General features: G+C 47.0%; 2 protein-coding genes across 3 annotated transcripts; one reads left to right on the top strand and one right to left on the bottom strand.

The window, feature by feature from the left end:
* Positions 1–37,590: 37,590 nt before the first annotated feature.
* On the top strand, positions 37,591–65,436 carry LOC145351445 (protocadherin-18-like). The gene is made up of 6 exons (XM_080201037.1): positions 37,591–37,863; positions 43,861–45,407; positions 55,270–55,358; positions 57,147–57,313; positions 62,127–62,601; positions 65,160–65,436. Exons 1-5 carry the CDS (start codon positions 37,599–37,601, stop codon positions 62,597–62,599), a joined length of 2,541 nt encoding a protein of 846 aa, XP_080057163.1. The 5' UTR covers positions 37,591–37,598; the 3' UTR covers positions 62,600–62,601; positions 65,160–65,436.
* Positions 65,437–67,090: 1,654 nt separating this feature from the next.
* Positions 67,091–70,093, bottom strand: LOC145351443 (transmembrane O-methyltransferase homolog). 2 transcript variants are annotated; one of them, XM_080201035.1, is made up of 3 exons: positions 69,903–70,093; positions 68,959–69,290; positions 67,091–67,905 (listed from the first exon to the last, which is right to left on the bottom strand). In XM_080201035.1, the coding sequence occupies exons 1-3, from the start codon at positions 70,080–70,082 to the stop codon at positions 67,818–67,820; spliced, it is 600 nt and encodes a 199-aa protein (XP_080057161.1). In that variant the 5' UTR covers positions 70,083–70,093; the 3' UTR covers positions 67,091–67,817. The 2 variants fall into 2 exon arrangements, with proteins under 2 accessions (XP_080057161.1, XP_080057162.1); XM_080201036.1 differs by having other exon boundaries at positions 67,872–67,905; positions 68,955–69,290.
* Positions 70,094–71,399: the final 1,306 nt, after the last annotated feature.

Below are 71,399 nucleotides of genomic sequence, written 5' to 3'. Positions count from 1 at the left end.
CCACCCCAACCCAAACCAACCCAACCCAACAGAAGCCCCCATGTACTGTCTGCAGGGGGCAGTGCCATGTGTACTGCTGGGGCATGACCCTACTCCCCACCCACCCCCCCCCACTCCCCCACTCCCCGACTCCCCCACACCCTCAGGCAGGGCATTCCCTACAGGTTCTCATCATCTGGTCTGTTTGTAATTGTTGTAAACCTCATTGATGATGTGACATCACAGGGAGTTGGGGGGGAGGGGTACTCCTTACCTGAGGAGGGGGCATGATGCAGTGGGGAGCCCACTAGTGGCATTTAAACATATGGTAATGGGGTTCCTGACCTAGCATGGTGGAAAATCCACCCCGCCCCCACCACCATGTCCGTTTATCCTCCCCCTCACTCCCTCACTCTTAGTTTTGCCTCACCTTCACATCCTTGTCCAAACATAGAATCCCTACAGTGCAGAATGAGGCCATTCAGCCCATCGAGTCTGCACAAACCACAATCCCTATTCCCCGTAACCCCACGTTTACCTTGCTAATCCCTTGACACCAAGGGACAAGTTAGCACGGCCAATGCACCTAACCCACACAAATTTGGACTGTGGGAGGAAACCAGAGCACCCAGAGGAAACCCACGCAGACACAGGGAGAATGTGCAGCCTCCACACAGGCAGCGACTGTCCGGAATTGAACCCAGATCCCTGGCGCTGCAAGGCAGCAGTGCTTAACCACTGAGCCACCGTGCCGCCATTGCTGTTTGTGGTAATTTGCTTGGCTGTTACATTACAACATGACAACGTCAAATAAGGGTTGCTGCATTGGCCGTGACGAGCATCAGACCATCCGAGCTGGTGAAATTCACTGAGGGTTATGATTGAATTATCAGTTTTTCTCCAGGTGTCTACATTGCCCTGTGCGTTTCAGAAACTGATTCGAATAAGACCATAAGACATAGGAGCAGAATTAGGCCACTCGGCCCATCTAGTCTGCTTCGCCTTTCAATCATGCATGATATTTTTCTCATCCCCATTCTCCTGCCTTTTCCCCATAACTCCTGATCCCCTTATTAATCACGAACCTATCTGTCTCTGTCTTAAAGACCTGGCCTCCACAACCTTCCTTGGCAAAGAGTTCCACAGATTCACCACTCTCTGGCTGAAGAAATTCTGCCTTCTCTCAGTTCTAAAGGATTGTCTCTTTAGCCTGAGGTTGTGCCCTCTGGCTTTAGTTTTTCCTATGAGTGGACACATCCTCTCCATGTCCACTCTATCCAGGCCTCGCAGTATCCTGTAAGTTTCAATAAATTCCCCCCTCATCCTTCTAAACTCCAACGAATACAGACCCAGAGTCCTCAATATGACAAGCTGTTCATTCCAGGGATCATTCCTGCGAACCTCCTCTGGACCCTTTCCAAGGCCAGCATATCCTGGGAGGTCAAGTTATAGACTCTGTTTCACTCTGTGCTACATCACGTGGGCGCATGATAATTGTCTCTCTTCCAGCATTCAGGCTCGTCGGGTACCAACTGCATAAATAAAATTCCTCATCATCTCTTTTCAAAGATGTTGCTGTTTGTTAGGAAACCATCACTTGATGTTACAGAACTTGCGTGTTGCTGACACAAGAGACTGGGCCGATATTTTACGACTTTGCTCGGGCGAGGCTGGTAAAATCCTGCCCGAGATCAATGGAGAAATCCGTTCTGCAAGCCTTGTCCGCCACAATTCCAGGCTGGGCATGCCAGCAAAGTTCTGACCTTGGTGTCAAAGTTTTTCATCCTGCACTCATCAGGACAGATGGAAGAATGCCAAATTTCAAAGGAACAACAATTTATACTGCATGAGAAAAGTGTGCTGATTGGTTGGCAAGTCAACTCTAACTGGTCGAATCATTGTCATGGAGAATTCCGTGTTTTTGTTTAATTCAAAAAAAGGTGCGATGCCTGGACATGCTCCTTTAGCCTGCAGAGCACAGGTACCTCCATATAAATATATATGTAGATTCTCGCAAGTGTATGCAAGCAACATTGCAAGCCTGACTGATTATCCTAAATTGGTTTTTAGTGCCATTCTTAGCACACTCAGGATTGTTTAGCAAGCGCTGTCCAATAGCGGAATCACCTATGTTAGACATTATGTCCTAAGTACGGTTGGAATTCTGCCTGTTGCAAACAGCTGAAGGGACAATGCTGTTTGGTACAATCCACCCGCCAGCCCTTGGGATGTACAACCGATATATCTGGCATCACACCAGCATTGAAATTCATATATCTAGTTTCCCAGCAGCACTAAAATGAGGAAATCCCTTTCTTCAGAGGATAACACGTGTCCCTAAATATCAGGTTAATAAACCTGCAAGAAGCTGGAGCACTAGAGAGGGAGGGTGCAGCAGGAGCGAGGGGCGGTGAGAATGATGAATGGGAAGCGCGATGGTAGAAGAAGGGAAGGAGAAAGCAAGACAATGGTTACATGAGTGAGGGGCAGGTAAAGAGAAGGAGAGCAACAAGGAGGGATGGAAGGAGTTGAGGGGCTGGGGACAAGAGTGGGTGGAAGGAGGACATGAAGGAGGGTAATGAGGAAGTGGTGGTAATACGATGATTTGGAAGGAGGTATGGTGGCACAGCGATTAGCACTGCTGCCTCACTGCCCCAGGGACCTGGATTCAATTCCGGCCTTGGGTGACTGTGTGGAGTTTGCACATTCTCCCCATGTCTGTGTGGGTTCCCTCTGGGTGCTCCTGTTTTCTCCCACAGCCCAAGTATGTGCAGATTGGGTGGATTGGCCATGGGAAATGCTAGGGGTTAGGGGGATAGAGCGGAGGGTAAGGCCTGGGGATTGGGATGCTCTTTCGGAGTGTCGTTGCAGATGTGATGGGTTAAATGGCCTCTTTCTGCACTCTAGGGATTGTGTGGGAATAGTAGAGAGGCGGGGAATGGTATCAAAGTGAGATGGAAGAAACGGGTGATAGTGACAGCGAGAATCGTGCCTTGGAGACTCCACCTCTTCCAAGATATAATGTGAAGATTGTTATGGAGACTTTAAACCTTTCCTTCTTATAAGTTCCCAGTAAAGGAATGGACAAATCGTAGCATCTAGACACAGATGTTCAAAGAACAATCTAAGAGTTCTGGTTATGAGACCAGGTCTATTGGAGAGCGTATCATAACAGTACAATATCACCATCTGCTGGTGGATATTGTTCTGTTTTCACATTGTCCAAGACAGAAACAGGAGGAGGCCATTCTGTCTCTCTGTACTGTCATACAGGAAGAAGAGGAGGCCATTCAGCCCCTCAAGCCTGTTGCACAGAAATAGGAGGAGGCCATTCAGCCCCTCAAACCTTTTGCACAGAAATAGAAGGAGAGTATTCAGCCTTTGGCTTCAAGTTTATTACATGGGAAGAGGTTATGGTCATCATCCGCTTTGAACTTGATACAGGAGAAGGCCAAATATCTCTATCCCTCCGTCCTGTCTCTCTATCTGTTTCTTTACCCGTCTGTGAGTCGCGAAAATGTAATGCAATTCCAGTCAGCAGCCTCTTGATGTTGACGTGGTTGAAATGTTTTACCCCTGTCAGTGTTGTGGGGTTGTGCTGCTTGAACCCGGGGCGGACCACAGCAATTATAAGCGTTAATTACACTAAAAGGATTGCGCCTGGAAGTGTGCTCTGTGCAATCGATCAAGCCCACACCCTTTCAGGTTATTAGAAGTTCAGTGCTGTTTAAAGGAAGGGAGTGCTGACAGTTGTGAAGGGTGGAGGCCAGTGTCTGAGGAAATGAAGCATTAGATGAGGGAGAGCCCAAAGTGCCAGAGGAATTGGGTTGATGCAAAACCTTATTGCACTTTACAGCTATTAATGCACCTTTTGGAGTGTGGCCCTGTTATGTAGGAAAAACAGTAGCAATTTGTGCACAGCAAGATCCCCCAGATAGCACTATCGCAATGACTAGATAATTGGTTCTTTATTGATGTTGATGGTGGGATAAATATTGACCAGGATGCCAGGGGGAGCTGCGCCCACCTTTCCTGTGCTGCAGAATCTTCTACGGCCACCAGGTGAGGCTCCAGTTCAGCATCTCATCTGGAAAGGCGATGCAGTGCTCCCCCAGTGGGGCCAGCTGGTTTTGCGAGGTCGAATCTACGGCACTGGTGCTTGAATCTGTGCCCTCCTGTGGGTCCGCCGCCCCCCGAGCCACGGCTCCATGGTGATCGGCAAAGCCAGGCTCGGGTTTTGGGCCATCTGCAGGTCAAACATGGAAACATAGAAAATAGGAACAAGACATTGGGCTCTCTGCCATTCATTTTGATTCTGCCTGATCATCAAATTCAATATCCTGATCCCTCCCTCCCCACCCCCGCTATCCCTTGACCCCTTTACTCCCAAGAGTTATGTCTAATTTCTTGAAGATGCCGGCGTTGGACTGGGGTAAACACAGTATGAAGTCTCACAACACCAGGTTAAAGTCCAACAGGACTTTATTTGGTAGCACTAGTTTTTGGAGCGTTGCCTCTTCATCAGGTGAGTGGGAGTTCTGTTCACAATCAGGTCATATAAAGACACACACTCAATTTACAAAATAATGGTTGGAGTGTGAGTCTTTACAGGTAATCAAGTCTTAAAAGGTACAGACAATGTGAGTGGAGACAGAGTTAAGCCCAGGTTAAAGAGATGTGTGTTGTCTCCAGACAGGACAGTTAGTGAGATTTTGCAAGCCCAGACAAGTCATAGGGGTTACAGATAGAACATAGAACATAGAACACTACAGCACAAACAGGCCCTTCGGCCCACAAGTTGCGCTGATCACATCTATACCTACTAAGCCATAGACCTATCTATAACCCCCAATCCCATTAGATCCCATATACTCACCCAGAAGTCTTTTAAAAGACCCCAGTGAGTTCGCCTCCACCACCACCGACGGCAGCCGATTCCATTCACTCACCACCCTCTCACTCTTCTAAACTTTGGTGAATAGAATCCTAAATGGGCTCCAGCATCTGCGACACCAGGCAGGAGTGTGAAGAGTTTGACCACAACCTAGAAGAGGTGAATGGATTGCACCATCTCCTGAAAGCAAGACAGCAACATCAATACTACGCTGTCCATGTAGGAACAAGCTGTCCCATTATTTGAGTTAATCATGGCCTTCCTCTATCTCAATCCATCCACTTACCTTACCCCCATAACCCTTATTCCTGTACTGCATGGAAATCTCAGGTGGGAAAATGATGAAGACCAGGACAATCTGATGACAAGTAGAATCTTCCCACCCCGATGGAGACCGCTGCCCTCTGTAGTGGATGTAATCCCTCAGTCTCACCATTTCAAAGAAGACCATTGGAGCTCTCCCTGATATCCCAGAGTTATCTCTCAGTTAGCATAACTAAAATTGCAGATGATGCCGTCATTGTAGGGCCATAGAGTCATACAGCGCAGAAAAGGCCCTTCGATCCATTGAGTCTGCATAGACAATATCTACTGGATAAAAGCAAATTACTGTGGATGCTGGAACCTGAAAACCAAAAGAAAAAACGCTGGAAAATCTCAGTCGGTCTGACAGCATCTGTAAGGAGGGAAAAGAGCTGATGTTTCAAGTCTAAATGACCCTTTGTCAAAGCTAAATGGCGGAGAAAGTGGACTATATATACCACTAAAGGTGTGCTAAACCTATGTCCCAACATATGTCCCACATTCTTGAATATTACAATATTTCAAGTGTTCATCCAGATATTTGTTTAAAGATTGTAAGGTTTCCGACCTCCACTACCTTCCCAGGGAAGTGCGTTCCAGATTCCCACCGTCTGAGTGGATAAACATTTACTCAAATCCCCTCTGGATCTCCTCCCCCTCATCCTACAACTATTCCTCTTCATGACTGAGCCCCCCAACCAAGGGGAACAGCTGCTCCCTACTCGCCTTCATTTCACGGCTGTTTGTGGGATCTTGCTGTGCGCAAATTGGCCGTCGCATTTCCTACATGACAACAGTGACTTACTTCTTCGGAAGTAATTTCACTGGCTGTAAAATGTTTTAACCGGCCCGAGGTTGTGGATGAGTAGAAACGCAGGTCAGTTCATAGCGCTGGACAACAGAGAAGGAGGTGGAGCAATGGGTTGAATGGCCTACTGCTGCTCCTATATCTTATGGACTTATGTTGGTCCAACGTGCCAATTAGTCCTGCTCTTCCCCCTCCCAAGACCTATAAATTTTACTTCTTTGAATATTCACCCAATTGCCTTTGCAAAGTTACAACTGAATCTCCTCTAAACACCCTTTTGGAGGAGGTACTTACTCCCTGCAAACTATGAGTGAGCATTAGCTCTGGTGAGATGGTGAGGCCGAGTCAATGAATTACAGCAGCTACAGGCTTAAAGCCCTGGCTGACCCACCTGGACATGTCTGTGGCTCCAGCACCTTTGTGACGTTACTTTGGAGCAGCAGAGAGTTGGTGGGATTGTTTGTAAGGTGTCGCTTCCCAGGTCTTGAAGGGTCCACTGAGAGCGACTGGAACCATCCAGGCAGGCAGGAAAGATTTGCGTTTCTATCACACCGTCCACAACCTAGGGGGCCAGTTTAAACATTTCACAGCCAATGAAGTCACTTTTGAAGAGTTAAGTCGCTGCCATAGTGCGATAGCCAATTTGTGCACAGCAAGATCCCACACAAAGCAATGAGAAACTGACCAAATCACCTGAAATTTTAGTGATGTTGACTGATGGATAAGCATTGGCTTCAGGATACAGGGACACAATCTTATCGAATGGCAAATCGGGCTTGAGGGGTCGAATGGCCTACTCCTGCTCCTATTTCATATGTGTGTAAGTATTATATATTTAAAAGGGTTGCAGATTGCTTTAAGAGCTGATCACTTGAGTTGACGGCGATGTCATTAGGGTGTTGCCACAGGCTACTGTTTGATTTTCAGTTTGTACTCTGTGAAGTGCAGAGACCATCTCTTTCAATAAAACCTGTTGTATGTTAGTTTGACTCTACTTATGCAAGCTATGTTCTTTCTTTTTATTGAAACCCACAACCTCTAACATAGTTAGGACATCACAGTATGATACTGAAGAGAACTCGCCTGGGCTTGTTTGGAATAGTGGGGCTGTGGGATCTTGTACATCCACCTGAGAGGGTCTGCTTCTGTTGGGGTGGGAAAATCCTACCTCTCAGCGGAATGTCCAGGTCTTTTCCACCTGAGACTTCCACGGGGAAAAGGAAGAAGGCGCCTCGGCAAACTCTGGCTATCTCGGAGCAGCCCAGCTGGGAAATGTGTCCTCTGGCAGACTGAGCCTGTTGGGAATTGAAACTTCCTGCGGCAGGATGTGGGTTAGACAGGAGCCAAGCGCAAAGCAAAACAAACACTCCTGTTCGAATGTGAGGAGGAAGGAGAGACAACTAGCTGCTCAAGGGAAGGAACACCAGACCTCTGTGCAGAACAAGCAGCGGTTAATTAAATGCAACGAAGCAGAGGGGGAAAACATGGAATGAAAGAGCATTCACAAACCTGAACCAAAAAGCAATCTGCTTGGGGAAGGGTTTAAAAAACTTGCTGCCCCATTTTCCCACCCTATATGATCAGCCATGGTGAATGGGCCACACAGTTAGAAGATTGTCATTCCGGGGAGCTGAGCAGTAACATAGAACATAGAAAAACTACAGCACGAACAGGCCCTTCGGCCCACAAGTTGCGCTGATCATATCCCTACCTACCAGGCCTATCTACAACCCTCAACCCCATTAAATCCCATGTACTCATCCAGAAGTCTCTTAAAAGACCCCTCCGACGGCAGCCGATTCCACTCACCCACCGCCCTCTGAGTGAATCAAGGACCAAGTCAAGAACCGAGGGAGTGCAGCACTGCTGGAGGTGCCATCTTCACACCGAGACATTCAACCATTGTCCTTTGCAACGTAAAAGACCCTACTGCATTTTTCAAGGAAGAGGAAGGTGTTGCGGGGAGAGGGAATGGTACGGGAGGGAGAATGGCAGGGAGACTGGGGGGTAGTTTGGGGGGGGGAAGTTCTTCCCACCGTCCTGACAAAAATGTATCCCTCGACTGACAGATCTGTTAATGATTCCTCTGATTGGTCTTTCTGGGGGCTTGCTGTGCACAAATCGGCTGCAGTGTTTCCTAAAACAGTGACTGCATTTCCAGTGTTGCTGCGCTGGCTGTTGCGTGCAGAGGTTGTTAAAGGCGCTATATAAATTCAAATCTCCAGTGTCTAATGTACAAATGACTCCAGTGCTGATTGGCGCACAGAAAGGAGGAAGTGTGAGGTGCATAAAGATCAGAAGGGACTGAAAGATTGCAGTTAACTGAGAGATGTGTTCCTTTTCCCTGATTACTGAATATTGTGGGGGTGAATCTCACAGGCTAGCTGGCTCCCAGATTTGCTCCCTGCTCTGTTTCGGAATGATGTCGAGTGCACAGCCCAGAAAGAGGCCATTCGGCCCAACGGAGCCACATTCCACACAAACTATCCCTCCTCCCTACTTCATCGGACACTCTATTCACCAGACAAATAGTTAGGATCAGTTGGGATATTGGAGAACTGCGGATGGCGGGGAAGGAAGAGATGGGAGTGGTGGGTGGCAAGAGTTGTCTGAGAGCGGCGGCTCTGTTCTGTTCCGAACTGTTTGAGGCGGCACGGTAGCACAGTGGTTAGCACTGCTGCTTCACAGCTCCAGGGTCCTGGGTTCGATTCTCAGCTCGGGTCACTGTTTGTGTGGTGTTTGCACATTCTCCTCGTGTCTGCGTGGGTTTCCTCCAGGTACTCCGGTTTCCTCCCACAGGCCAAAGATGCGCGGGTTAGGTTGATTGGTCATGCTAAGAAATTGCTCCTTAGTGTCCAGGGATGCGTAGGTTAGAGGGATTAATGGGTATAATGTGTGGGGATATGGGAGTAGGGTCTGGATGGGATTATGTTCGATGCAGACCTGATGGGCCTCTTTCTGCACTGTAGGGTTCTACGATCTATGATCTATGAGAGGCGGGGTGCAGGAGGCGGTGGTACAGTGGCACAGTGGTTAGCACTACTGCCTCACAGCGCCAGGGACCCGGGTTCAATTCCTGGCTCGGGTCACTGTCTGAGCGGAGTCTGCAATTTCTCCCCGTGTCTGTGTGAGTTTCCTCCAGGTGCTCCGGTTTCCTCCCACTCTCCAAAGACGTGCGGGTTACGTGGATTGGCCATGCTAAATTGACCCCTAGTGACAGGGGATTAGTAGGGTAAATAGGTGGCGTTTTGGGGATAGGCCTGGGTGGGATCGTGGTCAGTGCAGACTCAATGGGCCAAATGGCCTCCTTCTGCACTGTTGAGATTCTACATTGTGAGAGTTGGTGGGGGGGGGATTTATTTTTCACGTGCTTTTGAAGTTTCTGCTGGAGCCAGTGATGGGGATTTGGAACGCATTTCCGCAGAATACATCCTCTAAACCAGGCCCAAGAACGGAAAATGTGTAGGGGCGTGCTTTAAGGTCTTGAAGTCAAATCTAGGAGTATCCCACTGGAATATCCACTGCGTTGCTGTCACTGCTCCCTTGAAGGAGGAGGGACATGCCTCCCCAGTCATGGTCCAGTACAAAAAGACGGTGTGAAGCAGGTGTAGTAAAGGCTGCAGGAAAGACACGTGTAGGCACAGTGGGTACAGTATTTAGCACTGCTGCCTCACAGCGCCAGGGACTGGGTTCAATTCTGGCCCTGGGGGACTGTGTGAATACCAGGGTGTTAGATAAAGTAAGGAGGAGGGGTGGTTTATGTGAAATGCGGCTCAGTTGGGCCGAATGGCCTGTTTCTGTGCGGTACACTCTACATAATTCGGAAACAGAGCAGGAAGCAAAGCTGCTTAACACTCCTGCCTCTCAGCTCCAGGGACCCAGGTTCGATTCCGGGCTTGGATCACTGTCTGTGTGGAGTTTGTACATTCTCCCTGTGTCTGCATGGGTTTCCTTTGGGTGCTCCGGCTTCCTGCCATGGTCCAAAGATGCGCGGGTTAGGTTGATTGGCCAGGGGATCAGGAGGATAAATATGTGGAGTTATGGGGGTAGGACCTGGGTGGGATTATTATTGATGCAGGCTCGATGGGCCAAATGGCCTCCTTCTGCACTGTAGGTTCTATAATTCTATGACTGTGTGGAGTTTGCACATTCTCTCCGTGTCTGTGTGAGTTTCCTCTGGGTGCTCTGGTTTCCTCCCACACTCCAAAAATGTGTTGGTTAGATGGGCTAGTGAGGTAAATATGTGGGGTTATTGGGATAGGGCCTGGATGATACTCTGTCAGCGCTTGATGGGCTGAATGGCCTCCTTCTGCACTGTGGAGGTTCTATGAAAGGCCACACACAGTCTGTGATAACCCAGTGAATACTTCTGACCCTATCAGTGTATCCTTCTATTGCTTTTTCCCTCATGTGTTCACCCGGTTTCGAACACATCTTAAATGTATTTATATTATTGACTTTGCCCACTCTCTGTGGTAGAGAATTCCACATTCTCGCCACTCTCTGGGGGTAGAGAGGGACTCCCCCACGAGTGGAAAACATTTCGAATCCTGTTCCAGCCGCCAAACTTTTCCGATATTCCCCAGAGCTGCTGTAACCTCAGGTTGTTTCCAGACTCTCCAATCAGGAATTAGACTGTTCTCCGACCCTGGGAAAATGGTCCCACGGCCCAATCCGCCAGGAGCTTAGTGGGAACTCGAGGCCGGAAGGGTTAACTGACACAGTGTGTGTAAGTTGAGAGGATTCATTTTTGTGCATACTCTGCTCCTTTCAAAAGGACACACAGCAGAGCAGGAAGCTGAGTTTTTCTGAGGGAGTTTGACACAGGAAACAGGCCTGTTGTGTTAACATTGGCCAGCCAAATCCTAGCTCTGACTTCCTCTGGGCTGGGCCCCAAATTCAGCCAAAAGCTTCCGACTCCTGATCCTGTTACTGTAGAAACACTTGATCCACAGGCAGGAGTATTCCCTGGAGAACATTCAGTTGGTTCTTTGCGTAACTTAATTCCAAGCACAAACCTTCTGTGTTCCTATACTTTTCAATCTATGGATGTAGGTGTCACTGACAGAGCCGACATTTTATTGTCCATCTCTTAGTTTCCCTGGGAAGGTGATGTTCAGGAACTTTGCTAGATCACTGGATGTCATGTGTTTGATACACTTCCCAGGGCAGTTAAGAAACACTGACTTTGCTGAGGGACTGGTGCCACATAATAGGCTCTGAATATCTGAGGATGGCAAGTTTCCTTCTTTAAAAGGACATTAGTATCAATTCCAAACCGATCCCACTTCTCTACGCGATCCTGATAGCCCCACATCAAACCTGAACTAAAGGCACTGCTCCAGTATCTCCGTATAGACTTATATCAATCCCACTACTGCCCAGTTTCACTCCATAACCCTGAATCAACCCCAACTAACACCACTGTCTCAGTCTCACTCCATAGCCCTGTATTAATACCAGTCTAATCCCACGCCCTACTCTCACTCCATAGCTCTGAATCAATACCAGTCTAATCCTACTGCCCCAGTCTCACTCCATAGCCCTGTACTAATATCAGTCTAATTCCATTGCCCCAGTATCTCTCCATAGCCCTGTATTAATACCAGTTTAATCCCACTGCCCCAGTCTCACTCCATAGCCCTGTATTAATACCAGTTTAATCCCACTGTCCCAGTATCACTCCATAGCCCTGTATTAATACCAGTCTAATCCCACTGCCCCACTCTCTGTCCATAGCCCTATTTCAATCCCCAAACTAATCCCACTGCCCCACTCTCTCCCCATAGCCTGTATCAATCCCCAAACTAATACCACTTCTCTACTCGAGCTCCATAGCCCAGATCAATCCCCAAACTAATCCACTGCCCCATAGCCCTGTATCAATTCCAAAGAAATCCCCCATTGCACCTCACTCTCCCCGCAAACCTGTGATTAAAATTAGGGATATGTAAGAGGCCAGAATTGGAAGAGTAAAGGCTTCCTGGAGGGTTGTAGGGTTGGTGGAGATTACAGAGAAACAGAAGGATGAGACTATGTTGGGATTGGAAAAGAATGAGAATATTAAAATCAAGGCAGCCCTGGAATGGGAGGTAGTGTGGGTCAGTGAGCACACATATGACGGATGCATGGGGCCTGCTGTGAATTAGGAAAAAGGCGGAAAAGCTTTGGGTGAGCTGGAATATTTAGAGTGTGGGAGCTAGGAAGTTGGCCTGGGAATGGTCCAGCCTCAAGCGAAGAGAGGCATTTGATTTGGAACGTTGCAGAGTTTGTATTTGGCCAGAATGATGACTGGTAGGGTTATCTTTGCTGACTCCACTGTAGCTGAAACTGAGAAGTAATGTCTCCGCTGCCAATGGAGCACGTTCTCCCAAATCCGGCTGAAATCGGAAACATGGGAATGGAAAATCAGTTCAGCAATTAAAGAAAAATTTGCATTTATGTAATTCCTTTCACAACCTCAGGACATCCCAAACACTGCACATCCATGGAAATACCTTTGAAAGTGTACTTATAGTTGTAATATAGGAAGCGTAGGAGGCAATCTGTGCACAGCAAGATCCCACAAACATGTACAATCATCACCAAGTTGTTAGGTTGATGTAAAAATCCAATTGGTTCGCTAATGTCCTTTGGGGGAGTAAACCTATTGCCCTTACTGAGTCTGGACATGTGTGTGACCCCAGAGCCGTGGCCATGTCTTTGATCCTTAACCCCCCCCCCCCGCCTCCGAAATGGCCTACCATATCTGCTCAGTTGCAGTAATTATGGGAATCACCTTCACCTTGGGCACTGCAGCAATTCAGGATGAAGGTTCACCATCCCCTTTCTGAGGGCAACTAGGAAAGGGCGCGAAGTGTAGGCCTTGCCTGCAACACCCACATCCACAAGAATGAATGAAGGAGGTTCCTGCTGGTTGGGGGAGGGCAGTCAGCTCAGAGGTTGTTAGCTCTCGCCCCAAGGGGCATGGGAACAGGAGACGTCAGCGTAAGGCAACAGGGGAGAAACACAATCAGAGAATGGAGCAGGGGAGAGGGAGCGGTGAAAACAGCTGGCCAGCTAGAGTGTGCAAGGGGAGAAGAGGGCAAGACAGAGCAGAGACTGAGCAGAATCATCCCCGATATTCCAGAGCAAAGCAGGTAGATGTGGATTAACTGGCAGTGGCAATTATATATCTGGAATCAATTCGCAAGATCTTGCTGTTTGAATCATTCTCATGGGAGGAAGTTTGGGACTCGGACTATGGAGGGGGATACTGTGTCGATTTTATTTTTAGAAGTTTTGATAAACAGGACATTAAACTAAAGGCTGTAACTAAAAATACCTCCATCAGCAATTCATAAATTGTTTGCCAGCCTTCTTCCAATCAGCAATTCAGAAATCTGTAAATGAATATCCGCTCAGGCTGCTTACAGGTTATGTTTTTCTCTTTTCTCCCCATTGTTGGTTTCTCTTTAGAATCTGACAGCTGAGAAAGGCCATTCGGCCCTATGTTCGAATGCCAGCTCTTTAAACGGGTTTGACGATTAAACTCACTCATCCATTGCCCCTTCCCTATAGTCCGACAACCTTTTCCTCCTTCCGTACTTATCCAATTTCCTTTTAAAATTCACAACTGGATATACTTCCACTGCCCTTTCAGGCAGCACATTCCAAATCAGTTTTCAAGTTTAAAGTTTATTTATTAGTGTCACAAGCAGGCTTACATTAACACCGCAATGAAGTTACTGTGAAAATCCCCTAGTCGCCACACTCCGGCGCCTGTTTGGGTACACTGAGGGAGAATTTAGCATGGCCAATGCACCTAACTGGCGCGTCTTTCAGACTGTGGGAGGAAACCCATGCAGACACGGGGAGAACGTGCAGACTCCGCACAGGCAGTGAGCCCAGTTGGGAATTGAACCCGGATTCCTGGTGCTGTGAGGTAGCAGTGCTAACCGCTGTGCCACCGCGCCATGCAGATCATTGCAACTCACTGTGTAAGTCATGATGTGGAGTTGCTGGTGGACTGGGGTAGGTACGGTAAGCAGTCTGACAGCACCAGGTTAAAGTCCAACAGGTTTATTTGGTAGCACGAGCTTTTGGAGCACTGCCCCTTCCTCACTCACCTGATGAAGGGGCAGTGTTCCGAAAGCTTGTGTTACCAAATAAACCTGTTGGACTTTAGCCTGGTGGTGTCAGATTTCTTACTGTACTCACTGTGTAAAGTCATCTTCCCTCTAGTTCATTTACCAATGACCTGAAGTCTGTTTACTCTGGTTACTGCCTCTCCTCCAGTTGAACCTCTTTCTCTTTATTCACTCTCTTCCCCAGGGTTAAGTCTCTGTTTCTTAGTTGAATTATTGTGGTGGTCAATACTTCCTCATCTTACAGTCAATATTCGACAATCATCTCTACTGAGAAGGTCCACAATCCAGATACAAGAGAGGGTTTCACTCAAGTTATGAAGCGGGTAGGGAGAGTGTGGGGTGGGGGGGATCATGTGATTGGAGGTCTGCAGACGCCTCTTATGTATTGGAAACCAATGGATCTCTGTTCTACTAATCACGTGGCATGTAGTGACATTATTGGCAGGTTTTTCCCTTTCTCCCATCCTCCAAGCAAGCAACACCTCTCTCTAATAACACTCGACTAACTGGCTAAATGACCCACTATGTGGCAACTTTTCTGTCCTTTTATCTTGCTGTACAAGTTATCTGACCAGATTGATATATAACAACCCTCATTGGCGCTGTACGGAAGCATAGAACTTTCATTTCTGCAGCGTCTTTCATGAACTCATGGATTCATGGATCCATAATGAGCTTAGTGGTAGGATACACTTTGGAAGGAGTAATTTGACAAGGAAGGAGACGATGAAAGATCTGACTCTGGGAAGTTCTGAAGGACAAAAGGACCTTGACGTGTTTGTCCACAGATCTCTGAAGGCAAAAAGGCAGGTAAATAGGGTGGTGAAAAAGGCATATGGCACACTCGCCTTTATCAATTGGGGTGTAGATTACAAAAGCAGAGAGGACAGGATGGAGTTGTATAGAACTTTGGTGAGGCCAGACCTGGTGTACTGTGTGCAGTTCTGGTCGCCACATTGTAGGAAGGATGGGACTGCACTGGAGGGGGTGCAGAGGAGATTCACCAGGATGCTGCCTGGGATGGAACATTGAAGTTATGAAGAGAGGTTGGATAGGCTTGGGTTGTTTTCTCTGGAGCAGAGGGGGGTGACCTGATTGAGATGTTCAAGATTATGAGGGGCATTGACAGAGTGGATAGGGAGCAGTTGTTCCCCTCAGTTGAAAGGTCAGTTATGAGGGGACACAAGTTAAAAGTGAGGGGTGGGAGATTTAGGGGGGATTTGAGGAAAACCTTTTTTACCCAGAGGGTGGTGACGACCTGGAATGCGCTGCCTGGGAGGGTGATGGAGGTGGGATGCCTCACATCCTTTAAAATGTACCTGGATGAGTACTTGGCACATCGTAACATTCAGGACTATGGGCTAAGTGCTGGCAAGTGGGATTGGGTGGGCAGCGCAGGGTCTTTCATGCGTCAGTACAGACTCGATGGGCTGAGGGGCCTCTTCTTCACTGTAGTATTCTGTGATTCTGATTCTGAACTCATTTCATCCCGAAATGCCTTAAAGCCAATGAAGTGCTTTGTGAAGTGTAGTCGCTGTGATTTTGTGGGAGATGCAGCAGCCATTCGGTGCACAGCAAGATCTCACGATTGGCAATTTATTAAAGGCCAGATGATAATTAGTGATATTGTAGAGGGACGACATGGAACAATATCCCCTGCTCCTCTGCAAAGCAGTTGCCGTGAGATTTTTTTATAGACACGGCCTCAGTTTAACATGAAAAGTGGATTCTCGGAGGCTATTTCTCAGGGCTGAAATGGTCGCTACGAGAGGACACAGGTTTAAGGTGCTGGGGAGTAGGTACAGAGGAGATGTCAGGGGTAAGTCTTTCACTCGGAGGGTGGTGAGTGAGTGGAATCGGCTGCCGTCGGTGGTGGTAGAGGTGAACTCTTTGGGGTTTTTTAAGAGACTTCTGGATGAGTACACGGGATTTAATGGGATTGAGGGTTATAGATAGGCCTGGTAGGTAGGGATATGATCAGCGCAACTTGTGGGCCGAAGGGCCTGTTTGTGCTGTAGTTTTCTATGTTCTATGTGAGGCACCAGCTCTGAATCCCAGGTATAGCTGAGCTGGGATGTTACCTCAGAGACGTGTGAATCAGCCATTATCATTGACCATTGTTCAATGGGTTGTATCATAGAACCACAGAGTCCTCACAGTGTAGAAGGAAGCCATTCAGTCCATGGAGTCTGCACCGACGCACCAAAAGATCATCTTACCCAGGCCTAGCCTGCCATATCCCCGTAAACCTGCACATTTACCATGACTAACGCACACATTTTGGACACAAAGGAACAATTTAGCATGGACAATTCACTTAACCTACACATCTTTGGAGCGTGGAAGGAGATCGGAGCACCGGAGGAAACCTACGCAGGCACAAGAAGAACTTGCAGACTCTGCACAGGCAGTTACCCAAGGCTGGAATTGAAGCCGGGTCCCTGGCTCCGTGAGGCAGCAGTGCTAACCACTGTGCCACCCTTGATAGAAAGGTTTTGTTTTTGGAGGCAAATGGAAATGAACTATCTTTTTGAAGTTTATCTCCAGAACAGATCTCTTGCAGAATGACTAGAGGATATAACTTCATAGAGATTACTTCTGAATCGAGGGAGGGAGGAACCAGGTATTAATGTACAGTTGGTTTAACATTAATGGTGAATTTACTGGAATCTATCATCAGAAAGAGAGTGACTCAGTGAGTTGGACAAGAATTAGCCAATCAGCAAAGATCAACCTGGATTTGTGAAGGGTAAGTCATGTCTGAGTAACATGGTGGAACTTTTCAAGGGACTGCTTACTTAATGGATGGGGTTGGATGTGGAAATTGTCTCTTTAGCTTTTAAGACAACAGCTGATAATGTTTGACACAAGAGATTATTAGAAAACAGAAAGACTTGCATCTCTATCACATAAGAAATAGGAGCAGGAGTAGGCCAACTAGCCCTTCGAGCCTTCAATTAGTATGACCTCAAAATGTCCCAAAGAGATAAATGGTCATTAATTGATTTGTTAAGGGCCTCAATTGGAGGTTGGGGCAGGAAGGTTGTTGATCAAGAGCCTTCCCACCCATAATTGAATACTGGTGGAAGTAGGAGGGGTTTAGCTAAGCCACCAACCCAACTAATTAAATGCCCTTCCTGCTCCTAAGCTTGCCATCAGGGACAGCAGAGGATTGCATCGTTGACTCTGTCCCTTCATGGATGCTGCTTGACCTGTTGAGTACTTCCAGTATTTTCTGTTCATAAATTCCTACAGTGCAGAGTGAGGCCATTCGGCCCATCAAGTCTGCACCAATCAAAATTCCACCCAGGCCCTATCCCCATAACCCCATGCATTTACCCTAACTAATCCCCTTGACACTAAGAGGCACTTTAGCATGGCCAACCTGCACATCTTTGGAGTATGGGAGAAAACTGGAGCACCCGGAGGAAGCCCATGCAGACACAGGGAGAATGTGCAAACTCCACACAGACAGTGATCCAAGCCGGGAATCGAACTTGGGTCCCTAGTGTCATGAGGCAGCAATGCTAACCACTGTGCCACTGTGCTGATAGATTTACAGGTGGGTAAGGTTATTAAGGGATATGAGGGCTAGGGCAGATAACTTGATTCAATGTACACATCAACCATGATCTAATTGAATGGTTTGGAGATGCCGGAGTTGGACTGCGATGGGCATAGTAAGAAGTCTCACAAAACCAGGTTAAAGTCTGACAGATTTATCTGGAATCACGAGTTTTTGGAACACTGCTCACCTGATGAAGGAGCAGCGCCCTGAACATAAGAACATAAGAACATAAGAAATAGGAGCAGGAGTAGGCCATCTAGCCCTTCGAGCCTGCCCCGCCATTCAATAAGATCATGGCTGATCTGTCGCTGCTCAGTTCCACTTTCCCGCCCTCTCCCCATAACCCTTAATCCCCTCTCTTATCAAGAACCCATCAACCCGCGTCTTAAAAATATTTAGCGAGGCAGCCTCCACCACTTCAACGGGCAGAGAATTCCAGAGATTCACCACCCTTTGAGTGAAGAAGTTCCTCCTCAACTCCGTTCTAAACCGCCCCCCCTTTATCTTGAGGCTGTGCCCCCTAGTCCTATTGTCTTTTTTGAGCGGGAAGAATCTTTCCACCTCTATCCTATCCATCCCATTCATCATCTTATACGTCTCAATGAGATCTCCCCTCATTCTTCTAAACACTAACTAGTACAAGCCCAGTTTATTCAGCCTCTCCTCATAGCTCAACCCCCTCAACTCTGGTATCAGCCTAGTAAACCTCCTCTGCACTCCCTCCAAGGCCAAAATATCTTTGCACAGGTGCGGCTTGTGATTCCTAACTGAATGTTGGAACAGACTCAAGGGGCTGAATGGCATCCTCCTGTTCCAATGTTTTGATGAAGTTGAGACTAAAGATATTCTTGGAATCTTGGAAGACACTCCCTGTGCAGTACCGAAGGTGTGCTGCACTGCCAATGGCACTGGCTTTCTAGTGAAATGTTAAACAAACCCTTTTAGGTGAATTCAAAAGATCCCATAACATGATTTTGAGGAGGAGCAGGGCAGTTCTCCCCAGTGTCAGTGTGTTGGGCCAACATTCGTCCCTCAATCCACATATTACCCATTGATATCCATGTCACTGTCTGGGCCAGTATTTATGCCCATCCCTATTTATTGAGAATCAACCACATTGCTGTGGCTCTGGAGTCAGGTATAGGCCAGACCGGATAAGGACAGCAGATTTCTTTACCTAAAGGACATTACCGAACCAGATGGGATTTTCTGACAAGCGACAGTGGTTTCATGGGCCATCAGTAGATTCTTAATTCCAGATTTTTTTTATTGAATTCAAATCCCGCCATCTGCTGATCCACCAGATCATTAGCTGGGTCCCTGGATTAATAGTCTAGCGATAATGCTACTTGGCCACTGCCCAGTGGTATTATCGCTAATATTGACTGTCGCATTTCTGAAATTACAACACGTGGCTACACTTCAAAAACCCTGCATTATTGACACTTCAACAACATCCTTGGGTTTGTCCTGTGGTTGGGAAAAAGGTGCTAGCTAAATGCAAGTCTTTCTTCTTGTACTGAAACGCTGCATGGAGTGTTCTGCGGAGGAAAACACCTGCGGGCTGCAGAGAGCAAGAGGGAATTCAGTATTTTAAAGCTAACCTGTGGAAAGCTAACTGCGCACAGCTGTGGAGGAAGCAAAGGCTTCGGCAAAGAGTCAACAATGTAGTCATTGATAAATTTACACAAAAGGCACGTTTTTTTTTTCCATAGCCCCTTTTAAGTTTTGATGAATATTTCCTTTGCATGAATCACCAGTGGCTAGATACGTTTTAATATTCCAGGTTTGCTTTGTCCTGTATTCTTCACCTGTGAAGCCCTGCGGAGGGTGAGGGAAGGGGTAGGGGGAGGGGGAGGTAATGTGTGCTCTGCGTGGCACGCATTACCACACTCCCGCAGATTTGAAGCATTTTCCTCCAAAGGTCCACCAGAGGCAACATGAAAACACAAGGACAAAGGCAGAAAAGGAAAAGTTGAAACAGGAGTTCCCGCGCTGGCTCGATGGGTGAACTCACTGCCCAACATGTAACCGAGCCATACGGAGCATGGGGGTCAGTATGTGCCCTGACCCGTCCTGATCTCTGTAACCTCCTCCAGCCCCATGACCCTCCAAGATCATAGAATCATACAATGCAGAAAGAAGCCCTTCGGCCCATCGAGTCTGCACCGACCACAGTCCTACCCCCATATCCCTACATATTATTATCCGCTAATCCCTCTAACCTAAGCATCTTAGGACACTAAGGGACAATTTTTATCATGGCCAATCATCTTAACCCACACAACTTTGGACGGTGGGAGGAAACCGGAGTACCTGGAGGAAACCCACGCAGGCACGAGGAGAATGTGCAAACTTCACACAGACCGTGACCTGAGCCAGGAAGCGAACCCAGGCCCCTGGAGGTGTGAAGCAGCAGTGCTAACCACTGTGCTACCGTGCCGCCCATCTCTGCGCTTCTCCAATTCAAAAACCTTGCCCAATTCTTGATTTTAATCGGGAAAAAGATACAAACATCTGAGGTCACATACCAACCGACTCAAGAACAGCTTCTTCCCTGCTGATATCAGACTTTTGAATAGACCTACCTCACACTATGTTGATCTTTCTCTACACCCTAGACATGACCGTAACACTACATTCTGCACTCTCTCTCCTTTTCTCTATGAACAGTATGCTTTGTCTGTATAGCACACAAGAAACAATCCTTTTCTCTGTGCGTTAATACATGTGACAATAATAAATTAAATAAAAAAAAGTTCAAAAAAAAGTCACTCCGTCATTTGTGGCCAAGTCTTCAGTTACTTGGGCTCCAAGCTCTGGAATTCCGACCCTAACCCTCCCTAACTCTCTCCTCTCTAAACCTCTCTAACTTTCTCCTTCCCCCATTGAGACCATCCTTACAACCTACCTCTTTGACCAAGCTTTTGACCACTTTGAGTGGCTTGGTATCAAATATCTGATCAATGATCAGGTGATGTGGTTTGTGGAACCTCACTGCATCAATACCTGTGGTTGCTGAATCATAAACCGAGTGAAGATGCAGTTTGATTTGAGGGGAGGTGTTGGCAAGGAGACGTGTTGTGAATGGAGCCTCTGTCAACCTTCCCTTCTCAGAGGTTAAACGCTTCACTGGGAATGTGAGGGATGGAACAAAGCTTATTCATTATACGTGTGCAATGACTTGAGTCGCAGCTATCACTGAGATTAGGACTATGAATCACAGGAAGTCTCCACTCCCAGAGTAGTGACCTGGTGGGTATTTGCTATTAGCTATGGCTCAGTGTACAGCAGTCTCTCCCCTCCTGGGTCAGAAGGACACGGACTCAAATTCCTCTCCAGAAATTTAAATCCAGCCTGATATTCCGAGCACAATACTGAAGGAGTGCTAAACTGTTAGGGGTGCCATCTTTTTGGATGAAGTGTTAAATTGAGGCCCTGTTTGCCCTCAAAGGTGGGTTGAATATTGATATCTGGAGTATTGATATCACCGGAATTCTGCCACCCTGCCCACCATGGAATTGGAGTAGGTGAGAGATGGACAACAGAAATGTCCATTGACCCCGGGCGGGATTTTATATTCTTGCCCTAGTCTCAACCAACATCATTAATAAACAGCAAAACTTGGCACTATGAGGCTGGAGGGCAGCACTAGGCCCAAAAATAAAACTGTAATTTGACTGAATAAGGTTGCTCTAAAAAAAGGTTTTTGTCTTATAGTTCCCCTTTACTTGAGAAAGAATGTACTGGCACTGGAGTGGGTGCAGAGGAGATTCACTAAGGTTGATTCTGGAGTTGAGGGGGTTGGCTTATGAGGAGAGACTGGGTAGATTGAGGCTATACTCATTGGAATTCAGAAGAATGATGGGGGGATCTTATGGAAACATATAAGATTATGAAGGGATTAGATAAGATACAAGCAGGGCGGTTGTCTCCACTGGCTGGTGAAACTGGAACTAGGGGGCATAGCCTCAAAATAAGGGGGAGCAGATTTACGACCGAGTTGAGGAGGAACTTCTTCACCCAAAAGGGTGGGAATCTGTGGAATTCTCTGCCCAGTGAAACAGTTGAGGCTACCTCATTGAATGTTTTTAAGGCAAAGATAGATAGATTTTTGAACAGTAATGGAATTAAGGGTTATGGTGAGCGGGTGGGTAAGTGGAGCTGAGTCCAAGCAAAGATCAACCATGATCTTATTGAATGATGGAGCAGGCTCGAGAGGCCAGATCCTGCTCCTCCTAGTTTTTATTTCTTATGTTTTTAAGGGGTGTCACTTTAGTTTGACTTGATCTGTTTGTTTGATTTGATTGATTGACCTGTTAATTAACCGAAAGAATATAAAGACCTCTAGGACATGTTGGCCGGAATTCTCCAGCCGTTCACCAGTGAGAATGGCGAATCTGGCATCCAGCCAAGTCTCCATTCACTGCAGCGGGACTGGTGAACCCTAGCAGGGGGCGAGGATGGAGAATCTTGTCCATCTTGCTATTTTTGAAAAGAAAAACAGAGTGGCTCTTCGTGGGAGCAAATTGGCTGATGCTTTTCCTATTTTTAGCAGTAAGAACAATTCAACATGTATTTAACAGCTTTGAAGTGCATTGAAACATTTGACATACGGCCAGGGAAGTTGTTCAATCTAGTGGTTAATGATAGAATTCCCCTACTCTTCTTTGAATAGTGGTCACAGGATCTATCATGGGCAGCACGGTGGTACAGTGGTTAACACTGCTGTCTCACAGCTCCAGGGACCCGGGTTCGATTCCCGGCTGGGGTCACTGTTTGCGCGGAGTCTGCACGTTCTTTCCCGTGCGTTTCCTCCGGGTGCTCTAGTTTCCTCCCATGGTCAAAGTTGTGCGGATTAGATGCATTGGCCAAGCTGAATTGCCCCATAGTGTCCGGGGATGCATTGGTTAGAGGAATTAGCAGGGTGAATATGTGGGGTTACACGGATAGGGCCTGGATGGGATTGATGTCAGTGCAGACATGATGGGCAGAATGGCCTCCTTCTGCACTGTAGTGATTCTATGATTATATCATTATTATTAGATAATTGAAATTTGGAAACAGATTGGACACTGGCACATTGCTTAACGTGCTGTAGGAAATCTTGCTAACATCCTGGTGTTTGGTAACATTCATTATAATCCAACCTCAACCAATCTGGTTACAAGATGTCCGGTGATTGTTAAAGGATATAAAATGGAGGGACTCCAAAACTGGCTACCACAGAGGGACAACCCAGTGCATCAGAAGAGGGGAAATGTCTCAAGTGCTTGAATTTCACGAAGTAAGTTCAACAGATGTCCATTACAGTCGGATTTGTGCTGATAATTGCCAGGATTTACGGAGAAGAGTTTGAGATTCCTGAAGAAGGGATGGGCCTGCTGGGGCAAAGTTAGCATTTCTTGTTTTCTAATAGTATCAAAACCAATAGCTGCATCCGATTGTTCTGGGAGGGTGGGAGATTCCTTAAGGGGTTAACTTTCTTCGGCTAGAAAACGAGAATTGAGCCAACATCCTGGTTTTGTTACTGTGTTGCAGAATCCCCGGTCCCAGTTAGAGTATCCTGGTTATTGTAAACTCATGAACAATAATGCAGCTGGACTCCACAGCAATACCGCCACTGTACGCGCACACACACAACACACACACAACACACACACACTCACACAAAACCCCCAGTCGACCATACTGAACTCTCACCTAATCGAAAAAATAGAAAGACTAGCAGAACCTCAGGATGTCCCCAAGTGCTTTACAGCAAGTTACATATGTTTGAAGGGTAGTCGGTGTTTCAAAGTAGAAAAGCTGGCATCTAACTCGCACAAACAACAGTGTGATGACTCGATCACCTGGTTTTTAACTGATGTTGGTTGAGGGTTAAACTTTGGCCTCAGTATGCTGAGGAGAACTCTTCTGATCTTTGGATGTGGCGGCAGGTAACATCAACCTAACGGGGCGGGGGGGGAGGGTAGGTAGGCCTCAATTTAATGCCTCATTTGAAAGACAGCACTTCTGACTGTGCAGCACTCCCTCAATACTGCATATTGTGCACAAGGGTCAGCCGACATTCTCTGGGTGCTCCAGTTTCCTCCCACAGTCGGAAAGGCGTGCTGGTTAGGGGCATTGGCCATGTTAAATTCTCCCGTGGTGTAGCTGAACAGGCACTGGAGTGTGGCGGCTAGGGGATTTTCACAGTAACTTCATTTCAGTGTTAATGTAAACCTACCTGTGAGACTAATAAATAGACTTTAAAATAAATAAACGTTACACTTTTTGCTCAGATCCCTGGAGTGGGACGTGAACCCCCGCCTCCTGGTTCAGAGACAAGAAGCATTACTCGCCGATCCTTTGCCCTCACAAGTGCTAAGCATCCGTTGATGTTTTGAGTTAAGTGAATCCCAGGTGTTGACAACATGCATTACAGCCCGCTCTGCACTCCAGCTGTGCGATTGTTGCTGAGTTTACAATAACTAGGATACTGTAACCGGGGATTCTGCAACATGGCAACAAAACCAGGATGTTGGTTCAATCCTGCTTTTTTAGCACAATATCAACTCAAGATCATTAACTCTTTAAGCAATTTCTCTCCTTCCGGTAATAGTCAGATGCTGCTGTTAGTTTTGCTATTGTTAGTATACTAGAAATGCAAACCCATCCCTTTTCAATAGATCTCAAAGCCCACATCCTTAAACTTATCGAGTCTCATACCCACCATATTTCCAACTCACCTACTCAGTATATCCCTGAATCCTGCCACCCCACTATATCCCTCATCTACCCAGCTGCTCTTCATATCCCTCAATCCCACCTTCTCCCCATATCCTTCAACCTCACCTATCCACCTTCTCCTCATATCCCTCAATCCTACCTATCCACCTTCTCCTCATATCCCTCAATCCTACCTATCCACCTTCTCCTCATATCCCTCAATCCCACCTATCCGCCTTCTCCCCATATTCCTCAGTCTCACCTATCCACCTTCTCCTCATATCCCTCAATCCCACCTATCCACCTTCTCCCCATATTCCTCAATCCCATCCATCCGCCTGCCCATCTTCCCTCCAAATCCCTCAGTCCCTGAGTTTATTCCCTACCCTCACCTATCCACCCTTTCACCATATCCCTCAATACCAACTTGTAGCGATATCCTTCAACCAGTCTAGTCACTTTGCCCTCATGTCCCCCAGCTCAGTTCCCCAGCACGTCTGTCAAACTGTTGCAAAAACCCATTTGGTTTAATGATGCTCCATTAGGGGAGGAAACCTGGTGTCCTTACCCAGTCTGGACCTATAAGTGCCTCCAGTCCCACCAGTGTGATTAACCCTTTACCGCCTTCTGAAATGGCTGAGTAAGCCACTCATTTAGAAGAAGAAAAGGGAGAGACAATTAACACTAGTCTTATCAGTGATGCCTTCATCCTGAGTATCAGCAACAATGGAGTATTGGTAATATTACTAAACTCAAACTCCAGGGTCCCAGGCCAATACCCGAGGGACTTTGGTTCAAATCCCATCATAGCAGCTGGTGGAATTTAAATTCAATTCATAAATTTGGGATATAAAACTAGTCTCAGTCGGAGTGACTATGGCAACTATCACTGATGACTGTTTAAAACCCATCTGGTTTATTAATGCCCTGAAATCTGCCATCCTTACCCAGTCTGGCCTACATGTGACTCCAGATGTGCTTCAATGCAGTTGACTCTTTATTACTGTCTGAGATAGTGCAGTAAACACAGTAAAAAGTCTGACAACACCAGGTTTTAGTCCAACCTATTTATTTGATAATATTACAACTCATCCGCTTTATCCTGGACCACAATGTCTTCACCTTCAACAACCAGTTTTTCATCCAGACACATGGAACAGCCATGGGGACCAAATTTGCGCCTCAATATGCCAACATCTTCATGCACAGGTTCGAACAAGACTTCTTCACTGCACAGAATCTTCAACCGATGCTGTACACTAGATACATCGATGACATTTTCTTCCTCTGGCCTCATGGTGAACAATCACTGAAACAACTATATGATGATATCAACAAATTCCACCCCACCATCAGACTCACCATGGACTATTCCCCAGAATCAGTTGCATTCTTGGACACACGCATCTCCATTAAGGACGGTCACCTCAGCACCTCACTGTACCGCAAGCCCACAGACAATCTCACAATGCTCCACTTCTCCAGTTTCCACCCTAAACATGTTAAAGAAGCCATTCCCTATGGACAAGCCCTCCGTATACACAGGATTTGCTCAGATGAGGAGGATCGTGACAGACACCTCCAGACCCTGAAAGATGCCCTCGTAAGAACAGGATATGGTGCTCGACTCATAGATCGGCAGTTTCGATGCGCCACAGCGAAAAACCGCACCGATCTCCTCAGAAGACAAACACGGGACACAGTGGACAGAGTTCCCTTCGTCGTCCAGTACTTCCCCGGAGCGGAGAAGCTACGACATCTTCTCCGGAGTCTTCAACATATCATTGATGAAGACGAACATCTCGCCAGGGCCATCCCCACACCCCCACTTCTTGCTTTCAGACAACCACACAACCTCAAACAGACCATTGTTCGCAGCAAACTACCCAGTCTTCAGGAGAACAGTGACCACAATACCACACAACCCTGTCACAGCAACCTCTGCAAGACATGCCGGATCATCGACATGGACACCATCATCACACGTGAGAATACCATCCACCAGGTACATGGTAAATACTCTTGCAACTCGGCCAACATTGTCTACCTGATACGTTGCAAGAAAGGATGTCCCGAAGCATGGTACATTGGGGAGACCATGCAGACGCTACGACAATGGATGAATGAACATCGCTCGACAGTCACCAGGCAAGACTGTTCCCTTCCTGTTGGCGAACATTTCAGTGGTCACGGGCATTCAGCCTCTGACCTTCGGGTAAGCATTCTCCAAGGCGGCCTTCACAACACACGACAGCGCAGAGTCGCTGAGCAGAGACTGATAGCCAAGTTCCGCACACATGAGGACGGTCTCAACAGGGATCTTGGGTTCATGTCGCACTATCTGTAACCCCCGTGACTTGCCTGGGTTTGCAAAACCTCACTTACTGTACTGTCTGGAGACAATACACATCTCTTTAAACTGTGATCAGTGCTCCTACCACTCACATTGTCAGCCACTTCAGGTCTTGAACAGCAGGTTAGGTGTAAGGATTCGCATTTTAATCAGTAATCTCTAAACTGTCTGTGCTTTATATGCTCTGTCTGAGGCCAGAACTCTCCATTCACCTGACGAAGAGGCTGTCCCCTCGAAAGCTAGTGAGAATATTATCAAATAAATAGGTTGGACTAAAACCTGGTGTTGTCAGACTTTTTACTGTGTTGCTTCTTACACAGTCAGCCAGTGACAGATTGAATGCCACCTTGGTTTCTCTGCTGACTGGGAGAAACTCAAACTACAGAAATTTCCTCTTGTCTGAAAAACCAAAAGCAATTACTTGTTAAAAGTTAATACTTGAGATGTGGGCCTCACTGGCAAGCTTGGCATTTATTGCCCATCTCTAATTGTTCTTGAGGAGATGGTAGTCCTGTATCAGGTCATGTGATGTGGGCTGTTAGGGGAGTTCCAGATTTTGACTCAGCAACAGTGATAGAATCATAGAATCCCGACAGTGCTGAAGGCAGCCATTTGGCCCAGCATATATGCACCAGCTATCCAACCGACATTCAGGTCCGTGCTCCCCAACCCCATCCCCCTAATCCCCAGCATTTAGTCCCCGAATCCCTTTAACCTACACATCTTGGGACACTAAGGGGCAATTTAGCCTGGCCAATCCATCTAACGTGGTCATCTTTTGCCAGTGAAGAAACAACGATATATGTCCATGTCAGGATGGTGTGTATCTTGGAGGGGAACTTGCAGGGGATGATAATCCTGATGACCTCTTTGAAAAATGCATGAGTCTGAGATGGGTTTACCGATGTAGATACTACGAGGTTGATTTGTGACTGGCCGTGGAATGGTCATGGGGACACAGCCTCAAGTTAAAGAGCTGATCATTTAGGATTGAGGTGGGTAGAATTTTTAATCACTCAGAGGGCTGTGAATCTTTGAAATTGCCTACCCCAGAGGGCTATATTCCAGGCTGAGATTGATGGATTTTTGTTCTTTCAGGAAGTCAAGAGATATGGGGAGTGGGTGAAAAAGTGGAGTTGAATTAAGAAGATCAGCCATGATTGTACTGAGTGCTGAGCAGAGCTGAAGGGCTGAATGGTCAATTCTTTTTCATTTCTTATGTTCTTAAGTTCTTCTGCCCTTGTATTTCCAGGTGATAGAGGTTGCTTGTGAGTTGGGCTGTAATTCCGTGAGGTTTCATCACATCACCTCCTGTCCTGTGCCAACCCAGCCCCAGCTCCAACTCCCCTGTTAATTGACAGTAATGGCGGGTACAATACCCACAATGCCCTGTGCTCCAGAAACTGCTCTATCGACACACGTGGGGATTGTGTCCCCTGTGGCAAATCACAGCCTGGTGACGGTGAAACACAGAAAGGAAACATCCCTGTGACTCTTCTCCTGGATTGCTCACAGGGCATGAATTTGTAATTTCAGGAGAGTCTGGGATAAGGGCTGGTAATCCTTCAACCAGTGCTCCCTCCTTGGGAACATGTCTTTACAGCGCCAAGTGACGCAGACGTAATCAAAAATGATTTGGAGCTGGAAACAGAGAGTGAGCATTACCACCCCACCTTAATGAGCCTCTGGCACAATCATATTGCTGACCCCATTCAGGGTGTGGGAAGGGTGTGTGTTAGTCTGTACACACCAGCTGTTCCTGGCTCTGAATGCATTTTCTATTAAGTCTTTCCCTTTCCAACTCCAGCTCAGGAAATGGGCCTGAGCTTCAATGTTCAGTTGGTGCTGAACTGACTCCAGTGGGCAAGTTTCTCTTGGATTTAACCAGTTGCTGACTGGTACCATTCCTTGACTCTGTACTCAGCACTGTGCTCAGAAGACACTAAATGTAAACCCTCATATATTAGCAGGGCTTCAGAGGAAAATCCAGCAATGTGATATTCTTAGAAACTAAATTAGATTTGATTTAATTTGATTTATTATTGTCACATGTATTAACATACAATGAAAAGTATTCTTTCTTGCGCGCAATACAGACAAAACATGCCGTTCATAGAGAAGGAAACAAGAAAGTGCAGAATGTAGTATTACAGTCATAGCTAGGGTGTAGAGAAAGATCAACTTAATGCAAAGTAAGTTCATTTAAAAGTTTGACAGCAGCAGGGAAGAAGCTGTTCTTGAGTCAGTTGATATATGATCTCAGACTTTTGTATCTTTTTCCTGAAGGAAGAAAGTGGAAGAGAGAATGTCCAGGGTGCGTGGGGTCCTTAATAATGCTGACTACTTTGATGAGGCAGCAGGAAGTCTAGACAGAATCAATGGATGGGAGGCTGGTTTGTGTGATGGATTGGGCTACATTCATGAACCTTTAGAACTGTAACATTTATCATGAAATATGACTAAAGAAATATGACTTTCAAGGTCCACCCAAGAGACAAACGAGGCTTCGATTTAACACTTCATCCAAACAACTGCATTCTAACAGTGGAACACTCTCTCAGTAATATGTTATATGCTCTGATCAGAAGTACAGGACAAAGAACAAAGAAAATTACAGCACAGGAACAGGCCCTTCGGCCCTCCAAGCCTATACCAACCATGCTTCCCAACTTAACTAAAACCCCCTACTCTTCTGGGGACCATATCCCTCTATTCCCATCTCATTCATGTACTTGTCAAGACGCCCCTTAAAAGTCACTATCCTATCCACTTCCATTACCTCCCCCGGCAACAAGTTCCAGGCACCCACTATTCTCTCTGTAAAAAATCTGCCTTGTACATCTCCTTTAAACCTTGCACCTCACACCTTAAACCTATGTCCCCTAGTAATTGACTCTTCCACCCCAGGAAAAAGCTTCTGACTATCCACTCTGTCCATGCCTCTCATAATCTTGTAGACTTCAATCAGGTCTCCCCTCAATCTCTGACGTTCCAGTGAGAACAAACCAAGTTTCTCCAACCTCTCCTCATAGCTAATGCCCTCCATACCAGGCAACATCCTGGTAAATCTTTTCTGTGTCCTCTCCAAAGCCTCCACATTCTTCTGGTAGTGTGGCGACCAGAATTGAACTCTATATTCCAAGTGCGGCCTAACTAAGGTGCTATAAAACTGCAACACGACTTGCCAGTTTTTAAACTGAATATCCCCGGCGATGAAGGCAAGCATTCTTGACTACCTTCTCCTCCTGCATTGCCACTGTCAGTGACCTGTTGTACCTGTATACCCAGATCCCTCTGCCTACCAATACTGTTAAGGGTTCTGCCATTTACTGTGTATTTCCTATCTGTATTAGACCTTCCAAAATGCATTACCTCACATTTGTCCGGATTAAACTCCATCGGCCATCTCTCCAACCAAGTCTCCAACTGATCTATATCCTGCTGCATCCTCTGATGGTCTTCATCGCTATATGCAAATCCACCAACCTTTGTGTTGTCCGCAAACTTATTAATCAATCCAGTTACATTTTCCTCCAAATCATTTATATATATTACAAACAGCAAAGGTCCCAGCACTGATGCCTGAGGAATGCTACTTGTCACAGCTTGAACCTGGATTTGGACACCCAACCTTCTGACTTAGAAGTCAAGGATTATTTAATGAATTACAGCTGACACCTATATGGTATACTTATACAGAGGGGTGGCATGGTGGTACAGTGGTTAGCGCTGCTGCGTCGCAGCGCCAGGTTCGATTCCCGACTTGGGTGACTGTCTGTGTGGAGTTTGCACATTCTTCTTGTGTCTGTGTGGATTTCCTCTGGGTGCTCTGGTTTCCTCCCATAATCCAAAGATGTGCTGCTTAGGCGCATTGGCCGTGCTAAATTCTCCCTCAGTGTGCCCGAACAGGCGCTGGAATGTGGTGACTAGGGGATTTCCACAATAACTTCATTACAGTATGAACATAAGCCTACTTGTGACTAATAAATAAACTTTTATTTTTACTACACAGCACATTGTGGTCATTGCTCAACATTAACAGTTCCCCTCAATGCAAGGATCTTCATAATTTGTGTCATGATCCATGACAAAGGCTCATTCAGACTCGAAATCTTGGCTCTATTCTCTCTCCACAGATGCTGACATCTTCCAGCTTGTTCTGTTTTTGTTTCCAATTCCAGCATCTGCGGTATTTTGCTTAGACTCATTAATAGAGTGAGGCCAGTCTGTACCTGCTGGAAACCCAGTCCTGCCAAATGCTCAAAGCTCCCCACTGATCAGTACAGGATTAACTCTGGCCACTGCCACAGGGGTTACCAAAAGAAACAACGCAACTGTAACCAATCTGAGCTAAAAACAAGAAGTGCTGGAAAAACTCAGCGGGTCTGGCAGCATCTGTGGAGAGGGAAAGCGCGTTAATGTTTTGCGTCCAATAATACTTGCTTTCAGAACTTCCAGAGCCGCTGAGGTTTTCCAGAATATTCTGCTTTTATTTCAGATCTCTAGCCTCTGTAATATTTCTGCTTTTAGAACGGTGACTAATTGCATTTTAAAGAGCCATATCTTGCAGTGCATTACTGAGGGCACTCAAAATTGAGCGCCTTAAATTAAAGAAATCATCATGATTGAGATTAAACTTAAAGTTCATCATAGCTATGTAGAAATAGGAGGTTGCTTCTCAGCCCCTTTAACACATTTTGCCAATCTGTTAGGTCATGGCTGAACTGTAATGTTAATTCCATCTACCTCCGTAACCCTCAATATCCTCACCTAACACCAATCTATCCATCTCCGTTTTTAAATTCCCTATTGAACACTTTTTTGAGGGAGAGAGTTCCAGATTTCTGCTGCCCTTAAACGTGAAAAATGCTTCCTGACATCACTGATGAAAAACATGGAACTAATTGGCTAACACGAGGGGTCATAGCTTTAAATTAAGGGATGGTAATTATAGGATGGATGTCAGAGGTAGGTTCTTTACTCAGAGGGTAGTAAGGGCGTGGAATGCCCTGCCTGCAGCAGTTGTAGACTCGCCAACTTTAAGGGCGTTCAAATGGTCATTGGGTAGGCATATGGATAATATTGGAATAGTTTAGGTTAGAGGGCCATTAGATTGGTTCCACTGGTCGGCACAACATCGAGGGCTGAAGGGCCTGTACTGCGCTGTAATGTTCTATGTTCTAATTTTAAGATTATGCCTCTTGTTCTGAATTCCCTTGCCAGGGGAAAACTTTCTCTCTATTTACCCTGTCAAATTCTTCAATCATCATAAACAACTCATAGAATCATAGAATGGTTAGGACACAGAAAGAGATTGATTTGATTTGATTTATTTGGATAGATAAATTTTTGAACAGTAAAGGAAGTAAGGGTTATGGTGAGCGGGTGGGTAAGTGGAGCTGAATCCACGGAAAGATCAGCCATGATCTTAATGAATGGCGAAGCAGGCTCGAGGGACTAGATGGCCTACTCTTGCTCCTAGTTCTTATGTTCTTACTTTCATCACGTATTAACATACAGTAAAAAATATTGTTTCTTGCGTGCTATATAGACAAAACATACTGTTCACAGAGAAGGAAACAAGAGAGTGCAGAATGTACAATTATTGTCTTACCTAGGATATAGAGAAAGATCAACTTAATGCAAGGTAAGTCCATTCAGAAGGTGATTCCCCAAGCCCGGTCTGTGCCCGTTCTCTGCAAGAACAACTCAGCTAATCCCACTCTGCCTCTCCCCAGTCTCTTCAAATAATCATCCAATTCCCTTTCAAAAGCCATGATTGATTCTTGGAACGTGAGACAGGTTCCAAGAGTGTGCCTGAATGTATTTACACGCCTGTGCATTTGGTAAGGGTACAGTGTTGGACTGATTGTGTTACTCAACAACTAATCCAGAGAAGATGAGTTCACGATCCCACCATGTCAGTTTGAGAATTTTAGTAAAAGTGACCAAAATAACTCCTCAGAAGTCAGTGTCCCTTCACCAGATTGCCTATATTTACAAAGATATTTCCATTCCTAAGAGTATTGCTGATACAAAGTCAGAATCCTGAGTCAGTAACCTTGATACTCCGCAATATAGACATAGGTGAGACACCCTGATTGGGCAGGCAATCATTACCTCAATCAAGGAGCTCATACTCCAAGAGACCAACCTCGTGGGCTTCGATGAGATCGTTGAGTGACCGTGATTTCGTTGGCTTGTTCTAATAAAAATCCAACCATTGTTCTTTAGGGAAGGGAACCTGCTGTCCCTATCCTCTCTTGTTCTATTTGTGACTCTTAATTTCACGGCCCTCCGATGTGGCCCAACGAGCTGGTACTGCAGCGGTTCAATAAGGTGACTCACTACCAACTTCTCGGGGAGACATTAGCAATGAGCAACAAATGCCAACCTTGCTCGCGATTCCCACATCCAGATGTGTGTGTATTCATGTGCAACATTCGTTGTGCTGGCTGATCCAGTGAGAATGGCTATTTGAAAATGAGATATCAAATGGATATAAAAAGATATCTGGTTCAATGTGAGAAATGATGTGGAGATCTAACCTGGTGTGGTGAGACTTCTTGCTCAGTGTGAGAAAAGCAGCTAAGCAGGAGAGATTGTGCAGTCTGGTGCTCCAGAGGGGAATGGTTGCTCCTGTGGGGAGTGTGGTTTGGAAAATCACTGGATTGTGTGCCTACGATTTGTTGGTAAATGACAGAATCTGCTCCAGGAGAGAGAGCCAACATCAGAGTGATGGAATGAACGGTTCCATGGATTACTGTGAGCTGGAAATATTGTCACCGTTAATCTCCCGTTCAGGCCTATCAGCTTACCAGGATTTAGATATGTTAAGAAAGTTCTGCAATTCTATAGGGAATCTAAAAAGTACTTTATAAGCAATGAGAGGCTGTCAAAGTTGCAACACAGGAAACCATTGCAGCCAATTTGCACGTAACAAACTTCTGCAAACAACACTTGGCCAGGTTATATACTTTAGTGATCAATATGGATTTTTAATTTGATTTGATTTATTATTGTCACATCTATTAGAATACAGTGAAAAGTATTATTTCTTGTATGCTATCCAAAGCATACTGTTCATAGAGAAGGAAACTAGGGAGTGCAGAACGTAGTTAAGTTAATTTAGATTAAGTTTATGTATTAGTCACAAGTAAGGCTTGCATTAACACTGCAATGAAGTTACAGTAGAATTCCCCTAGTCACCACAGTCCAGCGCCTGTTCAGGTCAATGCACTTAACCAAGTGTTACAGTCATAGCTAAGGTGTAGAGAAAGATCAACTTAACATGAGGTAAGTCCATTCAAAAGTCTGATGGCAGTAGAGAAGAAACTGTTCTTGAGTCGGTTGGTACGTGTCTTCAGATTTTTGTATCTTTTTCCCGACAGAAGAAGGTGGAAGAGGTATTTCCAGGGAGGGTGGTGTCCTTAATAACGCTGCTTTGCCGAGGCAGTGGGAAGTGTAGACAGAGTCAATGGATGGGAGGCTGGTTTGTGTGATGGATTGGGCTACATTCATGACCTTTTGTAGTTTCTTTCAGTCTTGGGCAGGGCAGGAGCCGTACCAAGCTGCGATGCAACTACAAAGAATGTTTTCAATGGTGCATCTGTAAAAGGTGGTGGGAGTCGTAGCTAACATGCCAAATTTCCTTAGTCTTCTAAGAAAGTTGGCGGGCTTTCTTATCTGTAATATCAGCATGGGGGGGAATCAGGATAGGTTGTTGATGATCTGGATACCTAAAAGCTTGAAGCTTTTGACCATTTCTACTTAGTCTCCATTGATGTAAGACAGGGGCATGTTCTCCGCTACACTTCCTGAAGTCGATGACAATCTCCTTTGTTTTGTTGACATTGAGACAAGAGTTGTGCCAGCTTTCCCAAGACTGATGATGGGTCAGTGTCATTACAAGTAATGATTCACTGAGGATTCAGCCTTTCTACAATAGTTCCATTCAGGCACACACTGCTTCACACCAGGGAAGTTTCACAGTCCACACTTGGTCCCTCAAAATCACTTAATTGGCAAAGTGCCAGGGTAGAAAATCTGACTAAGAATCCTTGTTATGTCTGTGACTTTGAGTCATTAACTCATTCTATTAGTGCTGGAGGAAATATAACAATCCAACACATTGTGTATCCTAAATAGCTTCCAGCTCTTAAAACAAATAATCTGTCAGAGTTAGAAATAAACTGATCATTGATTCTGCAATTAGGGGGATTAGATTACAATGTATTATCACCAAAAGGGGAACTGCAACAATTAGTAGATTTAAAAGCAGGATTCTTTGTAAAATTAGAAAAAGATGTTTGTCTTTTTGAGAAAGCCTTGCATTTACATAGTGCCTTTCAAGTCCTCAGAAGGGTTCAGAGCCACTGCAGTTGAATAGCAATTTTAACACAGTCAAAATCATCTTCAGGTTGAATATGACAGCAAGGTTGCCAGGGAGAAGGATTGAATCAATGTTCACAAGTCAACGAGGCGCCTTCGGAGTGTGTTCACTGTTGTAATGTCTGACAGGTAAATTGTGCAAAGCAAGATCCCACAAATGAGCAGATAATCAGTTTTTAGGTGTTAACTGAAGAATAAATATCAGGCCAGGCACCTTGGACATGTCATGAATCTCACAGTCAGAACTGAACACCAGGGTATGGTAAAGATACTGTATAGGTAACAGGGAAGAGAAGTGAAGGATTCAGGGAGTGCCGTCAAGGGTCTAAATGTGCTTTTACGATCATCATCACACCTGCTCTGCCTTAAGACAGATCCTTGGCACACAGTAGTCCAAGGCTGGAAATTTTCCAGCTGTTCATGCCGGTGGGATTTTCTGGTCCCGCCGCAGTGAATGGTGATTTGGCTGAGTGCCAAATTCTCCATACTTGCATACAGCGGTGATGGGGCGAAAGATTCCAGCCGATATCTCTCAATCCAGTTTTTCATCTCTCAATAATTCCCTTCAATATTCACACCACCCATTGTTGATATCCTCCTATTTTCTCTCTTTTTTCCTGAAACCACCCCCATAACGTTCCACATAAATCTGTTTTATCCATTGTTGGAAGGAGATAGATAATGAACCTGTTTAGCCACGTCGTGACTCATCACTGACCATCAAGTTTTGGGACTCAAAGACAGGGGAGTTAGCCACCGAACCACAAGACCTCCAAAAAGTGCTTCCAAACCCTCCACAAGAACATTAGAAGGCACAATCTGACTGGAGGGGTCCTCCGCCCCATTCAATATGGGCTCCCTCTGAGCCAGGGTACTATTAACCAATAGCCTTCCCAATTCACACCAACCCCACCATTCACTCTAACCCCAATTCACCCTCATCCCAATTCACCCTCACCCCAATTCACTCCAACCCCAATTCACTCCAACCCCAATTCACTCCAACCCCAATTCACTCTCACCCCAATTCACTCTCACCCCAATTCACTCTCACCCCAATTCACCCCAACCCCAATCCACCCTCACCCCAATTCACCCTCACCCCAATTCACCCCAACCCCAATTCACCCCAACCCCAATTCACTCTCATCCCATTTCACTCTCACCCCATTTCACTCTCACGCCAATTCCCTCCAACCCCAATCCACCCTCACCCCGATTCACCCCAACCCCGATTCACCCCAACCCCGATTCACCCCAACCCCGATTCACCTCAACCCCGATTCACTCTCACCCCGATTCACTCTCATCCCAATTCACTCTAACCCCAATTCACCCTCATCCCAAATCGCCTGAACCCCAATTCACCCAACCTCAATTCACGCTAATCCCAATTCAATCCAACCCCCATTCACGGTAATCCCAATTCACCCCAACCCCAATTCACCCCAACCCCAATTCACCCTAACCCCAGTTCACTCTTATCCCAAATTGCTCTAACCCCAATTCACCCTCACCCCAATTCACCCAATCCACAATTCACCCTCACCCCAAATCATCCAATCTTCAATTCATCCAAACCCCAATTCACCCGAACACCCAATTCACTCAAATCCTCAGTTCACCTGACACAGTGGTTAGCACTGCTGCCTCACAGTGCCAGGGACTCAATTGGGATGCACCCAGCTTGGATCACAGAACGTGGAGTTTGCACGTTCTCCCCGTGTCTGTGTGGGTTTCCTCTGGGTCCTCCAGTTTCCTCCCATAGTTTGAAAGACGTGCTGGTTAGCTGAATTGGCCATGCTAAATTCTCCCTCAGTGTACCCGAACAGGTGCCGGAGTGTGGCGACTGGCAGATTTTCACAGTAACTTCATTGCAATGTTAATATAAGCCTACTTGTGACATTAATAAATAACCCCAAATCACTTTCACCCCAACGCCGCTATCTCAATTCTGTTAATTTCAGATCCCCCAATGCTCATTGAGGAAACTTCAGCTCAACACATACCCGCCCCTGCAAGTAAGCTCCGCCCCTGCATATAAGCCCCGCCCCTGCAAGTAAGCCACGCCCTGCATGTAAGCCCCAGCTCTGCATGTACAAGCTCCACCCCTGCACGTAAACTCCACCCCTACACGTAAGCCCCGCCCCTGCATGTAAGCTCCGCCCCCGTCGGAAACCCCGCCTCTGCCGGTCAGCTGCTCTGTGATTGGGTAAAAGTTTCTATTGTCTGGCTGCGGAGCCGCTGATTGGTCAGGGCGCTGGGCACAGGGAGAGTTTGGAGGAAAGTTTGAGAGCGGGACTTGCCCGCGGGGGGGCGTGACCTGCCCGTGGTAGGGGGCGTGACCTGCCCGTGGTAGGGGGCGTGGAGCGGGACCTGCCCGGGGGCGGGGACCGGGACACCGGCTCCCTCCTCCGCTGGCTCAGCGCCTCCTGTCCCAGTCCGAGCCCGGGACCTCCGCAATGGGACAGGCGCTGCTGCTCCTCTGCTGCTTCCTCACCGCCGCTTGTGCTCAGGATGTGCCGGCCCCGGGGCTCGGTTACCAGCGGCGGCAGCAGCAGCAGCAGCAGGAGAGGGACCGGCTCCGGTCACTGGCCCAGGACCCCCCATCCCCAACCCCAGCCGGAACCCGGGAGCCCGCGGGGAGGAGACGCCGAGAGCAGGAGCCCAGACTCCGGGAGCTTTGGGGGAACGGCGGCCCCGCTCGTTGCCGCCTCCGGCGCACAGGTAACGGTCCGAGCGGTCCTGAGGCCAACACAGGAGAGGGGAGGGGGTCTGGAGGGGGCTGCATTCATTCTGGATTCAACTGAGGAATAAAAATCCCTTTAATAATGAGGAACGTTCATAACGATCAACCCCCCCCCATCCCATCCCACTTAATCCCCCAAATCCTCACCCTCCTACCTATTCCCCTCACCCCCCACTATCCCCCTCATTCTCATCATCCTCTCTCCTCATCCAAAGACCCAGTTTAATGCTGGCATCAGGGTTTGAATCCCAGCAGGGCAGATAGTGGAATGTGAATTCAATTAAAATCTGGAATCAAATGAGGAATATTGTCACTTGTTGTAAAAAAAAATCTATCTGGATCACTATTCAGGGAAAGGAATTCAGAAAAGGGCATGTGCCACCTTTACCTGGTCTGGCTTACATGTGACAAGTTGACCCTTAATTGTCCTCCTGGATGGGCAATAAATGTTGGCCCAACTAGCAAAGCCTGTATGTCATGAATAAATTTTTGAAAAAAAATTGGGGTGGTAGAATTGGTAGAGTAATGCCAAGCTGGCTGTGTAAATGGTTCACAATTGTGGGTTACACGCCCTAGGTATATTGTGCACAAAGTGAGTCTGGTGTTTCCTCCTGGTGGTTTCACGTTGACACCCCCCCCAAATAACTGGAAATGCCCCCATGTTGTCCTCAGCATGTGCCTATTTACAGCAGTTGGGTCTAGTGGCTTTGCACATAAGGGGCATCATACTTGGTACATCTGAGGCAACTTGTGCATCTCAGATGGATGAATTTCATTGCTGACTGGGGAGGTACATGTCCTGTCTGTTATGTGAACCCTCTGCCCAGCTTTTGTTCATTATGCTTTCACTGGGATGTGGGACTTCACTGAATCATGCAGCACAGAAGGAGACCACTTGGCCCATCATGCCTGTACTGGCTCTTTGTGTGAATTATTTTGTATATGAGAGTAAGTACAGTTACTGTTGAGGCAGGAATATCCAGCAGAAAATGGTGTACATCAAGACTCTATGTGCACAATCAGTAACCTTACTGTTGGTATTTTTGAAGGAGGGACATGGAGAGATTCCTACTAATTGATGTTATGAAACATGTTTTACTAAATTGAACTGAAAGTATGCAGCTGACTCCATATCCGACGATGCATGGCCTAAGGTTATTTCCAGCAACCAAATTATAAACTGCATGGTCAAATGCACCAAGCACTGACTTCTGGTTACTGTCAGCTGATATGTTAGTGCATATTTCTGCTATGGTACAGTGGTTAGCACTGCTGCTTCACAGCGCCAGGGATCCGAGTTCAATTCCCGGCTTGGGTCACTGTCTGTGCGGAGTCTGCACGTTCTCCCCGTGTCTGCATGGGTTTCCTCCCATACTCCAAAGATGTGTGGCTTAGGTGCATTGGCCATGCTCAATTGCCCCTTGGTGTCCTGGGATGCGTAGGTTAGAGGGGTTGGCAGGGTAAATATGTGGGGTTTCGGGGAAAGGGCCTGGGCAGGATTGTTGTAGGTGCAGACACGATGGGCTGAATGGTCTCCTCCTGCACTGTAGGGATTCCATGATTGGAATTAAGGGAAGCGACTTTGGCTCGGGAATAAACAGAAACATTAAAATTCGCTCCTGTGCGGAACTTGCTTTCTCACAGCTAATTGAGTTTAACAAGCTAGAACATCTGGAAGCTATTTTAAAATGATTGTGTGAGGAAAAGAGCTCCCGTGTCTGGCACTAGTTCAGCACAAATCCAGTTTGTGTCTGTGCCTTTGCCTTGCAGAGTAAGAAATCTGATCGACCACAAATCTGTGCTCGTCCAAGGTTTCAGAGAAGGGTGCAGGGGAGATTTGCCAGGAATGTGGAACTTAAATTACTCGGAGATACTGGAGAAGCTGAGGCTGCATTTTCTTGGAGTGGGGGTGATGAAGGGAAAGCTTAATAGTAGCATTCAAAATCAGGCAGGGTTTTGATAGGATATTTAGGGAGAAACTGTTTCCAGTGACAGGAGAATCGATAACTCAGAGGGGACAGATTTAGACCAAATAATCAGAGGCAGCACAGAAGAAACATTTTTCTATCCAGTGAGTTGTTGTGTTTGGAATACTCACTTGGAAAGATAGTGGAAGATGATTCAACAGAGACTTTCGGAAGGAAAACTGGATAAATCCTTGAAGGGGAGAGATTTGCTGGGATCTGTTCCAAGTGTGGGGATGGGGCTAGTTAGATAACTTTTTTTAAAGAGAACTGGAACAGACATGATGGGCAGAATGGCCTCCCCCCGTTCTGTATGATTCCTGATCCACACCAGTTGGGAATATTCCACTAGAAAGATTTCCTGATCCACACCAGGTAGGAATATTCCACTGGAAAGATTTAATCTATGTAGACTTGGGATCTAAATGTGAAGGTCCAGAAATCTGGTTTGGCTCTATATTTAGATCCTTAACTCCTTATCCTGAAGGTAAGTGACGTCTCTGACACTGACGTACTTGAGGATTTCCTGCTCTTTTTTTTTTGCAGGCTGCAAATGCCAAGAAAAATGTCAACTTGCTGGCCTTTTGTATACACTGTTTTTAAAATAACCAATCCACCATTGGTAGACTTGCCTTCAGTTGCCTTGGATTTATCTCTGGAATTCCATTCGTAAGCCTCACCAACTTATTGTTTTCTCCCGCTCCTTCACGATGCTCCATTATCTCCTTGTGTGTTTTGGTGAGTGTGGCAGTCACTAATCACCTTTGAGAAGGTGGCAATGTGCTGCTATCACTTGTGCCGCAACAGTCCCTATGGTGTCGGTACCCTCACCGTGCTATTAGGGAGGGAGTTCCAGGATTTTGACCCGGCCACAGTGAAGGAACTGTGATACGTTTCCAAGACAGCACTGTCTGTGCCTTGGGGAGGAACTTTGCAGTTGTTGTTGTTGTTACCCAAGAAACAGGGTGGGAGTAGACCACAAGGCTTATCAACATGATCATGGTTGATCTTGGGCTTAAACTCCCCTTTCCCACCCACTACCCTTGTCCATTGATTCCCTGAAAGACCAACAGTTTGCCTATCCCAGTCTAAAATGAAGTTTTCATAACTCTTGGGGATAAAGAATTCCAAAACTTTTCAAATGAACTAATTTCTTCATCTCCGTCCTAAATGGTTGGCCTTTATCCTGTGCTTGGGTGTTTTGGAAACGGAATTACTCTATCCCAGTGGAGTTCTTCCTCACGTCCAGCCAATGTATATCCCTCAAAGCATTGCAAAACATGGATTATCTGGTCGGTGTTGCTAACTAGGCTTCAGAGTCTCCTGTGTCTGGCTACAGTGCTTTGGGGTCTTGCTGTGTGAAAACTGCCCCATTTCATACAAGTGACTTCTCTTCATAAGATACTTTGGTTGTAAGGAACTTGGGAACATCCTGAGGAGGTGCGTGTAAGATGCTCTAGAAATTTACTTTTCATATAAATAAAATAATCGCCTTTGCTGCCACCAGTACCGTTCACCTGATGCGGAGAGGGGAGGGTCGGGATGGCGACCTTCTCGTGAACCTGCTCCTGGGCCTGGCGAAACGTGCCATTTACAGGTCCAGGCAGCGGGTGATCGAGGGGGCCATCCATCCTGACTCTGTCCCTCTACCACAGCTATGTTCATGGCCAGGTGTCCCTGGAGAGGGAGCATGTGGTGTCCGCGGGCGCAGTTGATGCCTTCTGTGCCCGTTGGGCACCGCAGGGGCTGGGGTGCATTATTGACCCTAATAATCACATTTTAATTTGACATTTTTTAAGTATCCTTTGTACTTTATTTTTGTTCAGGCTGTTCCCCTTCCTTTTGAGGAGCTGCCCCTTTTACTTTGTCCTAATTGAATTTGAGTTTGTTTATTTGGTTTGACCTTAAGAGGCCACCAGTACTGCTGCAGTCGCTGTGGTGCAGGTACATCTACCATGCTGTTAGGGAGGGAGTTGAGTTTGCATGCTCCTTCTCCCCCCTTCCCCAATCTATGTGGGTTTTCTCCAGATTCCTCCCACAGTCCAAAGATGTGCAAGTTAGGTGAATTGGCTATGCTAAATTGCCCCTTAGTGTCAGGCGGACTAGCTAGTGTAAATGAATAGAGTTTGGGTGGGATTGTCGTTGGTGCAGACTTGATGGGCTGAATGGCCACCTCCTGCTCTGTAGGGATTCTATGATTTGATAAAGATCTTGGGGAGGTGGTGATGTGATGGTAATGTCACTGGGCTAGCAATTCAGGGGCACGGCCTAATGCTCCTCGAAATCCCAACACGGCAAACTGGTTAAATTTAAACTCAGTAAATCTGGACTTGAAAGCTAGACCATGAAACCATTGTCTATTTGATGTAAAAACCCATCTGGTTCACTAATGTCCTTTAGGGAAGGAAATTTACCATCCTTCCCGGGTCAGGCCTACATGTGACAGCAATGTGGTTGACTCTTAACTATCCTCTGAAATGGCTCAATAAACCACTCAGTTCAAGGGAAATTAGGGATGGGTATAGAATGCTGACCTTGCCAGTGACATCCACACCCCTTGAAAGGAGAAAATAAAAGTTTCTCAGACAGGGAAGATTTGCACGGAGGGTTTGAAATCATGAACTGTCTTACTGGACGAATTAAGGGGTAAACTATGTTTAATCATAGACAAGTTGGTAACCAGAGGACACGGTGAAGGGAATTGGCAGAAAAAGGATGGTTGGGATGATGAGGAAATGTCTTATTCCACAGAGTTGTAACAATGTGGAATACAGCAGCTGAAAGGATGGTGGAAGGGTGATTGCATAATGACTTTCAAAAGGAAATTGGGTCAGGTCTAGGGAGAAATTAGCAGGACAATGGGAAGAGAGTGGGGGCTGTGGCAATAATTGTCTAATGATGGATTGAATGTCACCCTTCTGTACATGATGGGAGTTGAACTAAAATAGGAGGTATTAGAAAAGGCAGGATAAGGAGCATTTGAACCTGTCCCCAACGGTACTGTACCCCTGTATCACACAGTGACAGACCCGTTCCCACCAGTACTGTACCCCAGTGTTGTCCAGTGACAGACCCGTCCCCACCAGTACTGTACCCCAGTGTTGTACAGTGACAGACCCGTCCCCACCAGTACTCTACCCCAGTGATGTCCAGTGACAGACCCGTCCCCACCAGTACTGTACCCCAGTGATGTCCAGTGACAGACCCGTCCCCACCAGTACTGTACCCCAGTGATGTCCAGTGACAGACCCGTCCCCACCAGTACTCTACCCCAGTGTTGTCCAGTGACAGACCCGTCCCCACCAGTGCTGTACCCCAGTGTTGTCCAGTGACAGACCCGTCCCCACCAGTGCTGTACCCCAGTGTTGTCCAGTGACAGACCCGTCCCCACCAGTGCTGTACCCCAGTGTTGTCCAGTGACAGACCCGTCCCCACCAGTGCTGTACCCCAGTGTTGTCCAGTGACAGACCCGTCCCCACCAGTGCTGTACCCCAGTGTTGTCCAGTGACAGACCCGTCCCCACCAGTACTGTACCCCAGTGTTGTCCAGTGACAGACCCGTCCCCACCAGTACTGTACCCCAGTGTTGTCCAGTGACAGACCCATAACACGAGGAAAAGGTGCACTGCTGTTCTTGATGAGAATTAATACCTGTTATATTAAATAACACCTGTTGTATTAAATAATATTGTTTATATGAAGCCAGTGCAAACCTGGAAGAGAATGACTTCCCTTCCTTGCCTCCAAATCCTTCCATGTCCTTCGCCCTCTATAGTTAACATCTTCCAGTCCGTCAGATCTCTCTGTGCCTCCAGTTCTAATTTCATGATTGTTCCATTGCTTCACCATTGGTTGCATCCAGCTGCCTGGGTCTGAACTTCTGGAATTTCTCTCCATCTCTCCCCTCCTCTGAGACACTTCTTAAAACCTACAGCCTTGACTCACCCTCACCTCTTTATGGTTTGGTCTCAGTTTTTTGTTAACTCGAATCACACTTTGTTTAATCTTCCAGCTCCGGATTATGTTGTAGGTGATGACGTCACACCGTTGGTTGCTGCTGGTCCCCATGTTATCCTGGTACCTGAAGGGGTTGCGGTGAACGCTACCATTGCTGTGGTTGAGGGGCCTAATTCTGACCCAGAGGCTGGAATCCGGTTCGAGTGCAAGCTTGAGGGCGAGGGGCACTTTCAGCTTCGAAGAAGCTACCAGAGAAGTTACTTGATTGTGACCAGTGCCAGCCTTGATCGGGAGAAGAGGGCAGAGTACAGTCTAACGCTGGTAACCGTGGTCAAAGGGATTCCGGTCTTTAAGGAGAATGTCCAATTCATGGTAAAGATCACCGATATAAATGATAATGCCCCAGTCTTTGGTAAAAGTGCCTACCGGGTGTCCATAGCGGAGAACGATCCTCCAAACACCACTCTGCTGATGGTGACAGCCTCCGATAGTGACCTTGGTGCCAACGGCCAAGTCACCTACTCTATTCTGGACATCCCAGTGGCGGGGACCCCAGCCTCGTCATTACTTGGCATCCATCCCAACTTGGGTATTATTTACACCCGGGTATCGTTTGATTATGAGCGACTGAGAACGGTGGACTTTGTGGTTGAGGCCAGAGATGGTGGCCGTCCTTCAACCAGGACCACGGTGCCCGTGAGGCTGGATATTCGAGACGTGAACGATAATCGCCCTGTCTTCGTGTCCCCGGCGTCACCAAGAATCGCGGTGTCCCTTGGCGCAGAGTTGGCCGTTGCTGCCGGGGAATGTGCGCCCGGGAAGACTGGTTTGCTTGTGCCCAGTGTGTCCCCGTCACATCCACGTCCACGGATCTACGCGGTGACCACGGTGAAAGCGGAGGACGCTGATGCCGGCGCGAACGGTGAGCTCCTCTACGAGCTGGTGGGCGGTAGCCAATGGGGGCTCTTCGACATCAACGGCAGCACTGGGGAGGTCCAGGCCACGGTTTGCAACCTCAGTGAGCTGTTGGCTAAAGATTGGGCCATCTCGGTGCGTGTGAGGGACCGCGGGAACCCACCCCTCTCCTCCGTTGCCAACTTCACGCTGGCCTTCCCCTCTGCCTCGGAGCCCACTCGCGCAAGTGAGAGGCTGAGCACCTCGGTTGTCACGGTGATCTCTTTGGGAGTGCTGCTCCTTGCCCTGCTGCCCATCCTGATTGTACTCCGGCTCCGATGCAAAGCCGAGAAGCGGGATGCCCACGCGTACAACTGCCGCCAAGCGGAGACCACCTACCAGCTGCACCCAAAGAGGCCCCTGAAGCAGATCCAGAAGACCGACATCACCCTGCTCCACCCGGGGGGCCGCAGTAGGCAAGGACCAAAGGCCGGAGAGCTCTCCGTCCCTCCGCTCCACCCTGCCACTCCTCCTGAGGGACCCCAGCACGTTCAGGAGAAGTGCCCAGAAGTGGGTAAACCCTATCCCACTCTCCGGAGGGACCGAGACTCCCAACACCATCAGTTGCTGAGGGAGCTGGTTAGGTTGTCCATGGCTGGCTTCTCAGACTGCACCCTGGAGCTGACGTCCGTCTCACCACATGTCCAGGTAAGAAGGGCTCCTCCCAAACCAAGCTGGGGAAGCTGCTGGCTGTGTGGGACCCGCAGATCTCTGGAGAAACATTGACTATTAACCCAGAGGTCCAGGCTAATGCTCTGGGGACACGGGTTCAAATCCTGGTGGAACAATCTGGAATATGAAGCTAGTCTCCAATGGTGCCCATAACAATCATCATCAATTGTTGTAAAAACCCATCTGGGAATTAAGGGTTATGGGGAGAAAGCAGGAAAGTGGAACTGATCCACTTCAGATCAGCCATGATCTTATTGAATGGCGGGGCAGGCTCGAAGGGCTAGATGGCCGACTCCTGCTCCTATTTCTTTCTTATGTTCACTGATGTCCTTTAGGGAAGGAATTCTGCCATCCTTACCTGGTCTGGCCTACTTGTGACTCCAGATCCATAGCAATGTGGGTTCACTTAACTGCCTTCTGAAATGGCCCAGTGATTCATGAAGTCATGAATTACATTGGCCTTTATAAATCTGAGTATAAAAGTTGGAGTGTTATGGTAAGGTTGTATAAGGCATTGGTGAGGCTGAATTTAGAGTATTGTGTACAGTTTTGGTCACCTAGTTACAGGAAGGATGTAAATAAGGTTGAAAGAGTGCAGAGAAGGTTCACAGGGATGTTGCCGGGACTTGAGAAGCTGAGTTACAGAGAGGGATTAAATAGGTTAGGACTTTATTCCCTGGAGCGTAGAAGAATGAGGGGAGATTTGATAGAGATGTATAAGATTTTGATGGGTATAGATAGAGTGAATGCAAGAAGGCTTTTTCCACTGAGGTTAGAGGAGAAAAAAACCAGAGGGCATGAGTTAAGGGTGAAAGGAGAAAAGTTTAAAGGGAATATTAGGGGGGGATTCTTCACGCAGAGAGTGGTGGGAGTGTGGAATGAGCTGCCGGATAAAGTGGTAAATGCGGGGTCACTTTTAACATTTAAGAAAAACTTGGACGGGTTCATGGAGGAGAGGGGTGTGGGGCGATATGGTCCAAGTGCAGGTCAGTGGGACTTGGCAAAAAATGGTTTGGTACAGACAAGAAGGGCCAAAAGGCCTATTTCTGAGCTGTAATTTTCTATGGTTCTAGATAGCGAAGGGTAACAAAAGCTGGCCTTGCCACTGACACCCACATCTCATGAAAGAATAAAGAAAATATTTTTTCAGCATTTGTGAATCTAATGGATCCGTACTCCTGATACTGTGCTTCTCACCAGGCAACAGGTTTTGAAATTTGAGAACAATGTCTCTGTCTCTCTCTGGGTGGGCACATTGCAGGTTTCACCAAGGTATTGATGCTGTTTATTACTCTGTCGTTATGGTGGTGTAGTGGCATTGTCACTGGACTAATAATCTAGAGACCCAGGGTAATGTTCCGAGGACCACCACTTTGAATTTGAATCCCACCACTTTTGAATTTGAATTCAATAAAAAATTCAAATTAAAAGTCTGCTGCTAACAAAACCAACATCGATTGTCAGAAAAACCCATCTGGCTCACTAATGTCCTTTAGGGAATGAAATAAGGCATTTTTACCTGGCCTACATGTGACCCCAGAGCCACAGCAATGTGGTTGACTCTTAAAAACAAGACACTATTTAAGGGGCAATTAGGTTTGTGCAACAAATGTTGGTCTTGTCAGCAACATGCAAGAATTAGGAAAAAAATGAATGAGTCAAACGGACCTAACCTTCTGGAATGATGAGATTGCATGGTCCCTGTGTAGTGTCTCTGGCTGCCATTCTTGCCAGTGAGTTGTATGTTTTCAGTTCCTTCGTAATCAGTGGGCATCCTGGGCTTGTGGAGGAGCAAAGGAATTTGCAGACCCGTGTAGATCGCTTGTCTTAAACTAGTTCCAATCGCCGTGGGTGCAGGAGATCTGAAATGAAACAAAGTGGTGACAATATTCAGCAGGTCTGGCAGTATCTGTAGAGAGAGAAAAACAAGAGTTAACTCTTCAAATTGCCTGTTCTAACGAATGGTATTTGACCAAAAATGTTAACTTTCATGGGATGTGTGCTGGCTAGGCCAACATTTATTGAACAAAGAAGAGTACAGCACAGGAACAGGCCCTTTGGCCCACCAAGCCTGTGCCGATCACGTTGTTCTGTCTTGACCAACCTCCTGTATCCCTCTATTCCCTGCCTGTTCATGTGCCTAACCGGATAAGTCTTAAATGTCACTGACATGCCTGCCTCAACCACCTCCACTTGGCAGTGCATTCCAGGCCCCCACCACCCTCAGTTTAAAAAAAACTTCCCCCGCACATCTCTACTGAACCTTTTCCCCCATTACCTTGAACTTGTAATTGTCATTTCTGCCCTTGGAAAAAAGCTTCTAACTGTTCACCTTACCTAAGTGGTGGTGAACTATTTTCTAGAACCGCTGCAGTCCATGTGGCGTAGGTAGACCCACAGTGCAGGTAGAGAGGGAATTCCAGGCTTTTGACCCAGTGAATGAATGGTGGTTATAGATTTGTATGTCAGGACGTTGAATGGATTGGAGGGGTACTTCTAGGTGATGGTGTTGCCGTGTGTTTGCTGCCTTTGTCCTCTGGGTTTGGAAGGAGTTGTCAAAGGAGCCTTGGGGAGTTCCTGCACTGCATCTTGTAGATGGTTCACACGGCTGCCACTGTGTGTCGGTGGTGGAGGGAGTGAACATTGAAGGCGGTGGGTAGGGTGCTGATCAAGTGGACTGCATTGTCTTGGATGGTGCTGAGTTTCTTGAGTGTTGCCGGAGCCACATCCATCCAGGAAAAAGCTGGTGCCTTGTAGATGGTGGACAGGCTTTGAGGAATCAGAAGGTGAGTTACTCACTGTGGGTTTCCTAGCCTTTGACTGTTCTTCTAGCCACAATAGTTATATGGTGCTCTCGTTCAGTTTCTGGTCAGTGTTGTTGATAGTTGGGGATTCGGTGATGGGAATACCTTTGAATATCAAAGAGAGACCATCTTTTGTTCCATAAATGCTGAGCTCATCATATTCCAGCATTTCCCTGTTTTACCAGAAGCTGACGCACTGATACAGAATGGGATACAAAGAGGAAGGAAATGATGCTTAACGTGTAGACAGCCTTGGCAAGGCCCTAAAAATATGAAATCCTTCATACGTTTCTGGGTATCACACCTCAGGAAGCCTATACTAACCTTGGAGTGCAGAAAGGATTAGGGGGGAAGGTCGGGGTGGGGGAATTCTTACAGAACGCTGAAATGCCCGGATAGAGTGGATGTGGGGAAGATGTTTCCATTAGTCGGAGAGACTAGGATCCATGAGCACAGCCTCTGAGCAAAGGAACAGCCCTTTAGAACTGAGATGAGGAGGAACTTCTTCAGCCAGAGGGTGGTGAATCTGTTGAACTCATTGCCACAGGAGGCTGTGGAAGCCAGCTAATTGAGTGTCTTTAAGACAGAGATAGATAGATTCTTGATTAGTAAGGGGATCAAATATTACAGGGAAAAGGTGGTTGAGAAACATCTCAGCCATGATTGAATAGTGGAGCAGACCCAATGGGCTGAATGGCCTAATTCTGCTCCTATATCTTGTGGTCGAAAGCATTCACCAGAATTATATGGGCTAAAAGGGTTAGACTATAGACCAGGTTATGCAGTAGATTAGACTTGTATTCCCTTGAGTACGGAAAACGAAGAGGTGATCTAATTGAAATGCTAAATATTAAAGAGATTCCGTAAAGAGACATTATTTCCTTTGGGAGAAGCCAGAACAAGGGATGCAGATGGTAGTCTAACTCTGAATTTGGGTTAATTTGGACTTTTCAGGGTTGAGATGGGTAGATTTTTGTTGGTCAGGTGTCATGAGGGACGTGGAACTAAGGTGGGTAAATTAGAGTTAAGGTAAAAAAAAAATCAATCCTGATCTAATTAATTTAGAATCTAAAGGGCCTACGGTTCCTACATGCTGGTGTGTCACCGATCATTTGGAGTCAGGTTGCTGTGGCAACTTGCATTATTTATATGCAAATTATAACCTAGAGCTATGGAAGGCGATGGTAGAAGCTCTGATGTTATTCCTATTACGTGGCTGACTAGGAGTTTCTCTCGCTCTTGCTGCCTGTCATTGGTGTGTGTTGGCAGGATTGATGACCAAAATTTTTGGCTGTGTTATGAGCATATCTTCCTTGGCTATCTTGTCCAGGGGTGGGATTTGAACCCCAAGAACTCCCTATTCCTGTGTGGTGGATGGAAGACACTACAGTTGCTCTTTGACCATTTGCCACTGATGTCCAGATCGGAAAAATCTCAGCTTGTTGACTGCTGTAGCTGTTCAGCTCAGTGTGATTTATCAACTTGTTGCTGGCAAAAAGCTAACAATTGGTCCGGGATCCATCCCTACGTGAATATAAAGTGGGACAACACTCACTGCATTGTTCTTCCAGCTGTGCTTGTCTATTCCAGATGTGTACAAGGTTCTGCCAAGGGTTATGGAGGCTAATTGAGCTTCCTGCAGCTCCTGGTTTGGATGTTTCCAGTGACAACATCGCACTGGCCCTCCCTTGAGTAGAGGTCGATGAAGATAAACTATTTCCTGAGGTGGAGGCAGTCCAGAGCAAGGGATAGGACCTTTAGAACCAGAACATTTACACAAAGCGTAATAAGACTCTGGAACTCCCTCTCTCCCAGTCTGGGAAACCTGGCCTATAATTTAATCCTTTTAACCCTGGTTTCGTTCTGATTTCCAAGGCCAATGTGTCCTCCCTGAGGTGTGGTGTCCAGAACTGAATGCACTATTCGAGATGGGGCTGACCAGAGCACTCTACAATTTTAACACATCCACCTTTTGTATTCCAGCCCCTTTTGAGATAAAAGTCAAAGTACCAATAGCACTTTTAATTACTTTTCCCCTTTGTCCACTAGTGTTTAATGCTCCTTAGACATAGGATATAAAAATCACTGTGATCTAGTGGGTAGTTTTTAACACAAGTGAGTGATTCTGCTTAACGTAAAGGAGAGATCAGTGCCTTCATTGAACTGGCAAGTGAGCGCATTAATGATTCAGGTCGAGCGTGTTTCTGAACAGGGAAATCTCATCACACCCACCAGATAGAGACCTAATTAGACAGATTCCACCCCCCACCACCCTGACCCTGCTCCAAGCCTCCGGCCAGAGGAGGGGAATCTCCCCAGATGACCATATGTAGCGATAAGCAAGTCACAAAGGTTTTCTTAGGTTTTGATATTTTGAGTGAGAATAAGAGTTTTTTAAAAAACTCCTAGGCATTGCCAACGGCTGTTTCTGGGTCGATAGAGGGAGACGGGGCAGGTCGTGCATTTTTGATCCGTGTTTTTCTCATACAACATGTTATGTAATTTTCACAATTCCTCTGCCTCCTTCTTTCAGTAAGAAGTCTCGCAACACCAGATTAAAATCCAACAGGTTTATTTGGAATCACGAGCTTACACAGCACTGCACCTTCCTCAGGTGAACAGTGAAGGAGCAGTGTTCCGAAAGCTTGTGATTCCAAATCAACCTGGTGTTCGGACTTCTACCTGTGCCCACCCCAGTCTAACACCGGTATCTCCACATCATACTTCTTTCAATCCAAACCTGTGAAGGTGTTTAGAATGAATATATTTGGATGGGTACTCTGTCAGTTGATGCACCCAAAGGGTGAGAGGGAAGGAGAGAAAGTTCATGCACTTTAACTTAAAAATGAAAATCCAGCCTGAACAATCCAGTGCTGAGGGGGTGCTGCACTGTCAGAGGGACTGTCTTGCAGCTCAGACATTGAATAGAGGCCCCAACAGACTCAAAACGTGGGCTTAGAAGATCCCACAGCACTATTCAGAGAGCAGGGGTGTTAATTATTTAAATAGAGAGAGATTGCAAAATCCTGAGAATCCCTACAGTGCAGAAGGAGGCCATTCGGCCCATTTACTCTGCACCAACTCTTTGACAGAGCACCCTTCCTAGGCCTTATCCTTGTAACCCCACATATATACCCTGCTAAGCTCCCTAAACTTCACATTTTGGGACGCTACGGGCAATTTAACATGGCCAATCCACCTAACCTGCACATCCTTGGAGTTTGGGAGGAAACCGGAGCACCCGGAGGAAACCCACGCAGACACGGGGAGAACGTGTATACGCCACACAGCGACCCAAGGCTGGAATTGAACCTGGGTCCCTGGCGCTTTGAGGCAGCAGTGCTAATCGCGGTGCCACTGTATAGAGGGATCTGGGTGTCCTGGTAGATGAATCAGGAAAGATTAGTTTGCAGGTATAGCAAGTGATCAGGAGTGCAAATGGAATGTTGTCATTTATTGCAAGGGAAACCAAATATTAAAGAAGGGATGTTTACAGTTGAACAAGAGACGATATCTAGAATATTGTGTACAGTTTTGGTTTCCTTATTTAAGGAAGGATATAAATGAGATGGAGGCAGGTTCACTGTATATTTTTTAGACTGAGGTAAATAGATTCTTGATTAACAAGGGAGTCGGGGGTTAAATGGAGTTGACGCCAGATTCAGATCGAACATGATCTAACAAAAGTACAGCACGGGAACAGACCCTTCGGCCCTCCGAGCCTGTGCCGATCATGATGTCCTAACTAAAAAAAACCATTCTGCCCTTACTTGGTCCAAACCCCTCTATTTCCTCCTTATTCATGTACACACCTAGATGTCTCTTAGACCACAAGACCTAGGAGCAGAATTAGGCCATGCAGCCCATCGAGACTGCTCTGCCATTCAATCATAGCTGATATTTTTCTCATCCCCATTCTCCTGCCCATTCCCCGTAACCCCTGATCCCCTTATTAATCAAGAACCTATCTACCTCTGTCTTAAAGACACTCAATGACCTGGCCTCCACAGCCTTCTGTGGCAAAGAGTTTCACAGATTCACCACTCACTGGCTAAAGAAATTTCTCCTCATCTCTGTCTCAAAGAATCATCCCTTTAGCCTGAGGTTGTGCCCTCTGGTTCTAGTTTTTCCTACCAGTGGAAACTTCCTCTCCGCGTCCACTCTATCCAGGCCTCACAGTATCCTGTAAGTTTCAATAAGATCCTGCCGCCTTAAATTCTGCCAACGTGCCTGTTTCCGCCACCATCTCTGGCAGCAAATTCCATCATTCTCTGCGTGAAAAACTTGTCCCGCACATCTCCCTTTAAACGTTCTCCCTCTCACCTTGAACCTGTGCTCTCTCGTAATTGACACTTCCATCCTTGGAAAAAGTCTCTGACTACCCACCCTGTCTACGCCTTGCATAATTTTGTCGACCTCTATTAGGTCTCCACTCAGTCTTTCCAGTGAAAACAATCCTAGTTTATTCAACCTCTCCTCATAGCCAACGTCCTTGAGATGAGGCAACATCCTAGTGTACCTTCATTGCACTCTATCCAAAGTTTCCACGTCCTTCTGATAATGTGATGACCAGAGCTGCATGCAACACTCCAAATGTGACCTAACCAAGGTCTTATATAATTACAACATGATTTCCCAACTCCTATACTCAGTGTCCCAGCTGAAGAAGGCAAGCATGCCATGCCACCACTTCTAGGGAGCTGTGGATCCCTCTGTATGTTAATGTTCCTAAGGGTTCTGCCATTTATGGTTTAATTCATACCTAAGTTTGATCCTCCAAAATGCATCACCTCATATTTATCTGGATTAAACTCCATCTATTATTTCTGTCTCCAACCTACCTATATCCTGTTGTATCCTCTGATAATCCTGGCACTATTAGCAACTCCATCAATCTTCATGTCATCTGCAAACTTACTAATCATATTACCTACATTTTCCTCCAGATCATTTATATATACTACACACAATAGAGATCCCAGCACTGACCCCTAAATGCCAAGCAAGCATTTATTGCCCAACCCTAATTGCCCTTGAGAAGGTAGTGATGAGCTGCTGCCTTAAACCATGAAAGACTAAGGAAGAGAATTGCCTTCATTGTGGGGATTTCTTTTGTGGGTCATGGGTGTCGCTGGCTGGCCAGCATTTATTGCCCATCGCTTGAGAAGGTGGTGATGAGCTGCTGTGCCATGAACCATTGCAGTCCATGTGCTGTGGGTTGACCCACGATGGTGTAAGGGAGGGAATTCCAGGACTGCAAAAGAATGGCCATATATTTCCAAGTCAGGATGGTGAGTGGTTTGGAGGGGAGCTTGGAGATATTGATGTTCCTGTGTATCTGCTACCCTGATCCTTGGAGATGGAAGTGGTCATGGTTTTGGGAGATGCTACTCAAGAATCTTTGGTGAATTGCTGCAGTGCATCTTGTAGATAGTACCATAGAATAGCACCATGATGTGACGTTTTGACCAGAATTAATCTGTAATTGTATCTTTAGTATTCACAATTTATACATCCCTTCCTGAACTAAAAACCTGATCTCCTGGTTGCTTGATTTCCCCTGTTTTGATTTCCTGTTTTTTTTTCCCCCCTCCATCTCACCTTTATCTGAGTGACTATTTTGTTCCAGTTAAAAGCCGTTTTAACTGGCGGGAGGAGGTATCTTAGAGCTGAACCTGTTGTAGCCATCCCCAAATGGATGAGACAAATTCAAACTCAACTTGCGTTTCAAAAAAAAAATTAATTCTCACTAATGTTGGTAAGGCCTGTATTTACTGCCTGTCTCTAGTTGCCCTGAGAAGGTGGTAGCGGTGGGTCACCTTTTCCAGAATCATATAGTGCAGAAGACTTCTAACATTTAAGAAAATCTTGGGCGGGTACACGGATGAGAGGGCTGTGGAGGGATATGGTCCAAGTGCAGGTCAGTGGGACTAGGCAAAAAATGGTTCGGCACAGACAGGAAGGGCCAAAAGGCCTGTTCCTGAGCTGTAATTATCTATGGATCTGTGGTTCTTAGAGATCCTTTGGCCCATTGAGCCTGCGCTGACACGCAAGAAATACCTTACCTTTTACCTAATCCCATTTACCGGCACTTGGCCCATAGCTCTGAATGCGATGACACGCCAATTGTTCATCCAGGTACTTTTTAAAGGATGTGAGGCAAACATTGTCCTAGGCAGTGTATTCCAGACCGTCACCACCCTCTGAGTAAAAAGCTTTTCCTCATGTTCCCCACCACTGGCAGCAGTTTTAGTGAAAACTCTCTTGCTGGGCCTCTTCAGAGGTTGGTTAAGGGTCAGCCATGTTGGTGTGAGACTGGACTCTCATATGGGTTCAGACTGGGTAAGCAGCATTAGTGAACCAGTCGGGTTTTTTAGCAATAATCCAGCGGATTCCTGATCACTTTCACTGAAGATGACCTTTCTATTTTCCAAAATTTTAATCCTCAAACAAACAGGATTTAAATTTGTCCTTTTGTCCAGTAGTCACGGTGACTCACAGCACTAGAGACCCAGGTTCAATTCCTGGATTGGATCATCTGTGTGTGTGTGTGTGTGTGTGTGTGTGTGTGTGTATGTGCGCGGAGTCTGCACATTCTCCCTGTGTCTGCGTGGGATTCTTCCGGGTGCTCCGGTTTCCTCCCGCAGTCCAAGGTTAGGTTGATTGGGGCAATTTAGTATGGCTGTTGTGTCGGGGGATTAGTGGGGTAAATTACTGTTAGTCGGGGGATTAATAAGGTAAATACATTGGGTTCCAGGGATAGGGCCTGGGGGTGGTGGGATTGTTGTTGGTGCAGGTTCGATGGGCTGAATGGTCTCCTGCACTGTAGGGATTCTAGCAACACCGTACAGGGGTAGGATTCCTGCTCACTAAGCTCTAGTTCTGAGTGTGATCTTAAAAGGTAGAATCAGGCGAGGGTATTTCACCCCCCGCAAAGGAGTGAACGGGCCATGGGGAGGGGAGGGGAGGGGTGGGTGGGGAGGCAGAGAGAGATGGAATGATACTAATGGGGAGTGTCCTTTCCTGTTTTACAGCAAATCTCCCAGCTGCTCTCCTTGCTGCATCAAGGACAATTCCAAGCCAAGCCAAATTTTCGAGGAAATAAGTATTTAAGGACCTACAGGTATGTTCTCCTCGGAACGCAGCAACCCGAGAGGAGTTTTGATGGAAGTGCTTCGAGGCTTTTAGCTACAGTAAATAAAAACAAAGCTTGAACAGTCAATAATTTAAAGTGATTGTCGAGAGGACCAGAGGTGACATGAGCACATTCCTTTTTAATGCAGCAAGCAGTTAGAATACCAAATGTGCTCCTTGGCCAGTTGGTGGTTATCGATTCAGAAGTTGCCTTCACGGAAGAGCTGGAGAAAAAAGTTGAGGATCGGAAGGTTACAAGGATCTGGGGAAAGAGAGAGTGGGAATAACTGGATTGCTCTCTGGAAGAGCAGAATCCATGGAATCCCTACAGTGCAGAAGGAGGCCATTTGGCCCACCTAAGGGGCAATTTACCATGGCCAATCCATCACATCTTTAGACTGTGGGCGGGAACCCAAGCAGACACGAGGAGAATGTGCAAACTCCACAGTGATCCAAGCTGGGAATCGAGCCCCGTTACCTGGCGCTGTGAGGCAGCAGTGCTAACCACTGTGTCCGTGCTGCCCATTCGATGGACCGAATGGCCTCCATCTGTGCTGTATTCTTTTGTGATTCTATGAATGGCTGTGTGGAACTGGAAGCTTCCTTTACAGTCAGAATTAAAGGCACTTGCAAGCAGTGGTTAGCACTGTTGCCTCACAGCGCCAGGGATCCAGGTTCGATTCCTGGCTTGGGCCACTGTCTGTGTGGAGCCTGCAAGTTTTCATCTGTCTGCATGGGTTTCCTCCCACAGTCCGAACAAGGTGCTGGTTAGGCGCATTGTCCGTGCTAAATTCTCCCTCGGTGTATCCAAACAGTCGCCGGAGTGTGGCGACTAGGGGACTTTCACAGTAACTTCATTGCAGTGTTACTGTAAGTCGACTTGTGACAATAATAAATAAACTTTAAACTTTAAACATTGGTCAGGAGATGTGGGTTCCCATCTCCAAGTGTAACACTGAGGGAATGCTGCTTTGCTTTCGGGTGAGACATTAGACTGAGGCACGACTCCACCCCCCCGTCTCAGAAGTTTGATCCCAAAGCCCACGCTTTGAACACAATTAGGGGAGAGTTCCTCCCAGTGTTCTGGCTCTATAATTATCACTCAAACACATTCCGTCATTATCACCTTGGTGTTTGTGGGATCTTGCTATGCACACATCGTTTGCCGTGTTTCCTCTATTACAACAGTGACTGCACTTCAGGAAGTACATCATTGATTGCGGACCATTTTGAGGTGTCCTGAAGTTGCATTTTTTTAAAAAAAAATTGCATTTACAGGCTATGGTGCACCACTGTGGAGGCGAGTATTTATTGTCCATCCCTAATTGCCCCTTGAGAAGGTGGTGATGAGCTGCCGCCTTGAAGCTTTGCAGTCCACGTGGTGTGGGTACACCCACAGTGCTGTTCGGGAGGGAGTTTCAGGATTCCCCTGCTCTTAAACTCTGTGCCTCGGCTAATTTAAAAACAAGGTTACCGTATGCCTTTTTAACCACTTTATCCACTTGTCCTGCTACCCTAAGGGATCTGTGTACACGCACACCCAGGTTCCTCTGATCTCGGGGTTTCCCAGGGTTCTGCCGTTCATCACGTATTCCCTTGTCTTGTTTGTCCTGCCCAAATGCATCACCTCACACTTATCCAGATTGAATTCCGTTTGCCACTGATAAGCCCCTCTGGCCAGCCTGTCTATATCCTCCTGTAATCTGAGGCTATCTTCCTCACTATTTACCAGCTTACCAATTTTCATATCGTTTATTTTTCTCCCCCATTGTCACAGAGCTGCGATGCAGGAGAGTGACCGGACCAGTCTGAAGGACAGTGGGCAGGGAGAGAGTGAGGAGGGAGATAGCGACTGCGACACTGGCAGAAACTCGCCCATTGAGCAGCTGCTCGAAGAGGGACTGAACGACTTGCTGTCCCAGGGTGGCTGGACAACACCAACAGGTGAGAGGAGTCTTTGCATTTGCATGTCCGACTCTGACTGTCTCTCCCTGACATTGTGTCTGTTTGTCTCTCTTCTCTCTGAAGGTGTGTGTGTGTGTGTCTGTCTGTCTCTCTGTCAGTGCGTCTGTCTGTCTCTCTCTGGTGCATCTATGCGTGTGTGTGTCTCTCTCTCTCTCTCCCTGAGGATGCGTCTGTCTGTCTGTCTGTCTCTCTCTGTCAGTGCATCTGCCTGTCTGACTCTCTCTGGTGTGTCTGTGTGTCTGTCTCTCTCTCTTTCTCTTTGTTGCATCTGTCTGTCTCTCTTCTCTCTGTCGGTGTGTCTTTCTCCCCCTTTCTTGTCGGTGCAGCTGTGTTTTCTCACTCTCTCTCTGTCTCTCTCTCTCTCTCTATCATGAGTAATAGTCTGGGATGTGGATGATAAAGTCAGGGATATTTGATTTGGCAAAACCTAGCAGAACAACAACAGTAGTCTAGTACAAGCTGAGAATGGGCTGATTCAGGTAGTGAGTGAGCACCACCTCGCTGAGGGATTGGTCAGTTAGTTGTAGCTCTGAATGAGGGATAACTGTAACGTCAGTAAGGCCAGTGAACAATACAGCAACCAGTCTCTGAAAAACAGTTCGATTTCCCTCTGACGTTCCATTAAATGTGTTTTGAGGTGTGTGTTGGCTGTTATTTTCTGTTTCATTCCATTGGTTTTATTTTTAAGGTTTAGATTGAGTTTTTATTTTATATTCCAACAGTACAAACATTTTCAGGATCCTTTATTCTTGACCCACCAGCATTGTAAACAGTGCATTCGGATCCCTCGAGTGTGCACGTGCTGTTAGAATTCGATCGATTTTACCACCTTGTTGGAACTCGGGAAATTTCCTTCAGCATTCCTTATTTTTTGTTACTTTGTGTTTGCTGATTCAGTGGTTGGGGAAACTAGGACCAGGAGACAAAGCCTAGAAATTGGAGCCAGACCATTCTGGAGTGAAACTAGGAAGGTTGGGTGTCACAGCGGTTAGCACTGCTGCTTCACAGCACCAGGGACCCAGGTTCGATTCCAGCTTCGGGTCACTGTCTGTGTAGAGTTTGCATGTTCTCCCAGTCTCTGCATGGGTTTCCTCCAGCTGCTTCGGTTTCCTCCCGCACTCCAAAGACGTATGGAGTGGCCATGCTAATTTGCCCCTTAATGTCAGGGGGACTAGCTAGGGTAAGTGCATGGGGTTATGGGGATAGGGCCTAGGTGGGATTGTGGCCAGTGTAGACTCAATGGGCTCCTTTGCACTATAGGATTCTATCTCACTGAGCAGTGATGGAACAAGCTCAAAGGGCTGAAGAGTCTCCTCTTATCCTTGTGCAAAATAGAGGGCTCTTGCTGTCTCAAGTAATTAGTAAGCTGTGATGCAAACGGTACATTTGGATTTTAAATATCTCAGACGTGCAAACCCCCAGTTCCCCTCTCCTACACCAGTGGCTGCATCTTGTTGCAATCTCTCACTGCTACACTTTAATATCGAACACATTCACCCTCCCTTCCATTCTGACAAAAGGGCTCGAAACGTCTGTCTCTCTCCTTACAGATGTTGCCAAACTTGCTGAGTTTTCCTAGCGCCCTCTCTCCTTGTTTCCGATTCCAGCATCCGCAGTATTTTGCTGATCTGAGCGTACGCTTGCATGATCTGATTAAAGACGTCCCGAGTGTCCATTTGGCACAGGAAAGCCACTCACGCCACCAGAGGACTCGCTGGTTGTCTTGAATGGGTCGCCAGCTAATGTGTTAAGCTGCCTTGAGTGGCGTCTAGAGATGGATGAGGGACCGGTCGGCCTCTATGTTCCTGAAATCGCACTGCTTCGGGCGAGCAGATGCCGAGATGTCCCCAGAGCAGTTGGGAGGCGGTTGAATTTTGATGATGCTTTGACAGCTGTCATGGAAACAGAATGAGGCCATTCGGCTCCTTGATACTGTTCCACGTTTCGACAAGACCACGACTGATCCGTGTACTGATTCCATCCACACTCCTTCGTTCTGTCATCTTTTGTCTAACAAACCTCTATCAAACTCAGTTTTGAAATTTTCCATTGATTATTGGCTCGAAGAGTTTTTTTTTTGGTGGAGTGAGTAGTAGATTCAGTAGTGAGGGGGATCTGGCATCACCCCTCGAGGGCTTGGCCCTCATTTTTAAATTATGCCAACCCCACCGGTTCTGGAATCTTCTCCCACAAGTGGAAAATTGTTTTCTCTCTATGTACCAAATCAATTTCTCTCTTCAGCTTAAACTTCTGAATTAGAGCAACCCTTCATTTTCTGTACTCAAGGGAAGACCAGCCTATTTATGGCACAGTGGTTAGCACTGCTGCCTCACAGCGCCGGGAACCTGGGTTCGATTCCTGACTTGGGTGACTGTGTGGAGTTTGCATGTTCTCCCTCTGTCTGCATAGGTTTCCTCCCACAGTCCAAAGATGTGTGGGTCAGGTGTTCTGGCCATGCTGTATTGCTCCTTAGTAACCCGGGATGCGGAAGTTAGAGGGATTAGCGGGGTAAATATATCTGGTTATGGGGATGAGGCCTGGGTGGGATTGTTATCAGTGCAGGCTGATGGGCCAAATGGCCTCCTTCCGCACTGTAAGGTTTCTATGAATCTATGCAGGAGAGATGGTAGTATTATGGTAATGTCACCGGCCTGGTAATAGAACATAAGAACATAACATAAGAAATAGAACATAATCCGGAGATACAGGCTAATGCTCCAGACACATGAGTTCAAATCCCACCACTGTAGATGAAAAGAACTCAGTTAATAAAAATCTGGAATTTAAAACTCCAGTCTGCATAACTAATAAGAACATAAGAAATTGGAGCAGGAGTAGGCCACCTAGCCCTTCGAGCCTGCCCCGCCATTCAATAAGATCATGGCTGATCTGAAGTGGATCAGTTCCACTTTCCCGCTTTCTCCCCATAACCCTTAATTCCCTTGTCTATCAGAAACCTATCTACCCGTGACTTAAATATATTCAGCGAGGTAGCCTCCACCACTTCAACGGGCAGAGAATTCCAGAGATTCACCACCCTTTGAGTGAAGAAGTTCCTCCTCAACTCTGATCTAAACTGTCCTCCCCCCTCCCCGCACCCCCCCCCCCCCCCCCCCTTATCTTGAGGCTGTGTCCTCTAGTCCTGCTATCCTTTCTAAGCAGGAAGAATCTCTCTACCTCTACCCTATCCATCCCCTGCATTATCTTATACGTCTCTATAAGATCCCCCCTCATCCTTCTAAACTCGGAGTACAGACCCAGTCTATTTAGTCTCTCTTCATAGGCTCAACCCCCTCATCTCCGGTATCAGCCTAGTGAACCACCTCTATACACTCTCCAAGGCCAATATATCCTTCCGCAAGTGCGGTGACCAAAACTGCACACAGTACTCCAGCTGTGGCCTCACCAGTGCCCTGTACAGTTACAGCAAGACCTCCCTGCTTTTATATTCTATCCCCCTCGCTATAAAGGCCGGCATCCCATTCACCTTCCTGACCACCTGCTGCACCTGCAGACTGGGTTTTTGCGACTCGTGCACAAGGACCCCCAGGTCCCTCTGCACCGTAGCATGCTAACTGTGACTGTTACCTATCATTGACTGTCATAACAACTTATTTGGTTCCCTAATGTCCCTTTAAAGAAGGGAATCTTACCTGGTTGGGCTTGTGAGAGACTGCAATGTGGTTGACTCTTAGCTGCCCTCTGAAATGACTGAATTACTCTCAACAGCTCAAGGACAGTTAGGGATGGGTTACAAATGCTGGCCTTGCCAGTGGCGCCCACACCCCATGAAAGAATGATGGGGAAATAAAGCCTGAACGCATACATTTAGTCTGCAGAGCTTCACTGAATTTAGTTGCAAAAGTCACAAGGCTGGATTTGAACTCAGTACCTCATGACTGATTCAAAGCCAGAGCCACAAGTTCATTGTTTACAATCAGATAAAAGCAAAATACTGCGGATGCTGGACTCTGAAACAAAAACAGAAAATGCTGGAAAAGCTCAGCAGGTCTGACAGTGCTTGTAGAGAGAGAATAGAGCCAGTGTTTTGAGTTTGGATAACCTTGACCCTTCGCCAGAGCTCAATTAGCCCTGACTAAATAATCAATATCTCCCAAATGGGAAATTGGACAGAAAATGTGTAGAAAATAGGGGGAAATATCAGTGATGTGGCAGCAGTTGTTTCTCTGAGGGACATTGCTTCAGACTCTGTAGAGGGAGCTTTAACCCTGTATCTAACCCTGTGCTGTACCCTGTTTTGGGAGTATTTGATGGGGGACAGTGTAGAGGGAGCTTTACTCTGTATCTAACCCCGTGCTGTACCTGTCCTGGGAGTGTTTGATGGGGCACAGTGTAGAGAGAGCTTTACTCTGTATCTAACCCCATGCTGTACCTGTCCTGGGAGTGTTTGATGGGGGACAGTGTAGAGGGAGCTTTACTCTGGATCTGACCTTGTTCTGGATCTGTCTTGGGGGAGTTTGATGGAAAGTGTAGAGGGAGCTTTACTCTGTATCTAACCCCGTGCTGTACCTGTCCTGGGAGTGTTTGATGGGGGACAGTGTAGAGGGAGCTTTACTCTGGATCTAACCTTGTTCTGTATCTGTCTTGGGAGAGTTTGATGGGGACAGTGTAGAGGGAGCTTTACTTTGGTCAGCTAACTCCAGAGGGTTAGATACCATGTGCAGCATTTCATTCTGCAGATCTTTCACCTTGATGAGTATAGTTAGATTTATATCATGTAGTTGGAACAGGATTGTGACTGTTTTGTTTTCTGTTGCTGTCTCAATGCTAGGATTGAGGGCCAGCACAGGTGAGGAGCTGAGCCTGGAGGATCTCTGTTGGATGCTGCCATCACCATTGCCATCTGATTATAAGGAGAATGTCTTCAAGCCCGAGGTGGTCGAGAATTCTCCGCCCAGCTGCGCCAGTGAGAAGAACACCTTCTCCACCTTTGGCAAGGATTCGCTGGAGTTTTATCCCAGGATGGAGGAGCCGGCTGTCAAAGGGTCCCTTCTGACGGAGATGAGTGCCCTTTTCCAGCTCCTGCTGTCACAGAAAGCCGAGGCCTACGCAGAGTCGAGCCCTGAGCTGCTTCTAAAACTCTCGGGCCGGAGAAGTGTCTCCAGCGATGGGGAAGGGGACGTGAGCGGGGGCAGGTTTCCTGGGTGCAGTGTTCCCAGCAATAGAGGCAGACATCTCCCTGTGGTGCAGGAGACCACAGAACAGCGAGAGGAGACAGAGCTGGACTTCCATCAACTGGTTTAATGGTGAGTGAGTGATTGTTAAGTATTCAAAATTGCTGGTGATGCCGTTATTCCTCGCTTCCCCTGCCATTAACTGATTGATACCAAGAACTGCTTTTTAGTTTAAGGTATGTGGGTGTCACATGCAAGGCTAACGTTTATCGGCCATCTCTTGTTGCCCGTTAAATAGATTCTGATCACCTTTGAACAGCTGGTGTAATTCTTCATTCTAGAAGGTGCGTAAAAGGAGAACATTCCCCTGCCTACATCAATGGGGACGAAGTAGGGAGGGCCGAGAGCTTCAAGTTTTTAGGTGTCCAGATCACCAACCACCTCTCCTAGTCCCCCATGCCGACACTATAGCCCACCAACACTTCTACAGTCTCAGGAGACCAAGGAAATTTGGCATGTCAACTGCGACTCACCAGCTTTTACAGACGCACCACAGAAAGCATTCTTTCTGGTTGTATCACAGCTTGGTATGGGCTCCTGCTCTGACTGAGACTGCAAGGAACTACAAAAGGTCTTGAATGAACCCAATCCATCCCGCAAACCAGCGTCCCATCCATCGACTCTGTCTACACTTCCCACTGTCTCGGCAAAGCAGCCACATAATTAAGGACCCCACGCACTCCGGACGTTCTCTCTTCCACCTTTTTGTTGAGGTGTGGGGAAGTTTCTTCACCCAGAGGGTGGTGAATGTGTGGAATTCACTACCACCGAATGTAGTTGAGGCCAAAACATTGTGTGATTTCAAGAAGAAATTAGAGATAGCTCTTGGGGCTAAAGGGATATGGGAGAAAGGGAAGGGGGGGCGAAATCAGGATATTGAATTCGATGACCAAAATGAATGGTGGAGCAGGCTCGAAGGACTGAGTGGACTACTCCTGCTTCTATTTCTATGTTCCAAATTCCCTTACCCACTGATAGGAAGATGATGTGTGATCTGTCCCTTTTACAATGGGTAACAGAATTACCCCTCTATGTACAATGGATACAACATGACTCTTCAAATCATCTGTACAGTACAGACTGAGGCTGTTTGGCCCATCTTACTGCCCCAACTTTTCACTGGAGCTATCTAATTGGACCCACTACCTCTCTTCTCCCCGGCCCCCACCCTTTATTCTTTCTCATAGCCTTTTCCTTTCGATAAATGATGAGTGGGTCGGTTTGTTTGCACCGAGTGACTTGTTATTGGCATCCATGCCAGGTGTTTCCTCTGGTTCATTCAGGGTGTGGCTGTGTTAGTACCGTTCTCATGGACAAACTGAGTGACACACACACGCACAGCCTCCCGGGAGTTTCCAAAGTGATTCTTTTCCACATAAATGATCCAATGTACCTTCAGGCTTGTTGAAAACATTTTCAAACGTGGCGAGTTGCCAGAGACTGTTGTGTCAACTCTCATCTGTTTTGTAATTTCTCCTGTCTTGTCTGATAGCATTTATGCTCACGTTCCACGATCTAGGCCGACATTCCCGGTGCAGTGAAAGTGCTGCACTGTTGGAAGTGCTGTAATTCCCATGAGTTCAGTCGGGTCTGTCCTGTCCCCTGTGGGCTATGAGGAGAAGTTGGAGAAACTTGGTTTGATCTCACTGGAACAGTGGAGGTTGAGGAGTGACCTGATAGAAGTCTACAAGATTATGAGAGGCATGGACAGAGTAGATAGTCAGAAGCTTTTTCCCCAGGGTGGAAGAGCCAATTATTGGGGCCATAGGTTCAAGGTGTGAAGGGCAAGGTTTAAAAGAGATGTACTAGGCAGGTTTTTACACTAAGTAGTGGGTGCCTGGATCTTGTTGCCGAGGGAGGTAGTGGAAGCAGATACGGTAGTGACTTTTAGCAGGTGTCTTGACAAATACATGAATAGGATGGGAATAGAGGGATAGGGTCCTCGGAAGGGTAGGGGGTTTTAGTTCAGTTGGGCAGCACGCTTGGTGCAGGCTTGGAGGGCTGAAGGGCCAGTCCCAGTGCTGTAGTTTTCTTTGTTCTTTATGCATGTAAAGGGGAAACTGGGCAACTACGCGGGGAAGAAAAGATGGATATGTTGATGAGAATGATATGAAGAAGGGTGGGAGGCTCCCTGGTGGAGGGGTGTGTGTATTTGGGGGTGGGTATGTGTGTCAGGAAGGTGCCTGCACTGAAAATCCCAAGTACTGCTGCTTTCTCGCAGAAATCCCTACAATGCAGAAGGTGGCCATTCAGCCCATCGAGTCTGCACCGACCACAATCCCTCCCAGGCCCTATCCCCGTAGGCCCATGTATTTACCTTGCTGGTCCCCCTGACACTGAGGAGCAATTTACCATGGCCAGTCCACCCAACCATTACATCTTTGGACTGTGGGAGGAAACTGGAGCACCTGGAGGAAACCCACGCAGAGACAGAGAACATCTGTCTGTGTGGAGTTTGCAGAGCGACCCAAGCTGGGAATCGAACGGAGGTCCCTGGCGCTGTGAGGCAGCAGTGCTAACCACTATGCTGCCCCATGTTGGAGTTCCAGTTGTGCATTAAACATGGAAGAGAGTTCATGAGCCTGGCACCTTGGTCTGTATAGTATTGACACATTTACTTTCTGTTGTAGATCTCATGCCGATTCTTGTGAAGAGCTGGACGAATCTGGAGGAGGTTGGTCTTTCATCAAAAGTCGCGTTGGTTCCTGAGGGGAAATTGGGTGCAAAGTTGAAGAAACCAATGGTTCTAGGAGTTCATGACCTTGCTGCTTGGAATACCTGGTCTAGATGGACGCTCTCTGATTTAGCACTGAGGCTCCGACACCCTCCCTGTTGTTGGAGGGGGGGGAGGGGGGGGCAGGTGCGGTCACTGAATGGGTGTTGAAGCGATGAATCAAAACAGCAGAAACTTCCAGCATAATCATTGAGCTAAGTGTCTCCTGTCCCAGGACTGGACCCTGGGGTGACAGGAGGTGGGGTGGGGGGCAGTGCGGTGTGTTGATATTTTTGTGTGAATTCATCAAAAGGATTTTGTAAATATTTCTCCATGTTTTAAGGATGTCTTACTGAAAAGATGTTTTTGGTCAATGTTCTGACCTTGTCCCATATCTATCCCAGTTAAATACTACAAAATATTTTTCTATTCTATTTAATGATTTATTCCTGACTCCGTGCCTAAGATTTATATATTTGTATATTTTTCTGTCACCTTCCTTTATTACTCAAACTGCCAATGTATATTTTGCTTTTTTTTTACAATAAAAGTTGTGGAAACTTGGAGTAATTTAAATGTGATGTGAGCTTTACAGCAAGAACTTCAGTGAAAGATTCAAAGCTCGTCCGCCATCAGTATCTTTGACCGAGTGACCGGTCCTTGCGTGTCAATGTTGGCGGACGTCTCCACTCCGGGGGCTGGAGGGGCAGTACTGTGTCACAGCGGTTAGCACTGCTGCCTCTCAGCGCCAGGGACCCAGGTTCGATTCCCAGCTTGGGTGACTGTCTGTGTGGAGTCTGCATGTTCATGCCGTGTCTATTTGGGTTTCCTACGGGTGCTCTGGTTTCCTCCCATAGCCTGGAAGACATGCTGATTAGTGGCATTGACCCAAACGGGTGCTGAAGTGTGGCGACTAGGGGCATTTCACAGTAATTTCATTTCAGTGTTAATGTAGCCTTACCTATGACTAATAAATGAATGATCTAAAAAGTCCAGGGAGACATTGCCTAGTTAGCTGAATGTTGCTGATTGGAAAAGTCATGGCATCCAATAGAAAATCAGGCTGGAAACTACAATGGTCAGCACTGATTTGATGAGGGATGCACTTGCTCTGGTTCAAAGATGTTCAGGCTAGGTAATTCACCAGGCTAAATTGCTCCTTGGTGTCCAAGGTATGTAAGTTAGATGAATTAGCCATGGTGGAGCTACAGGATAGGCTAAGAAGTCTCACAACACCAAGTTAAAGTTCAACAGGTTTATTTGGAATTACAAGCTTTTTGGAGCACTACTCCTTCATCACCCGTGCCCACCCCAGTCCAACACAGGCACCTCCACATCGTGGTTACAGGATAGGAGGGGAGGGCCTGGTCAAGGTTCTCTTTCGGAGAGTCAGTGCAGACTCGATGGGCCGAATGGTTTAATTCTGCACTGTAATGATTCTGTTCAGCTCTTCGAAGTAACATCAGAAAGGTAGAAAAGGGTAATGTAGTGGACGTAATAGACAAGAACTTTGGCCTTTGAGCTAAGGTGTTGTGAGTAAAGTGGGATTGGGACAGAGAAGTGGTGACAAAATTGAAAGCGGAATGGGGACTGAGTTGTTGCTCAAACTACTAAAGGTCGAAACGTCTGTCCCACTGGAGTCGGTGCTGGGACCACTACTGTTGGTCAACTTAGGCCAGAGAATTAAGTGTACAATAAATTTGCAGATTATAGAATCAACAGTGCAGAAGGAGGCCATTTGATCCATCGAGCCTGCACTGACAATAATCCCAACAGGTACTGTCCTATCCCCATAATCCCTTCGTGTCGAGGGGCAATTTAGCAGGACCAGTCAACCAAACCCCCAGATCTTTGTTACTGTGGGAGGGAACTGGAATCCCGAAGGAAACCCACACAGACACAGGGAGAAGGTGCACACTCCGCACAGTGACCCAAAGGCTGGAATTGAACTTGGGTCCCTGGTGCTGTGAGGCAGCAGTGCTAATCACTCTGCTGCCCCCAATGATGCTAAATTAAATTGATATAAAAGAGGGCAGTGACAAAATACAAGACATTAGTAAGTCTGCAGAATGACTGTAATTAGTGCAATAAATGTGTGTTAGTATATTCTAGTAGGATGAATAGGGTGAAATAGTCACTGGGAAATAAGGATCTAAATGGGGCGAAGGAGCAAAATGATCCAAAGTTACAGATTCATCAATAACACTTGCAATGCAGAGGGCCAAATTAAATGCAAATGAAACACTGATTGGATTTATTATTGTGGAATATATAGTGAAAAGTATTGTCTTTTGCACGTTATACAGACAGAACATACCTTCAAAAATAAGGAAAGGAGAGAGTGCAGAACGTAGTGTTACAGTTGTGGCTAGGTGTAGAGAAAGATCAACTGAATGCGAGGTAGATCCATTCAAAAGTCTGACAGCAGCAGGGAAGAAGCTGTTCTTGAGACGGTTGGTATGTGTCCTCAGACTTGTATTTTTTTTTCCCCGAAGGAAGAAGATGGAAGAGAGAATGTCCAGGGTTCTTAATTATGCTGGCTGCTTTGTCAAAGCAGCAGGAAGTGTAGACAGAGTCAATGGATGGAAGGCTGATGGATTGGGTGACATTCACAACCTTTTGTAGTTCCTTGCGGTCTCGGGCAGAGCTGAAGCCATACCAAGCTGTGATACAACCAGAGAGAATACTGGGAGGGTAACACTGAAAAGCAGAGAAGCTATTTGACATTTATATAGAATCTTGTGTAGACCACATTTGGCTTATGATGCACAATTCTGATCTTCATATAATGAGGATAGAGTGTGACTGGAGAAGTAACAACAGAGGATATGGAGACTCGAGAAATGACTAAAAGATTCATGAGGAGGATTGTTGGGGGTGGCACAGTGGTTAGCACTGCTGCCTCATGGTGCCAGAGACCCAGGTTAGCTTCCAGCCTCGGGTGTCTGTCTGTACAGAGTTTGCATGTTCTCCCCATGTCTGTGTGGGTTTCCTCTGGGTGCTCCAGTTTCCTCCCACACTTTGAAGATCTGCAGCTTAGGTGGATTGGCCATGCTAAATTGACCCTTAAGTATCCTGAGATGTGTAGGTTGGGGGGATTAGCGTGGTAAATATTTGGTTACAGGGAACATGTCTGGGTGGGATTGTCCTTGTCTTAATCCCCCAACTCTATAGGGCCTGGGTGGAATTGTTAGTGCAGGCTCGATGGGCCGAATGACCACCTCCTACGCCATAGGGATTCGATATCATCAGGAAACATTGAAGGGACAGGAAAGTGTGATGAATCACCATTTCAACAGTTACAATTCAAGAATTTAAACTAATGTGGAGCAAAGTACTTGTGAGACTGTCAAGGGTTTTTTTTATTTAGCAATTCGGGCAACCGGCTAATGTTAGCTGGCTCTGTGGACCAAACCGATCAGTACAAAATTTGTCTTGTTTAAGGGAAACCACCACAATCTTGTTTGTGGCTATTAGAGAATTTCAAACAATATCTAAATGATCACTCCCAGCAATGTGTCTATATTAGCAATGCTCCTCCTACCCACACACACACATGATGATGGGACACAGGTCGTGTGATTTCCCATCAGGTGACGGTTATGGAGGGTCTCTGTCTGTGATTTCTACATCACCAACGATGGCCACTCCTGGGAATGAGAAGCTACTAAATAAAAACACACCAACACCAGGAAGAGATGTGAGGTATTACCTACTCTGATCCTCCACCTTTCCCTAGGAACACCAACTCTTCCATTCCATCCGGGATGTCCTTTTCGTAAGGTGCGGAGCAGGGATGGAATGTGGTGAGATAGCGAGGGTTATGACGGACTGAGCTCAGGAATGCAGTCGCTGCTGGGCCAGTTACACAGTTGGCCAGGATCACTGAGCCTTTGGACAGTAGCCCTTCCTTCTCCAGCAGGCCGATGTCCCCCAGATAGTCCGCACTCTGCCCCTGGCTCAGGAACACAAAGTCAAACTTCTCCACCCCGAGTGAAGCCTTGAATCGAGGAATGGCCTCAGTCGCAGGGCCAGTGATCACCTGGAACTGGAGCCACGAGAGACGTGTCAGAACTGAATGCACGTTGTGCTTGGTTTGTTTTGGATATCGGGGGGGCTTCATCAGTGGACGGATAGTAAAAGAAACACGTACGCTCGAATCAGTGGGTTTCTGGGGCTCAGGAACGCACTCGTCTCTCTCTGTCAAAAGATCGTGAGTTCAAACCCCACTCCATTGACCAGCACAAAATCCACTCTGACGTTCCAACACAGTGAGCGCTGCACAGTCAGGGATACCATCTTTCAATGACAAGTTCAAACAAGATCCTTAACGTACTGAGAAAAAGTGGCCGAAAGGCCTCCCCTGTTCCTATGTGACAGTATCAAAGGGCTGAATGGCCTCTGTCTGTTCCTGTGTAGCAGTATTGAGGGGCTGAATGGTCCTCTCCTCTTCCTGCGTAAATATCAAGGGGCTGAATGGCCTCTGGCTGTCTCTGTGTAACAGTATTGAGAAGTTGAATGGCCTCCTCATATTACTGTGTTACAGTATGGAGGGTCCGAGTGGCCTCCTCCTGGGAGGTTTTTTCTTCATGACCAATGTGTCTGTGCTCCCTGCCCCCAATCAGCGATGGGGCGAAGTCACTGTGACCACCCTGGTTACCTGTGTGTGCTTCGGTCCAGCCACCAGCATCATTTCCTCAGCAACCTCGGCGGTTTTGGGATCTTGCTCCAAGGTGTACAGTTTAGCTCTGGGGGAGAGGAGCCGAGCGATGCAAATCGCTGAATAACCACAACCTGTTCCTAGCTCCAGAACGTTGACTGGGACAATACGCCGCATCATCGCATCGAGGATCTGACCTGGAAGACAGCCACAGTAACATACAACTGTCTGTGATGCATTTTACAAGAACCTACAGGCCAGAACAAGGCCATTCAGCCCATCATATCTGTGCTGGCATTGTGGAAAAAGTTACTCAATTAAACCTACTATTTTTCAATGAGTGGCACTTTCTTCCATCTCTGATTTAGAAAGTTGTGGGTTCAAGTCCCACTCCAGAGAATTGAGCACAAAATCTAGGCTGACACTGGGCGGCACGGTAGCACAGTGGGGGCAGCATGGTGACAAGTGGGGGGTGGGACGGTAGCACAGTGGGGTTGGCACGGTAGCACAGTGGTTAGCGCTGCTGCTTCACAGCTCCAGGGACCTGGGTTCGATCCCTGGCTCGGGTCACTGTCTGTGTGGAGTTTGCACATTCTCCTTGTGTCTGCGTGGGTTTCCTCTGGGTGCTCCAGTTTTCTCCCACAGTCCACTGATGTGCGGGTTAGGTTGATTGGCCATGCTAAATTGACCGTAGATGCATAGGTTAGAGGGGATTAGTGGGTAAAATATGCATGGATTGGGGATAGGGCCTGGATGGGATTGTGGTCGGTGCAGACTCGATGGGCCGAAGGGCCTTTTTCTGTACTGTAGGGATTCTGCTCTATGATCTATGACACTCAGTGCAGTCCTATGGGAGTGCTGCACTGTCAGAGGGGCAGCGCCGAGGGAGTGCCGCACTGTCAGAGGGTCAGTACTGAGGGAGTGCTGCACTGTCAGAAAGTCAGTGCTGAGGGAGTGCCACACTGTCAGAGGGTCAGTACTGAGGGAGTGCCGCACTGTCAGAGGGTCAGTACTGAGGGAGTGCCGCACTGTCAGAGGGTCAGTACTGAGGGAGTGCAGCACTGTCAGAGGGTCAGTACTGAGGGAGTGCCGCACTGTCAGAGGGTCAGTACTGAGGGAGTGCCGCACTGTCACAGGGTCAGTACTGAGGGAGTGCCGCACTGTCAGAGGGTCAGTACTGAGGGAGTGCCGCACTGTCAGAGGGTCAGTACTGAGGGAGTGCCGCACTGTCAGAGGGTCAGTACTGAGGGAGTTCCGCACTGTCAGAGGGTCAGTACTGAGGGAGTGCCGCACTGTCAGAGGGTCAGTACTGAGGGAGTTCCGCACTGTCAGAGGGTCAGTACTGAGGGAGTGCTGCACTGTCAGAGGGTCAGTACTGAGGGAGTTCCGCACTGTCAGAGGGTCAGTACTGAGGGAGTGCTGCACTGTCAGAGGGTCAGTACTGAGGGAGTGCTGCACTGTCAGAGGGTCAGTACTGAGGGAGTTCCGCACTGTCAG

The sequence above is a fragment of the Carcharhinus amblyrhynchos genome, chromosome 13, assembly GCF_965287045.1.
Source record: "Carcharhinus amblyrhynchos chromosome 13, sCarAmb.v2.hapA, whole genome shotgun sequence".
NCBI lineage: Eukaryota > Metazoa > Chordata > Chondrichthyes > Carcharhiniformes > Carcharhinidae > Carcharhinus > Carcharhinus amblyrhynchos.
Note: the sequence above shows the minus strand (reverse complement) of the source record. Positions and strands in the feature narration are given on the sequence as shown.

What these genes read in the sequence shown, in the direction of transcription:
- LOC145351445 (XM_080201037.1), top strand. Translation starts at nt 37,599, where the DNA reads ATGGGACAGGCGCTGCTGCTCCTCTGCTGCTTCCTCACCGCCGCTTGT. An exon ending in CCGTCTCACCACATGTCCAG is followed by an intron (nt 45,408 to 55,269) that starts GTAAGAAGGGCT and finishes CCTGTTTTACAG; the next exon opens with CAAATCTCCCAGCTGCTCTC. An exon ending in TGGCTGGACAACACCAACAG is followed by an intron (nt 57,314 to 62,126) that starts GTGAGAGGAGTC and finishes TCTCAATGCTAG; the next exon opens with GATTGAGGGCCAGCACAGGT.
- LOC145351443 (XM_080201035.1), bottom strand. Translation starts at nt 70,082, where the DNA reads ATGATGCGGCGTATTGTCCCAGTCAACGTTCTGGAGCTAGGAACAGGT. An exon ending in CTGGACCGAAGCACACACAG is followed by an intron (nt 69,291 to 69,902) that starts GTAACCAGGGTG and finishes TCGTGGCTCCAG; the next exon opens with TTCCAGGTGATCACTGGCCC. An exon ending in GGGAAAGGTGGAGGATCAGA is followed by an intron (nt 67,906 to 68,958) that starts GTAGGTAATACC and finishes GTTGTATCACAG; the next exon opens with CTTGGTATGGCTTCAGCTCT.